The 56,703-nt window shown below is 37.2% G+C and overlaps 2 protein-coding genes across 2 annotated transcripts in view; both read left to right on the forward strand.

Annotated features, from left to right (window-relative positions):
• Positions 1–11,347, forward strand: part of elk1 (ETS transcription factor ELK1) — a 20,173-nt gene extending 8,826 nt beyond the window's left edge. Inside the window, exons 5-9 of the mRNA XM_051117214.1 lie at positions 1,898–2,134; positions 2,293–2,422; positions 4,277–4,494; positions 5,085–5,186; positions 7,599–11,347. Coding sequence (XP_050973171.1) covers positions 1,898–2,134; positions 2,293–2,422; positions 4,277–4,494; positions 5,085–5,186; positions 7,599–7,697 — 786 coding nt within the window. The 3' untranslated portion in view covers positions 7,698–11,347. The remainder of the gene's footprint in view (positions 1–1,897; positions 2,135–2,292; positions 2,423–4,276; positions 4,495–5,084; positions 5,187–7,598) is intronic.
• Positions 11,348–15,345: 3,998 nt separating this feature from the next.
• Positions 15,346–51,211, forward strand: si:ch211-180f4.1 (uncharacterized protein LOC100144405 homolog). The gene is made up of 3 exons (XM_051116829.1): positions 15,346–15,447; positions 25,081–25,607; positions 47,105–51,211. The coding sequence occupies exon 3, from the start codon at positions 47,199–47,201 to the stop codon at positions 49,431–49,433; it is 2,235 nt and encodes a 744-aa protein (XP_050972786.1). The 5' UTR covers positions 15,346–15,447; positions 25,081–25,607; positions 47,105–47,198; the 3' UTR covers positions 49,434–51,211.
• Positions 51,212–56,703: the final 5,492 nt, after the last annotated feature.

The raw sequence follows: 56,703 nt of genomic DNA on the forward strand, positions 1-56,703 counted from the left end.
TATAGTGGACTTCAGTGGTGGCCAATGGGTTGATGGTCCAAATAGCAGATTCAACGCAGCTTCAGCTGCTCTGCACGATCCCAGACAAGGAATAAGGGTCTTTTCTAGCGAAACAATTGGTCATTTTCCAAGAAAAGTACAATTTTCTATAATTTTTAACCGAAAAATGCTCATCTTGCACTAGTTTGACCTCACACATTATCACACACACTTGAAGTAGGCGGAAGTACCGACCCAGTGTTTGCAAAGCAAATGTAAAAAAAAAAAAACACTGTTAACCAAAAAGGGTAAAACAACGATGTTTTTCACCCTACCCTACCTTTTTTTTTTAACTGAATTACACAGATGAAGAACTAAGCTTGTGTGACTCTTTCAAAGTTATTACCCAATGTGCGACGACGTGCATATGCATCACAGAGCTAGTGCAAGATGAGCATTTGTGGTTAAAAAGTATATACATTTTTATTTTTTTAAGAAAATGACAGATTTTTCGCATGATAAGACCCTTATTCCCTGGCTGGGATTGTGTGGAGCCCTTTGAAGCTGCATTTAAGCTGCAGTTTGGACCTTGGCCACCATTGAAGTCCACTACATGGAGAAAAATCCTGGAACGTTTTTCTCAAAAACCTTCATTTCTTTGCGACTGAAGAAAGGAAGACATGAACATCTTTGATGACATAGGGGTGAGTCAATTATCAGGAAATTTTCATTCTGGAAGTGAACTTCCCCTTTAAAGCTAAATGATTTTAGCCACGATGATGGTGTTAACAGCATTTGGGAGTCATGTAAGAGTTCTTGCTGTAGGCAAAATGGTCAGTGTTGGATTGCTTATTGTGACATCACCAATGCCAGTAGTTTTCATTTTGGTAGCTGTTTTTTAATTCTTAGTCTTAGTCCTGAGTCAAATGTTATTTTTAGTTTTTATAATATTTAATCAACCTATACTGTTTTTTTTGTTTAGTTGAGTTGCAGTTGACAAAAAAAAAGGACATTTTAGTCTAATTTTAGTCAATGAAAACTTAAGTCATTTGTGACCCTGAACTACAAAACCAGTCTTAAGCAGCACGGGTTTGTAGCAATAGTCAAAAATACATTGTGTGGGTCAAAATGATCGATTTTTCTTTTATGGCACAAATCGTTAGGATAATAAGATCATGTTTCATGAAGATATTTTGTAAATTTCCTACTGTAAATGTATCAACTTAATTTTCAGTTAATAATATGCATTGCTAAGAACTTCAAAGGTGATTTTCTCAATATTTAAAATTATTTATTTTATTTATTTATTTTTTTTGTACCCTCAGATTCCAGATTTTCTAATAGTTGTATCTAAGCCAAATATTGTCCTATCCTAACAAACCATACATCAATCGAAAGCTTATTTATTCAGATGTGTAAATGATGTATAAATCTCAATTTAAAAAAAATGTACCCTTATGACTGGTTTTGTGGTCCAGGGTCACATTTTAGTCAGGTTGCATAATGGTTAAACTGATAATCACAATTTTTGCAATTTTTAATCACGATATAGAGATTTGTCACTTTTTTAAACTAGTTTTTGTCAATGATGTTGCAAGTAAAAATGTTGTCAATTAATAATTTTCTTCATAGTTTTTGTTATTGAAAACTAGATGGCAGTTGTTGAAGTTTCATTCTCAGTGCCAGTGTCAGAAATGGCATCAAGGACAAACTAGTCCTTGTTCATTGCTTATTGAAGAGCTCATTGTAGCCTCCTGGAAACTGTTCATCAGATTTATTAAAGCCCATGAACCCAGATGTTCCTGGAAAATATCTTAAAGATCAGCTAATCAGCTTGCAATCCAATTATCTTACACCCATGCTGTTATCATTAAGACTTGTATGCATAAATGCATGTTGTTTTAAATGTGTCCCGCAGAATACTCAAGCACAGAAGAGCCAGAGTTTGGGTGACCCACCTCAGATCTACTTGTCCGATCCCAGCTCTCTGACCTCGCTCATTCCTCTAGCTCATGGAGAATGTGTCGTCAACCCCTCTCAGCCTGTGTTTGTGGTCATAAAGCCTTCTCCTGTCGGGCTGCACAAAGAGTCCAGCCTCTCGCCCGAAGAAGACTTGCTGGAGATTGTCACTTTGGATGAGAAAGGAGATGTTGAGGTGAACAGACGTGTCAATTATAAACCATTCCGTGTACAACGTCCAGAAATTATTATATTAAACATGTTTGGTTGTAATTAAATGCTGGAGTAATGTAGCTTTTTATTTATTTATTTTTAGCTTTTTATTTATTTTATTTTTTTATTTGCCGTACTCAGCCAGTGTCCACAGTGCCTGTCCCTGGAGTTACAGACGCCCCAATCCCTGTGGATGCTCCATCACCCTGTGCGGAGCCGGTGGCCCAGCCGGTTGGAGAAGGGGAGGTGAAAGAGAAGCCTGAGCTACCTGGTTAGTCAAAACTTCATGTCGTTTATGCATTTGAAAGACATCGATCTCGAAAGAGCTGGCGAGGTTCGTAGCTGCTAATTGTCAAGTCAAGTCACGTCACCTTTATTTATATACCGCCTTTAACAATACAGAATTGTGACAAAGCGGCTGTACAGTGTTAAATAGGACATAGTACATCAATAATGCAAAGGGGCAACAATAAACACTCAATTTTCAGGTAAAGGCAGTTAATCAAATACAATAAAATAAAATACAATATCGTGTGAAGAAAAAGTGTCCCCAACTAAGCAAGCCAGAGGCGACAGCGGCAAGGAACCAAAACTCCATCGGTGACAAATGGAGAAAAAAACCTTGGGAGAATTGTTCTAGTTTGTTTTCAGGTTTACAGTGTTTATAGATTGCAAGCAAATCTTTGTCTAAATGGTATGTCATTCCTTAGTGGTTTAATCTGAGTTATAAAAGGGACATCAGTTAAGTTCTATTTCAAGACTGTTAAAGAAAATAAACTATGATACCGTTCAAAAGTTTGGGATCATTATGTTTTTTTTTTTAAATGTATTTGAACAAAATCTTTTCTGCTCACCAACACCGGATTTATTTAATCAGAAATACAGTAAAAACAGTAATGCTGTTAAATAGTACTACCATTTAAAGTAACAGATTAACATATAATTTATTCCTGGCAAAGCTGAATTTAGTGTCACATTCTAAGAAAAATTCTAATATGCTGATTTGATCATTATCAGTGTTGAAAATTTTTTGTGGAAATGTCTATAACTTATTTTCAGGATTCTTTGATGAATCTAAAGTTCAAACGCACAGCATTTATTTGAAATGGAAAGCATTTGTCATTTGCTGAATAAAAGTATTAATTTCCCTAAACATTTTTTACTGCTCCCCAGAGGTCGCGTTAACTGAAAATTCTCAGTCATTGACGAAATTATTTTATTAGTGACGGAAAAATCTGAAGGCCGTCAGACTGAGAGTGACGTATTGTAAATTGTAGCTGTAATTCCCACCGCTGTCCAGTTGGTGGCGAGTGCGCTCCAGTCTGGCAGCAGAGCACGGGATACAGAACAAAAACCAAACTGTCACGAATGTTTTCCTGTGTGTTTGATTAGGCACAGGCGAGTACACAGAAACTACAACGATCTGTCAGGCCACACGTATTTATTGCTTGAATTTGCTAAGGAAATTGAAAGAATTTGAAATCTGGGACTTTGTTTCATATCAAAAGTAACACAAAGCCTAGCCTATTACTGTTTATTGGAAGGAAGACGCGCTATGTACTGTTTATTCATCAGCTGAAAACAGCATAGATCAAAAGAGCGACTGAGATTTAAGAATCGATATTGGTTCATTAAAATGAGAATCTATTTTGATTTTGATTTTTTGTTTTGTTTTTTTTTTGTTTTTAACCCAGACACTGCGGTGTCGTCCTGTAGGTTCATGATTAAAAGCGAAAATGTGAACAAAAAATAAAAGCAATTAAATGTGTTGTTATAATTAAAATACGAAAATTAAAATGATGGTTAATAATAGATTATGACTGAATTTTTATGACCCTGTCTGTCAAAATGACGGACAACGTTGAAGTCTAGCGCAGCCTCTGCTGCCCCCAAACTTGGTAGTGTGTACTACTTGGTAGAAGAATTGTTGATTATGATTATTACTAATAAATTCATTACCAAGTGACAATGTCTTTGATCATATTGCTGATCCTACTTTTTATATAAGCAATAAGCCGCTCCAAGCAATCCTTTATAATTATTTGACATGGTTATAGGTCAACAAAACCCGCAGCGCTTAAAAATCAATCGTCAATTTCAGCCTCTCATTCAAAACTGTTTTCAGTGGACACCAATACCGCATCAGCCTCCCTCCCGGCGAGCACACAGGAAGTCCAGCCTCCTAAATCAAAGAAGCCACGTGTGCTGGAACTGCCATCCTCGTCTACGCTGCTGCCCCCTGGACTCTCACTGGAAAAGGTCAATGCAGCGGTGAACAACCTGCTGGCTCCTGGAAGTGCCACAAACACCTTAACACCAACAGTCATCACCTCTCATGCCCTGGTGAGCCATTCCGTTCAGAATTATGTTTTTTAAAAACATGCGGCAACATTTAAAACGTACATTTTAGCCTTTTAAAAGCATTTCATTCTGTTAACAAATAAAAAATAGTTCGCACTGTTTAGTGGAATTTGATTATTGCTGCTTGCAATTGCATTACTGAGATGAAACACCCATGAAACAAGCCCTGATTTCAACACAATGCGCTCTTTTACCACTGTAAGGCACAAAGAGATGACTGATCGCAGAACTTAAGCGTTATCTTACAGTCTTTCAATAGGCTTGTGTTTGGGTGTTTTTATGTTTTCTGTTTATGCCATACTTTTGATAATTATCAGAAATATCTTGGGGTTTTTTTCTTTTCTAAGATAACAATAGCATTTGTGTGGTATGAATGAATGCTTCACATGTACCAAGCTCTAATTCACACAGCGTCAGTGCGGTTTTTAACAAAGCCAGAGCGATATAAATGCTTGTGTTACCAGATAACCAAGAACAAAGAGATACAACACAATGACCTTGTAATATGGTTTACACACACACACACACACACACACATACAACCTCTCCAACTCTCTCTCTCTCTCTCTCAGACTCCAGTGCTGTTGACACCGAGTCCGCTGCCATCAACCATTCACTTCTGGAGCACGCTCAGTCCAATCGCTCCACGCAGCCCTGCCAAGCTCTCCTTCCAGGTGAGACTTCCTGTCCACACAGTTTCTGTCCACAGCATGGCAGCAGCACACCATCTGTCTCCTCACACTCCCTCAGCTCATTGCATGGCTGAGAATTTACTCTCTGCCCACTCCATTCATAACCATCTAATGCATCGCAACATATACATTTGATATATTCATCCTTTTCCCAACTTTTCAGATTGTCACTGTAAATATCTTATTTACATTCATGCATTTAGCAAACACTTTTTAATTCAAAAAGGCTTGCAATAAAGAAATATTCACAGAACCAACAATATTCATATACAGTGGCAGGTTATTAGAAAGCTGGATTAGGAAACGAGCTAGAGCAGAGAAGAAGAAACACAATTTTTTTACCAGATGGTCTTGTAATAATTTCATATTGTGAAATACCGTTTGTTTCATGATATAAAAAAGGAAACTGGTGTATTACATGGAGTATTATTTTGGATGATAAATGGTTCAGTAAATTCTGAATGGATGAGCCACATTTCAATCCGTTGTAAGTCACTCTGCTGTTCTCACACTTGTGAACACACATTATTTGATTTCTGTTATTGTGCCTTCACATTTATACTACAGTGCTACAGTACAGTGAGACAGTAACAATTAGGCTAATTAACATTATTATTATTATTATTATTATTATTATTATTGAATAATTACTTATTAGTGTCTTATCATATCATGCTTTTATTTCCTTATTTTTAATTATTAGAAAATATTAGCAATAATAATATAATTATGACATATTGCTGAACTGTCTTTTATCATATTGCTTTAGCTTAGTTAAAAAAATCCACGCTCAGTTCGTTTTCTAATAATTTCAGTGTTCTGCATTGCAGTGATTTCACAATGTTCTTTTTGACTTGTTTCTTTAGTGGACTTCACAACTCTTTTGTGCTTAATTTTGAGAAGGTTTTTTTGCTGGACTGTTCCTCAGAAAAGCATGTGAGCATCCTCTGCTGGACAATAGCAGCAGTGCAAAGTTTGAAAGATTTATATAGTTATTTCACAGGAACAGGTGCATTAAACCTAATCCTGCATAAGTGACCTCCTGTCTGTCTTGGTAGATGTTCTTCTTGGACTAGTTTTGCATTTTTATTATAGCAAAATGGTCACTTAATGCTGTCTGGTTTATTAAGTGATCATTGTATCAGTACCAGCTGAGTCTTCCAGGTTATTAGAATTTTAATGTTCCAAAATAAATGTATTACTGTAAATTTGTACATTCATTTATACTCAAAAAGAGGTCAAAATGATTGAACAATTATTAAAAGAAAACATGATTTTTTTTTTTTTTTTTTTTTTTAAGGCTGTTCTGCTCACCAAGCCTGCATTTATATGATCCAAAGTACAGCAAAAACAGTAACATTTTGAAATATTTTTACTATTTAAAATAACCTTTTCTATTTTAATATATTTTAAAATGTAATTTATTCCTGTGATTTCAAAGCTGAATTTTTAGCTTCATTACTCCAGTCACATGATCCTTTAGAAATCATTCTGATATTTAGATTTTCTGCTCAAAAAAACAAAACAAAACAAAACATTATTATTGTTGAAAACAGCTGAGTGGAGTTTTGTTCAGGTTTCTTTGATGAATAGAAAGTTCGGAAGAACAGCATTTATCTGAAACAGAAATCTTTTGTAACATTATAAATGTCTTTATCATCACTTTTGATCAATTTAAGCTTCTTTGCTAAACAAAATTATTAATTTCTATCATTTCTTTCCTCCCAAAAAATTTTACTGGCTCCATGCTTTTGAATGGTGTAGTGTATAATATCGCAAAAGCTTTTTATTTCAGATAAATGCTGATCTTTGGTTCTTTCTATCCTGAAAAAAATTACCCAACTATTTTAAATACTGATAATAAAAATAATAATAATAAATGTTTGTTGAGCAGCAAATCAGCATATTAGAATGATTTCTGAAGGATCATGTGACACTGAAGACTGGAGTAATGATGCTGAAAATTCAGCTTTGAAACCACAGGAATAAATTACATTTTAAAATATATTCAAATAGAAAACGGTGATTTTTAAGTAGTAAAAATATTTCACAATATTGCTACTTTCGCTGTATTTTGGATCAAATAAATGCAGGCTTGGTGAGCAGAAAATAATTATTTAAAAAATATTAAAAATCATACTGTTCAAAAACTGTTCGAGGAAACAAATACTACAAAACAACAAAATGGCTAAAACGTGAACTAAAATTGAAAAATGTAAAGAATGTAAAAATACATTCTAATTCAAAGTAATGAAAACTATCACAGTATATCAGTGATGAACACTTTTTATTTTGGAGAGATAGATATCATACCATTAATTTGATACATTAATAAAAACGCCTTTTAATAGTCAAGCTCAAGTCCTAATTAATACCTTCCTATTATTCTTACAGTTCCCCTCCAACGGAAGCAATCAGATCCAGATCCCAGCACTGAGCGTGGACGGCCTATCCACACCTGTCGTTCTCTCCCCTGGTCCACAGAAACCATAACTTGCGATTTAATTCCCTTATCTCCTGCTGTGGTGATTGGCTCCCTCCCCAGCCGATGAAACGCTGAGGATGGCCAGTGAAAGATGGGACACTCCGTAACAAGTTCTGCTGCGAGTTGGGCGGGGCCTCCGGTCCAACGACGACTCGGCACGAGGAGTGCGCTCTCAGCCGTCCTTCCTGCGATTGGTTGACGGAGCAGCCCGGTTCTGGGCTTGATGGTGGCATTTCATAAACTATTCGCTCTTTTGTTTCTCCCTTTTATACGACGACCATCAACGGTTATTTATTTATTTCGGACGTTTCTTGGTGCGTCGTGAGATGCGCGTTCCAGAATTTGAAACTCGGAGATCTCGCTTTGTTTTCGATTTCTCACAGTAACGTTATGAGTTATGGACCAGACGAGGTATCCTGCGATTGAATTCGAGGCATGAAATGCCGTTTACTTCACAGACGGAGCACAGCTTTCTTAAAAACTGCTCTTTTTTGGAAATGGACAGCATGCATTTGAAATCTGCCAGATTAAAGTGCAAGTTCATTTCTTTCTTTGGCATTACAGAGACACAGATACATCATTTTTAGCGTGTGACACACTTTTTGTGTTTTTCCATGGACAAAGGAGTCCGTTTTGCTAAAGTGGCATTGAAAATGCCAGAGGAATGTCACAGCCATTCCCAGGATTTGAGGAGGGAAAAGATACAAAGAGATTCTGAATGATCTGGAATGTATCGGATCTTTTTCTTCTAGGACGTCATTCCTTTATTTCAGAACTTTCTTCTTCTTGTAAATATATGTTGCACCCATTCCAAGATTTAAAAGATTGAATTTTTGGTTCTTGCTTTCATGTTGTTTTTGTTGTTCTATCAAGGAGCCCTTTCTCTGGCAGCATCAGCAAAGGTTTCAGAAGCTTTGCATTTTCATGCTTTTTTTTTTCTTCTAAAGAAAACGCCAGAGAAGACCAAAGACCAGCTGTTTATACACAATCCATCTTAGCATTCTTGCGTTTCGCTCTCGTCTTTTTATTTTTACTCTGCGGCATCAAAGGGCTAAAAGAACCTTCACGCAACCAAAACGCTCGCACTTCTGACACTGTATATAACTGATACGTCTGACTCGCCAGCTGTAACTGTAAAGCTCAATAATCGTTGTAGATAAAATGTAAGTAATTTATGGCAGAAGTATGTAGCTTCTGCTGCTTTTGATATCGCTGGTAGTTTTGTGCGGCCTGCCTCTTATGCTGTGTTCGTCTGATGTGTTAAAATCACACTCACGGTTGTTACCTCAAAGCTGTCAACAGCTCGACGCGTCAAAAGCAGGCACGCGTATACGTCGCAACCGACAAACAAAGCCGACGATTATTTGCATATCTTCTTGCTCTTGTAGTACGTGTGTGTGTGTGAAGCTCAAGTTTCCTGTAGGGAAATCATGGTGGTTATATATAGCGTTCGACAGAAAGCTGTTGTCAGTGTTTACGGACAGTAACTGCCTCCACGGCATACGGCTGTTTCTTTGAATCATTTAATTTGACCCGAGTTTGCTGAACTCGCTCATAACGTCCTCGTTTTCAATTTTAACCACATTTTGGCAGCAGTGTCTTTCGCTTCTTAAGTTGGTGCTTTTTGTCGTTTCTGGTTTGATATCTGCGTAATTGTAATGAACTCGGGAGGATCTGCTCGTAGCATGCTGCAATTGCTTACGCCTGTCACCTCTCAGATTGTTCTCTCTTGCATTTTGTGCACCTCACGGCTGATTCGTTCCGTCCTGAACCAGTGCGAACCGCTTCGTTCTCAGCGAATGACTGTTTGTTTTAAGAAAAGCCTTGACGATGGGTCAATGTTCAGCACAGCTGTCGGCGTCGCTCCGATATGTACCGATGATGTCATGGACGCCCACAAGTCGACACGTTGAATGTTGTTTCGGGGGCGTTTTGGGAGTCGCCTCCTTTCGTTACCACGCAGTGACCTGATATCAGCTTAATCGTAATCGAGTTCACTAGAAACAAATTGATTTTCATTAGTGAGTTACTTGTGGTTCTTTTCCATGCGCTGGGCGAAATAATAAGCCTGCAATATCGAAGAACTCACTGTGATCGATTGAATTTAGTGATCTGTGAGTGCTTTCCCCGTTTTTGATAGTCTGCAGTCTAGTCACTTTCCTCTTAAGCTTGTCTGGTTTGCTGGGACTGTTTGTGCCTCTGAATGTCTGTCCGTGCTCTGTAATGCGCTGCGAATGCGTTTTAACAGCTGATGTCTTTGAGCTCCTCCGATTTCCCTTGCTATGATGCCGCTGTTACTTCTACTGTACATCAGCACTGATCAATACAGTGACGGCACACTGCGCACGCTTCCCCGAAATCAACTATGACATAGTGAGGATGACTACATTCACCCCCAGACCAGTTGTTTACAAGCTTAACTAACAGAAATAGCGAGCCATATCTATTTAAAACTATTTCTGTTTGATTTCATGATTTGAAACAAATGAGCCTTTGCCATGTTGATGAAATCGCTGCCCCCTTTCAGATGATGAAACTAATGCTGCACGTCTCTGGACCTACAAAGACTGTTTGGGTATCGTAATACCACATTAAATAGGCCTTAAAGTTGGATTTCTGGGCATGTTTTGGTATTAATAGCTTCTAAAAACAATGCTGTTTTTTTCTAAAGTCATCCCAGAATGATATACGGAGCGATATTGATCAAGTAATTTTTATTTCCATCCGTTATCAGAACCAAAATTGCACGGACTAAAAAGTTTTAATTGTGCAAAAAAGATTTTAAACGATTGTTGGTAACCAGCACGTGTAAACGTTCTAGTCACTGAAACCTTTATGCAAACGAAGACACGCGTTACATAAAAAAGCCATTTATTGAATAATCGATTGGACCGTGGAGGTGTTTGGCTGAGACGGTTTTTCTCCTTTTGTGGAGGAGTCTCTAAATTATTTCCTAATACCAGCATAGATTTCGTACCATGTACAAGTTTCCATTGTAAGAGAGTCGTATCATATCAGTATTTCTCATTGAGAAAACCTGTTTAATGCTTGTTACCTGCTTATGAAGTCACACCAATCCAAGCGCCAAACTGGAGACGACGGAGTTGATCCTTACGTGGCTCAAAACTGTTAAGACATTTGCCTCGTTTTGCTTTTCGAGTTACTGAATTTGAACATCTGCGGTGGTCAGATGCTGTAATAAGTCTTTTCACTTGTTTTTTCTCTATGAAATGTTACGTGGGAACTGTTAACGTATTGTATGATTCTATATTCAATAACGTGTTGGGAAATCTTGCGCTACGCATATATTTGTGTAAAAACGAAACAAACAAAAAAAAGTCTGCTACTTGTGTGAAGAAGGAATAACGGTCCTGTCGGACTCTTTGGACCGTTGGGAAGCAGATCTGTGCGGCCTGAGCTCCCTTTCCCAGATGAGAATCGCTCTCTCTGGGAGTTTATTTCATAAAGGGACGGAGAGGCTTTTATTTTTCTGAACTGTCTAAATACTATATTGTATGTACTGGAAAGAGACAAAACTATTTTTCATCTGCACATGCTACTTTGTTTGTGTATGTGATAGATATTAATCTTGTTTTCTAAAGACAAAAAAAGACTCGGAACTAATATGAAAGTGAATAAAAGGCTATTTTGTTCTTTACGTTGTTTAATAATTTTATCTATCCATCTATCATTCTTATCATCGTTTGATCTACCTGTCTATCATTCCATTGTTCTATCTATCAGTCTATCATTGTTTTGTTTTATCTATCATTCTATCATTCTGTCTATCGTTGTATCGTTTTATCTATCTGTTGTTTTATTTTATCTGTCACTTTATCGTTTTATCTATCATTCTATCACTATCATTCTATCATTGTATCAATTTATCCATTGCTCTATCATTTTATCTGTCTTTCTGTCATTGTTGTTTTATCTATCTATCTGTTGTACTGTTACATTCTGTTGTTCTGTCATTCTGTGCCACATTCTTTCTATCGTTTATCTATCTATCAGTCTTTTTATATTGTAAATCTATGTATTGATTGATAGATTTACACAGTAAGCGTCACAGATAAGTATCTTATCAGTATCTTATCAATATAGAGTAAAGTATCACAATGTATTACTGTTTACAAACTACTTGACTTGTAAATTATAATGCTGAAATTATTTCTATACACTTACATCCACAGTGCTGGGCAGTAACGGATTACATGTGATCTGGATTATGTAATCAGATTTTAAAAAATTAAGTAAAAAGTTTTTTAAGCAAAAGTTTAAGATTTTAAAAAAGTCTCTTCTGCTCATCAAGCCTGCATTTATTTGATCCTGAGTACAGCGAAAGCAGTAAAACTTTGACAGTTCTTTGTCATTTAAAATCACTGTTTTCTATTTGAATATATTTTTTAAATGTAATTTATTCCAGTGATTTCAAAGCTGAATTTTCAGCATCATTACTCCAGTCTTCAGTGTCACATGATCCTTCACAAATCATTCTAATATGATGATTTGAGCTCAGAAACATTTATTATTTCAGGATTCTTTGAATAGAAAGTTCAGCATCAAGAACAGCATTTAGCTAAAATAGAAATCTTTTGTAATAAATCAGCATATTTTTCATGATTTCTGAAGGATCACGTGACACTGAAGACTGGAGTAATGATGCTGAAAATTCAGCTGCACATCACAGAAATAAATTACATTTGACAATATATTCACATAAAAGCAGTTATTTTAAATTGTAAAAAAAAAATCAAAATGTTACTGTTTTTGCCGTATTTTGGATCAAATAAATGCAGGCTTGGTGAGCAGAAGACACTTCTTTAATAACATTAAAAAAACTTTTGACTGGTATTGTAGATTACATTACATGTTCAAATACTTGAAATCAGACTACAGTTACTTTTTTATGGATTACATAATTACATATGATTCTCCCTAATTCCTCTTCCTCATCTTTTAAATGTTCCTTTCTAAAAAAGCCTACGGCTTGTATACATACATTCAGAAAGTCTTCCAGTTTTGTGAGTATTCACACAAGGATCAGTCAATAGTCAGGTTGGATTTACAAAAATCACTGCAGGTATTGCAGAAGTATTTCAACATTGCATCAAGTACTGATGAACACTGATTTTTATTTGAATTATCACTCAGTAGTTTATTTAACTATATTTCTGTCTTTGAAAGGCTTTTGTCTTTTAAACATTAAAATGCACAAATTCACAAATGTTTGTCATCTGATCCTCCTTCAACAGTGAAATAGATTTTAAAATAAATATTTTATTAATTATCACATTTGCATGTTTATCGTCTCGCTGACATTTATTTTGACTGATTTTAAAATTATTTATTTGAATGTAACATTTTTTTATGATTTACTTAATGATTAGTCTTTTATTAAACTCAAACCCCTGCAGTTCCTTCACCAACGCCAGTAATCTAATGTTTAATGCACTTCATGTTGTTAATAGCAAATGAAATACGTTTTCTTACTCTTTGTATTTTTATGTCAATATGGTACAATATTGTCTTGTTTAAATCAAAGAGTTTGGTCAAAAGTAATCAAAAAGTAGTCTGATTATATTACCTAAAATGTGCATGTTATGGATTTCATTACCTACAATTTTTGTCATGTAATTTGGAATCAGTAACGATTACAATTGTATGTCACCTACCCGGCTTATATACAGTATATCTGTATACTTGGTACTAAAATAGTTGCATTATCAAGACTGCACCTGAGCGAAAAGACCAAGATATCCATAAATAATCCCTCTTTTGTTTTCTCAACCTAAAAAATTGGATGAGATAATACATGCCTTCTCCTGGTGGGGGAATGTGAAAATGAACGAAAAAATCCAAAAACAAATCCCTGAGGGACTCCGTTTTGTATGTCAGGCCTCCTCCGGGACGGCAGCCTTCGGGGAGTAGAGAATAGATATTAATTAAAGCCAGGCTACGACTCAGGCGCGGTAGGACCCCGCACAACACGCTGATTAACCAAAGCCCACAATGCTCCTCAAACCGACTTTCATTTCCCCCGAAATGCAAACAGAAAGAATGATGAAAGCGGCAGGCTTCTTTTAACGTGTTGACGACGCCTGTGCCGTAAGCTACAGAGAGAGAGAAGGGGAAAGAACTGTTGGTATTTGCGAAGAGATGCAGACGAGACGAACCTGGAATAACCTTCTGAAGATGAAGCGTGTTAAAGAAAGTTTGGCAGGTGGAACTTTTAGTTCATGAACTGTGGCTGTGTTTAGGATAACGGCATGCTTCTCCTTCAGTATGGCCTACTAGAAACAACCATCCATAATATATTAGCGTTGTGCTGGTGTGTTTTGCATACCGTTTCATTTGTTTTACAGTGTGTGCTGCTGTTCATTGTGCCAGAATTTCAAACCGCCGATGTCGTCTTCACAACACACCATAAACTCAATTGAGCTGCAGTCAAATAAAAGCACAGGACCAAAATCTAATTATTCCTCTTTGTAAATTTCATATAACAAAGGACTGTGGAATAACTGATATTTGAGAGCATAAGGCCTGCTTTTATTGTTCTGGTGCCTCGGGCGCAGCTGCAGATGGCACATGAGAGACCTGAGCGTCGGGTCGCTGATTTTTATTGCGCTCGATGGACTTTAGTAGCTTCACGCTGCAGGTTTGCTTTAATTGCTCCTCACCCAAGGTCCCACTGATGAAGATCTTCAGTAAGGCTCATTAACTCCCAATTAACGGTCTGTTTACACCACCACCTGTAAGTGCTCTGTTTATGTCTGTTCAACATGGATCCATAACAGCAGCAACAATAATCCTGTAGATTAAATGAACACACTCTAGGGTGAGAGAAAAAAAAATGCATTACGGAGTAATGCATATGAGTCCTCTGTTTGGTTTGTTAACTGCTGATGTTCAGCTTTTAAGAACTGCTGTCAAAGCTGCAATCCCAGCTCACTGTCCTTGTGCGTGTGCAGGAAGACCCGATAATTGGGAAACGGTGCCATTTGTGAATACAAATTGTTTTTAGCAATTCAGTTAAAAAGGTAATGGTTGAACTTTAAATAAAACATGTTTTTCCACGTCAGGCTCAAAGTACAGGGTCTGTAAGTATTGTAAATTGCATATAGTCTAATATTATATTAGTGGTCAAAAGGTATCAGAATTGGATGTAGTGTGTAATATCTCCACCTCCTAGTGGCACAAGTTTCCCACCACATCTAATTTTCCAAAAAACAAACAAAACTTCAAAGTAGCTTACTGTATTTTTCATTGCTTTTAGCCCAATCCTAAACCACTACATTACATTAACTTTATCAAAGTAAGTTTTTTTTTATTATTATTATTAAATAGATTTAATTAAATGTAATTGTGATGAATAGTGCCCTGGAAACACTAATGTTCTGTTTTTACTTTTTATTTTACATTTAAACACTAGGCTACACTGTGTCAAATCCTCAAATAATGGGACTCATTCTCAGAAGTAGGCTATTTAAACTTTTACAGAGAGACAGAAGGGGAAAGAACTGTTGGTATTACGAAGAGGCGTAGAGACGAACCTGGAATAAGCTCCTGAAGATAAAGTGTGTGTTAGAAAGTTTGGGAGGTGGAACTTTTAGTTCATGAACTGTGGCTCTGTTCAGGATAACAGCATACTTCTCTTTCTATTTTTACAGTATCTGTACGACCTACTAGAAACCACTCAGAACACTTCAGCAACTGCATAGCAACTCCTTGGCAACCACTCACACTGGAATTGTGCAGGTGAGTTTTGCACAAACACCACTCACATTTGTAATTTTTACCCAAACAACCACTCAGAGCACTGTAGCATCTATATAACTCATTAGAAACCACTCAGACTCCTTAGCAACTCCTTGGCAACCACTACAAGACACTAGCATTGTGCTGGTGAGTTCTGCACAAACACCACTCACATTTGTCTTTTATGCCCATGCAACCACTCAGAACATTGTAGCATCTACACAGCAACACATTATAAACCACACAGAACACCTTCGCAACTGCATAGCAACACCCTGGAAACACCTGTAGAATGCATTAGAAACTATGCATTACAACTTGTCAACTGCATAGCAACGCCTTGACAACCACTCACACTAGAATTGTGCAGGTGAATTTTGCACAAACGCCAATCATATTTGTCCTTTATGCTCTAGCAACCGCTCCAGAACACTATAGCATCTACGCAGCAACACATTAGAAACTACTCAGAACACCTTTGCAACTGCATAGCAACCCCCTGGCAACCACTACAACACACTAGCATTGTTCTGGTGAGTTTTATGACTCACAATTGTTCTGCATAGCAGTGCTTTAGAAACCACTAAGAATAGCTTAGCAACTGCATAGCAACTCCCTGGAAACCACATACAACACAAAAGTATTGCGCTGGTGAGTTTTACACAAAAAATGCAACTCACATTTGTCCTTTACGTCTTAGCAACCGCTCAGAACGCTATAGCATCTACACAGCAACACATTATAAACCACACAGAACACCTTCGCAACTGCATAGCAACACCCTGGAAACACCTGTAGAATGCATTAGAAACTATGCATTACAACTTGTCAACTGCATAGCAACGCCTTGACAACCACTCACACTAGAATTGTGCAGGTGAATTTTGCAAAAACACCAATCATATTTGTCCTTTATGCTCTAGCAACCGCTCCAGAACACTATAGCATCCACGCAGCAACACATTAGAAACCACACAGAACACCTTAGCAACTGCATAGCAACACCCTGGCAACCACCCACAGAACACTAACATTGTGTGTGTGAGTTTTGCTCAAACACCACGCATATTTGTCCTCTGCGCTCTAGCAACCACTCATAACGCTATAAGACCTGCATAGCGATGCATTAGAAACCAATAAGAACACCTTAGCAACTGCATAGCAACCCCCTGGCAACCACTACAACACACTAGCAATGTGTGAGTGTTTTTTTTCACAATTAAACACTTCTCACAATTGTCCTCTGTGCTCTAGCAGCCACTCATAATGCTATAGCATCTACATAGCAATTCATTAAAAACCATTTCGAACACCTTAGCAACTGCATAGCAACTCCCTGGAAACCACACTAGCACTGTGAAATGTCTGACTTGAATGTTGCATACTTTCAGTGACCTGTTAATTATATCAGTAGTCGTTCATGAGGACACAAATGGCACCAGTTGTTGAAAATGACCCAGTCGCCACATCAATTTAAAATCTCATGAAATTGTTCATTCTATTCTAATGAATCTGTGGTATCAAGCAGGTCTCTGAAAGCCGGAGACGGCGCGGTTAATTAGCGTCTGAATATCAGTTTCATAAGCGGTAAAACGCCGCTGTTCTGCAGCAATTTTTTTCTGTGCTGCTTATACAATGACCTTTTCCTCTGTATCACAAAAATGAGAGTGGAGAGGAAAGGGGAAGAAAAGGAGGCTGCTTAAGAAAAAAAGAAAGGAAATCTTGTTGAAAAATTCATAATAACTCAGAATAGAAGCTTGCATGCATGTCATTGTGCAAAGCCAGACTTCAGAAGCCTTTCAAAGCCAATGTGAAGCAGAGTCCTGCAGTGATCCTGGTTTCTGTCTCTCATGGGTTCGTTTCTCCTCGCTCCGGCGCTTCTGTGTCCTTTAGCATATACTGAATTACAATGACCTATTTTGTCAATGTCGAGCCCTAACGAGGCAGAGAGAACAGGCGGTCTGCGGCGCTATGACAGTCATTAGAAGCCACGACTGCAGCAAGGTCTCGTAAACGCAGCAAACATCTTTACATAAATAACTGCGCCCCATCTACGGCGAGAAAGAGACGACACGCTGGAAATATCATATCAATATGCACAGATGTAATATGTGTCTTTGCCTGGCGGAGGTTTTTATTGGGTTGTTAACTTTATTATTGCGGTTATTTGCTTTGTGAGCGTAGCATAGATTTACATTTGACACTTTTACTCACTTATGATGTTAGTCAAGGTTTTTAGTGTGTTGCTATGCAGTTGCTACGGTGTTCTGACTGGTTGCTAAGGCATAAAAGACATGTGAGTGTTTTTCCATACAAAAATCACCTGCACGATGATAGTGTGCTGTTTTAAAGTGCTTCATTCAGATTGTGTATTGCCAATTATTTGATAATATTTTGATAATATCACATATCATGAATCATTTGATTTAGATTGGAACTTTGTATATCACAAATCTTCTGATTCAGAATCGTTTGATTCAGAATGGGACTTTGGAGTGGGTTTGTGAATCTTTTAATTCAGATCACAGCCTCAGAGTGTCACACCCTGTGGACTGTTTTTTTTCCCCATGTGTGCCCTTATTTGGTCTTTCCTGTTCCGTCTCTAATTATTACGTCGCTGCTTAATCGATTTCACCTGTCTCCCCCTGATTAGTCTGTGTATTTAAGTTTGGTTGTGTTCGCAGTTTGGTTGTCGGTTATTGTTTACGTCACTCCGTTTGTTTAAAGTCTTGTGCGTTTTATTTATGTGTGGATTCCCTGCTATTCCTGTTCGTTCCTGTGGATTATTTAAATGAACTCTATGTTCCGAGCTCCCCGTTCCTACTCCTCATTCCCCGCACACCACGACGCTGACACAGAGCGGGTTCCTGAATCATTTTGTGAATTAAATGATTTAAAATCATGAATCATTTATTTAGATTGGAACCTTCAGTGTGGGTTTGTGAATCTTTGGATTCAGATCAGGACTTGTATCGAAAATCTTTTTTTCTAATTTATATTTTTTTATTAAATAGTACAGAACATCCAAAAATACAAATCCTATAAAGGGGTCATCGGATGCTAAGTTCACTTTTTCATGTTGTTTGAACATTACTGTGTGTTGTCAGTGTATGTACAAATCTACTCTATAATGATAAAAATCCATGCAGTGATTTTTAATGAATCTGTAAAAATAATATCCCCTTTTTCAAATCGAGCCGTTCTCAGATGCCTGTCGGTGTGACGTCACATGACAGAGGCCACTCCCACCATAGTTGATTGACATGAGCGTCTGACCTCAGATCAGCTGTAACAGTCCGACCTCTTTGTTCTGATGCTGGAGCAGGGATGTAAGTTAGACAAGAATATCTCTGATTGAGCGACTGAGGTGTTGTGTTGCTGGATGTAATAATGAACACAGTGGTCGTCATTTACTCCCGACATCTGAGCCGCTGAAGATGCAGTGGATTATGTTTGTTTGTGAAGGGAATGCGCCTCCTGATCCGCATATATCCGTCTATGTTCACACGAATCATTCATGATCCAGCTTCACTTACAGCAGAAGTGAGTATAAGGGGTTTTTATGAATCTTTGCGATCGCCTTTCCTAATAATGTGCTAGTTAGCAAGTTTAGCGGCTAAACACGGCTAAAGTAAACAGGCTCGTCACTCCACAGAGAGAAGAGAGGGGCGGGGCGAGCAGAGCTCATCTGCATTTAAAGGAACAACCCCTTAGAATGGGATGATTTTTGCAGAGCTGATTTTGACAAGGTAAAAAGGGTGTTGTTTTACACAACCATTGAGAATTTTTAACCAAAGTATATTATAGACTTTTCCTATAGACCCTAAAGAATCATATCAACTTGTGGAAAATGGGCATCTGATGGTTTTACTGTGGTTTTACTATAGTAAACGTGTAGTAACATCGCTTGTAATGATTTTTAAAGGCATAGAAATTAGTAGGGATGCTGTGACATGTCTCTAACAATATCCAGTGACTACTAAATTGTCCTTAGCAATCATTTTGATCAAACAATTACATTTCTGCTGTTATGTCCCCAGCAATGCCAAAATCATAAAGGACAAATGTGAGGGGTGTTTGTCTGTGCAAAACTTGTCAGCACAATGCAAGTGTATTGAGGGTGGTTTCCAGGACATTGCTATGCACTTGCTAAGGTGATCTGAGTGGTTTCTAGGGCATAAAGGACAAACGTGAATGGTCCCTGTGCAAACAGCACCGTCCCCTTTAAAAAGTCAAAATTTTATAAGCGTCACAGAAGCAGTCTAATAATAGATATTTGAACATTCAGATTTGTTCTATCATGACAGAACAGACACCCTCGGTTCACACCGGTCCCCGATGGCTTTCGCTGTGAGTCAGACGCGTGGCGGTGCTGTGTGTAGGACTGGCTCATGCTTTTACTCAACACTTCATGATTCAGCACTCCAGCCCTACATCTGCTCCAACTACACAACTACATCACTGCAAAAACGCACGACACAATACCGTTTTAAAGTACTGCGTTGTCCAATAAAGAAAAGTAATAGCAGTGAAAGGTTACTTGGCTGAAACACAGCGCAGTCCTCAAGAAAGAGCACGTGTAGGACAGACTTCTTTAATCGTGGTGTTTACAAAAGAAGCTCACTTGACTGTGTGTGTATCAGCGGGCCACTGAAGTCAAAGGCCCGTCCCACGAACCGGCCCTGCGGGAATTAATATTTGCCTGCTTAATCCTTCTTAATCCCAGATTTCAGAGGATGTGATTGTTTTTCACTGCGCGTGCCAAAGCTGTAAGATAGCCACAGGTTCTCTTTGAGAGGACATTAATGACAGTGAAAATAGGCGGAACAGTTTTTATTTTAAACTTTGGCTGCTCTATTTAGTACGACCTACAGGGCAATCTGTCATCATTATCAAACTCATTTTGTTCAATTCTTTATCTATTGCAACAAATTTTAAATGTATCGTTGATTATTATTTTATTCCCATATGGCAAACACTACTACTAATAATAATAGAAATTATTATTATTATTATTATTATTATTATTATTATTTGCAAATGTTTTGGTACTCACGTTTGTTTGTTTGTTTATTTGCATTGGAACAATACAAAAAAACAGAGAAGAAAAGTCAGATCTGATACAATTCCACACAGAACCCAAAAAATGCACTGGCACCCTTAACTTAATATTTGGTAGCACCCGCTTTAGAAAAAATAACTGAAATCAATGGCTTCCTGTAACCATGAATGAGTTACTGCTCCAGGTCATTCAGATTTGAAGGATGTCTTCTCCCAGCTGCTGTTTTAAGATCTCTGCACAGGTGTTCTATGGGATTCAGATCTGGACTCATTGCTGGCCATTTCAGAACTCTCAAGTGCTTTGTTTGTAACCATTTCTGGTGCTTTTTGAAGTGTGTTTGGGGTCATTGTCCTGCTGGAAGACGCAGCTTTCTGACACTGGCCACTACGTTACACCCCAAAATTCTTTGGAAATCATCAGATTTCGTGATACCGTTCACACAGTCAAGGCATCCAGTGCCAGAAGCAGCAAAGCAAACCCAAAACATCTTTGAACCTCCACCATGTTTGACTGTAGGGACTGTGTTCTTTTCTTTGAAGGCCTCATTTTTTTTCTGTAAACAGCGCCATGACCTTTACCAAAAAGCTCTACTTTTGTCTCATCTGTCCACAGTACATTCTCCCAGTAGGACTGTGGTTTTGTCACATAAGTTTTAGCAAACTCCAGTCTTGCTTTTTTATGCCTTGGTGTCAGCAGTGGTGTCCTGCTGGGTCTCCTACCATAGCGTCCCTTTTCATTAAGATGGTGACGGATAGTGCGAGCTGACACTGTTGTACCCTGTGTCTGCAGATCAGCTTGAATTTGTTTCGAAGTTAATCTGGGTTCTTTATCCACCATTCGAACAATCCTTTGTTGTAATTTTTCATTAATTTTCTCTTCCGTCCACGTCCAGAGAGGTTAGCGACAGTGCCATGGGCTGTAAACCTCTTGATGATATTGGACACAGTGGACAGAGGAACATTAAGATCTCTGGAGATGGACTTGTAGCCTTGAGATTGTCCATGTTTTTTCACAATTTTTTTCTCTCACATCCACAGACAACTCTTACACTTCTTTCTTTTCTCCATGCTCAGTGTGACGCACAACGCAAAGGCTGAGTCAACTTTTTTCCATTTTAACTGGTTGTAAGTGTGATGACTATATTGCCACAGGTGTGTCTAAATACAAATTACAGGAGCATCACATGCTTGAAAAGTGTTTGTGTTTCTTACAGTTTTGACAAGGTGCCAGTAATTTTGTCCAGTCCATTTTTGAGTTGACTTTTCTTCTTTGTTTTTTTTGTGTTCTTGCAATGCAAACAAAAACAGTAAGCACGTGAGTACCAAAACATTTGCAATTGGAACAATTTTCTGAGAGAAGTGTTGCATTTTCTGACAGAATTGCAAAGGTGACAATATTTTTGGCCATGACTGTACATATGTATATATGTGTGTGTGTGTGATTCACTGTCTAATTTGCTTTAAATTAATCTTTCAAATTCAATAAAATCTAAGTTCTATTGAAAGCATTTATAAAATGCTGCTGATTACCACCAAAAATCGTTTAGCTGCATGCTGAAGTTTGTAAAAATGAACAATCAACAATTGTGTGTCAGTCAATTATTTTTAACCGCTAGAAAAATTGTCCCACTGCTCAAAGAATGACTTACAGATCAAGTAATAAAATCAAAAATATGAGCTGCAAGTTTCTCTCCAGAAAGTCTTGCCTCATAGACTGATTCTGTTTTTTCCTGTGACTTTACAAACTGAAGAATGAGTTCAGATGATTTTCTGGAGTAATCGACAGCTTGTCACAGATGCTGTCGATAGATCTTACGTGGAGCGTATTGAACCTGGAAGATTTTTTTGATGTAGAGGTTTTAAGAGTGTATTTTTATATCTTTTGCATATCAAATGCTAAAATACAGCAAAGCTGTAAATAAGTAAGTGTTCTGTTTCCTGGCGCTTTGAGGTTTTGTCAGAGGGCTCGATTTGTATCCTGGGCTCCCTATTACGCTGCCAGTACAAACACAAATGTCACTTTGGTACGAAAGCTTCTGCAAAGAACATAAATGTAAATGCAAAGGTTTCAGAAGCATCTCGCTGGTGTTGTGAAATTTCTTTTCATAGACCGACGATCTCTGACAGTGTGTGCGACGTGTGAAAAACATGCTGATTAAAAATAGAAAGAAAGGCGAAGGCCTTAATGATCATGGGAAGGTCACAGGATTTTTTCTTTCTTTAATAGATGAGAAGAGATACAGAAACTGAGCCAATCAGCTCGGCAAGATAACGGCCGTTAAATCGAACACCCGACGTTTCGTTATCTTTTCAAAATCTTTTAATCTGTTCCCAACCCAATTCTGGTCCATTACATGCTGACCTATGGATCCATCCAGAGTGCATTTGCTCCCACTTCAGAAAGAAACAGAACAAAGTCAGCAAACTTAATAGCTTATTATACTGACATGCTGTTTTGAAAATAGACTGTGAACAACTTCCCTCTTCAGTGAAGACATGATTCAATATATGACCAAGCATTTCTCAGACAGCGAGGAAAGATGACTTTATGTCATGAGGCAGTGAACATTATCTTCCCCTGGCAAAGGCCCATGGGTAAAGCTATTAGTCACCCTTGGTTTTGTTGCGTATTTCAGGGTGTTTTCGTGGCCTCCTTTCCCAACATCTAGTGTGAAATAAAAATGTTCATTACTACAAAAGTTGATGCTTCTAATCTTTTATTTTACAGTCTCATAATATTACCGTATGATTTCAGTGACAAAAAGAGAGCATATTTGATCAAACTGCTATCAGCTGCTGAAGGGCTGTCAAGAGGTGAGGCGTCCCGAAACGTTTCATCATATGAAGGCTACGCTTTTAATTATGACTAAATAAAACCGAGTGCCGAAGCTGTCACAGTCAAAACACATGCAATGACACGTCTGAAATCGGCAAGCACAATGCTGGCAGACCCTGCAACAATAAAATTGGTTATCATAATGCAATATTTTCAGAAATTAAAAAAAAAAAATACATGAAATATTATAAAGCAAGACAATAAAGGTTACTGAACTTAAAAGTAATGTTAAAAAAGGAAAACAAATATCTAAATATCTATTGTTATCTATGTTACCGTATTTAGAATATGAAAAATGACAAAGAAAAATTGATTGCTTAGTATTAGATGATGTAACAATAAAACAAACAAAATGAATAATAATGGTAAGCAAAATTTGTGATGATAAATTGAAAAAAAAAATCACAAAATATATCAAAATATATCTATATATATATATATATATATATATACAAAACAAACAAAATAAATAGTGGTAAGCAAAATTTGTGATGATAAATTGAAAAAAATCACAAAATATATCATAAAAAAAATCTAATATAAAAATCTTATATATATATATATATATATATATATATATATATATATACAAAACAAACAAAATAAATAGTGGTAAGCAAAATGAATGTGTGTACAAAAGAAACCAGCAACCTATATATCATAAAGAGATATAATTAATAAGTGTATAATAAACGAAATTAAATGAAATAAATAATAGATAATAAAAACAGATGAAATGAAAAATAAAACAAAATGACAATACATACATATATATATGATAAAAATATTATACAATAATAAATTAATAAAAAACTAAATGAATAAATAAAAAAACTGATGGAAAAACAAAAACACAATGAGAATGCAAACAAAAAATATAAAATAATAATATAAAATATGTCAAAATAATAAAAATATTAAACAAAATTTCAATATATTAAAAAAATAATACTGTTTATTAATTTAAAACAAATAAAAACAAAATGAAAATACAAATATTAAAAAATATAAAATTATAATTATTGAATATAAAAATTAATAAACACAAATTTAAATATAAAGCTAAAATAAAGATTTCTTAGGTTAAAAAGGAAAACGAAAAAAAAAAAATCAACATCCAAATGTGTATTACCCGTGTTACGCATAATTTTATATGATCAAAAATGTCAAAAAAAGTTTGCTTGGTTTCAATAATAATAATAATAATAAATGTAAACAAAATTCATCAACAAAAGAAAAACAAAGCAAAATACAGCAAAATATATAATAAAATAAAAAATACAAAATGAATTATTATAAAGATTGCTAAAAATAAAAATAGATGTCACAATAACAAATAGTCATAAAGATAAATGAAAAACAGCTTTCTTTCAAAACTATTAATAATTATTAAAAATAGTATTATTATTATAAAGATGACTAAAAACAAACAAAAGAACACACAAGATTGCAAACATAAATATGAAATGTATTTATTTAAAATGACAAATGAATAAACTAAACAAAATATATAAATCGAACAATATAAGGGTGCTAAATCATTCAAAATATATCTGTATATGCAGTACAAAACAAACAGTCCTCCAAAATTCTTCCACAAAGAATCTGAAGCTTTAAAAATGGTTTGTTTCTAACGCTAAGCTCTGTTAAAAATGTCAAGAATCTTTTCTTTGCATGGTCTCGAGAGAAGAAAGGTGTCCGGGTTATTTCTGACATCATGCTTTTGTCTTGAACAGAAATACGAGCCTGTGTGAGCTCAGCGCTGATGGCAGGGGTTATTCTTCACGCCTGACGCTGCCGCAGGAGCTCGACCTGGAGGGACAACGAAAACTGGACCATTACATCATTGCCACGGGATAGAACCATGCCCCGCCCCCCGTGTTCCATTGGCGCAGCCACCTGGCCTGACGTTCCCATTGGTTGATAGCAGCGTAACGGGAAGCAGCGAGGGGGCGTGGCCTCGGCTAGTAAGGGCGCTTCAAATACACTGTAAAAGATGCAGAAGGGAGCGATGCTGATGCTGATGCTGATGCTGGTGATGCTGGTGATGAGAATAATTTCTCACCGGAGGCAAGCTTTCGAACGGACCGAGAGGCTGACGATGGGCTTCACATTTAGGATTAAATAAGCAAACGCAAAATCGAATCAACTGCACAGAGTAGAAGCCAACATTTGCACAAAAAGCAACATAATAGTAGAGAAATAGGTGAGAGAGAGAGAGAGAGAGAGACCCTGGATCGGATCCGTCCTACAGTCGCTGGAGGTAAGGGCGTTTCTGAAAGCATCTCTGTGGTTTCAGTTCAGAAGTTCGGCTGCAAACTTACAAACCGATGATCCTCACCAGAGAATAAAACTAAACCTGCTGTTTCTATGTAGAGTTGCGATGTTGTGCTCTGAAGTTTGGGAGCTCGTTTCTTTCTTTTGGATTCGGTTGAGATTTCATGCAGGTGATGCTCGATTCTCTTCACCTGCTCCTGGACTCAGTGACCCTGCAGGAATCATCCGAAGAGACTCGAATAACACACAGACACTTCAAAATAGCCTTGTTTTTATTTTTCAGTCTGTGTATTTTTCATTTGGGTCACACTTTAAATTACAGTGTGATGTTCCAGCAGTTACTGTGTCATTTTGTCGAACTGTTTGCATATTATTATTGGTCTCACTATATTATTTCATACAGTAATGCAGATTATCACGCTGTGATTTAAAGTTTGAAGTTTATGTGTTTGTTTAAAGGTCTTTCTGTCATGTGAAAACCTTTGTGACTGCAATATTGAGATCAAAACCGTTGAAGTCGTATGTACTTTATAATGTTTTAGTAGTAAAATAATAGTATTTAAATAATTTTTTATTAATATCTTTACAGAAAAAGGTACAGAAGCTGTCACTGGAATAGTACCTTTTCAATAGGTACGCTTTTGTGTCTTATTTACCCCTGAAAGATGCATAAATGAGTGCATATAATACCTAAATAGTACATACGTGACCCTGGATCTCAAAACCAGTCATAAGTTCAGTTTTTTAAAATTGAGATTTATACATCACATGAAAGCTGAATAAATAAGCTTTGTTAGGATAGGACCATTTCAGGGTGCAAAAAAAAAAAAAATCTAAAGAATGAGAAAATCGCCTTTAAAGTTGTCCAAATGAAGTTCTTAGCAATGCATATTACTAATCAGAAATGAAGTTTTGATATATTTACAAGGAAATTTACAAAATATCTTCATGGAACATGATCTTTGCTTAATATCCTAATGATTTTTGGCATAAAAGAAAAATCGATCATTTTGACCTATAAAATGTATTGTTGGCTGTTGCTACAAATATACCTGTGATACTCACGACTGGTTTTGTGCTCCATGGTCGCATATCAGTACATTTTAGTAGGGTACCGCCCCAGTGGCAGCTTTTGTACCTTTCTTCTGAGAGGAATTTGCTACAAAAAATATAACCAAATAATATCACAAATGCAGCTGCATTAGAACAATTACATATCAGGCACATCCGAAAGAAGCAGAAACAATGCATCATAACCTATATCATAGTTGACAACACACTTTTGGCAGAGATGTTTTCTTGCGTTAAGTGCCTTGATGGTTCTGTTTGCATGCACCGAACGAAAACGCGCTGTTTAATTATAGCTGCTCTAAATAAAACCGCGCAGAAGACCTCTGAAGTAGCAAACCAGGAGAAAATGGCCCGTGGGAATATGAGTGAACGTAGCAGAGACGGCACAGGAACCCCTAACACTCATAATGGATGCTTACATCCTCAGTTCATGTGATCTCACACTCCATTTGATTACTAAGTGCGGATTTATTTCCTTGGGCTGCTTTCCCTGATTCTTATGGCTTAATGATAGCACCCCAGAGTCAGATTTCATTGCCAGATCTTTGTTCAGTAAATTGACATCTGTTTTGGCCTACAGTGGTGGACAATTACTACAAGCGATATTTTACTGTGCACGCACCTGATTTTTGTTTTTGCATTTATGCATGTTGTAGACACTTCTCCACACACACACACACATATATATATATATATATATATATATACATAAAGTATCAGTCAAAAGTGTTTGAACAGTAAGATTTTTAATGTTTTTTACAGAAGTCTCTTCTGCTCATTAAGCCTGCATTTATTTGATCCAAAGTACAGCAAAAACAGTGCAATTTTGAAATATTTTTAGTATTTAAAATAAGTGTTTTCTATTTGAATATATTTTAAAATGTAATTTATTCCTGTGATTTCAAAGCTGAATTTTCAGCATCATTACTCCAGTCTTCAGTGTCACATGATCCTTCAGAAATCATGAAAATATGCTGATTTGCTGCTTAAGAAAAATTATTATTATTATTATTATTATCAATATTTAAAACAGTTAAGTACATTTTTTTCAGAATTCTTTGATGAATAGAAAGATTAAAATATCAGCATTTATCTCAAATACAAATCTTTTGTAACATTATACACTACACCATTCAAAAGCTGGGAGTCAGTATTTTTTTTGGGGGGGGGGAGAAATTATAGAAATTAATACTTTTATTTAGGAACGATGCTTTAAATTGATCAGCAGTGATAATTTCTGAACAGAAGATTTCTGTTTCAGATAAATGTTGTTCTTCTGAACTTTCTATTCCTCAAAGAAACCTGAAAAACTACTCAACTGTTTTCAACATAGTAATACTAATAAATGTTTTTTGAACAGCAAATCAGAATATTAGAATGATTTGTGAAGGATCATGTGACACTGAAGACTGGAGTAATGATGCTGAAAATTCAGCTTTGATCACAGAAATAAATTACATTTTAATATATATTCAAATAGAAAACAGTGATTTTAAATAGTAAAAATATTTCACATTTTTTCTGTTTTTGCTGTATTTTGGATCAAATAAATACAGGTTTGGTGAGCAGAAGAGACTTCTTCAAAAAACATTAAAAATCTTACTGTTCAAAAACTTTTGACTGGTGTGTATATATACACACACACACGCCAATGGTGCTCTCTGTGTGTTATGTGTGTGTTGAAGTGTCCCACCTCCGGACCGTGCTGGATGTGGGATGTCTCTCTCCAGCCTGAGTGGTGAAAGTGTTGCTGCCGGTGCTTTGCATAATGCACTGTAGAGTTTAAGATGTACAGAAGCACCGTTGCATTAGTTTGGAGAGGTTATTGAGAGCCAGTGATGCTGTGGGTGGAGAAATGCATCAGGTCTTTTGTGGCCCAGAACAAATGAACATGAAATAACTGTTGGACTTGTCCTTGAGCGAGTCCTCCTGTCCCCTGAGAGACGCTTTCAGCTTCATGTCTCTCCATCGCTGCGTGTCTCTGTCCACATTTCAGCTTATCTGTCTCGCTCACTTTCACTCTGTCTCTCTTGTCCTGTCCACTGCCCATCTTATCTTCCTAATCAGAAATGATTCTCGCTTTCACAGGGCACTAAACGCTAAACTTTAAATTGAAGAAAGAAAAAAAGGAGGCCAGTGAGAAATCAGAGGGTACAGCTCTCATCACTTGATACGTGATCTGATACCTGGTTTTATATTAGAAAACTGGTTCCTCTGAGTGAGTCACATCCAACAAGAAACTGGAATTGGAATGGGAGGAAGATACATTTAGAATTTAAAAAATTAAACTTTTTTTTTTTAAACTGTCTTTATTCAGCAAAATGATACAGGCAAGGGAAATGACTATGGACCCTTTTCATGTGCTCTGCCCAGAATTCAAACAACTGATTCACCCAAAGGTTTAGATACAATCACTATAAATACTCTCTTCATCCACTGGCTACAAAATTGTGTGAATGTTATGACATGATTGTGTGGTTGTGTGTCTTGTTAGGCAGCTTCATGAATGCCCAAAATAAATCTCCCTCAGCAGGATTAATAAAGTATTATCATAATCACCAGCACAATCACACAGCACATGTGTTTCATTAGTCCAACAGTTTTGTGATAAAACATGGATAATTCTGTCATTATTTTAGAATGATTATAACATTACATATTTTTTCTAGATATTTAGATGGAATTCTTTAAACAGAGAACAATGCTGTCGTAACCTTATTTTATTTATTAACTTTAACTTCATTAGCTTTTATTCAAATCATTTTACAGCACCATATAGTGTCAACCACATCATTTTCAGATAACAAACAAAAAAAGAAAAAAATAATCACATCAAAAGTAAAATAAAAGATGTTTTCCATTATATTATTATATTAATTATATTAATATTAATAAAATACATTTCTATTTTGGGATTTCAAACATTGATTATTAATATCATCTTATAGAAATAACTTATATGTTGTGTGCATGATCAATTTATGGGTAATTCATACTGAAACATAAATTGTATTAAAACTAAAAAAAAGCTATAGCTTTTATATGCACTCCTTTGAATTTCATTCTATTTTAATTCTACATCCGTATATTCAAACTGAAATTACAGTTCTGGAACTGAACTGAACTTTAAAAGAATAGCTCACACAAAAATGAAAATTCTGTCATTAATTACTCACTGTCATGTCGTTCCAAACCCATAAGACTTTTGTTCATCTTCGGGAACAAAGATATTTCTGATGAAATCTGAGAGCTTTTTGACCTTGCAGCAACGCAACTGACACGTTCAAGGCCCAGAAAAGTAGTAAGAACGTCATTAAAATAGTCCATGTGACACAATGTTACAAACAGTGTTGGGGGAAACACATTACAAGTAACGCAAGTTACGTAATATTATTACTTTTTCCAAGTAACTAGTAAAGTAACGCATTACTTTTTAATTGACAAGAAAATATGAGTTACTTTTTTAAAATAAGTAACGCCAGTTACTTTCCACCCATTTATTGATTAAAAGCTCTCCTGTCCCCATGTGAGAGAAATCGGGAGTAAGATGTTAGTTCTAGAATAAATGTGAACATGCATTAATTCATCTCACTCACAAAAAACAGATTCAGTGTTCCTCAAAATGAATAAAAACTCTGAAATTCAACTCAGAATGTGATGCAAACCTACAATAATTAAATATGTTAAATAATACAAGTATGCTTTATGCATTTAATCCCATTTTATTAACCAGTGTCTTTGCTGCCGACCTTCGACGATCCAATTCAACATTTGTTTTCCTTTTTTATTGCTGAAGAGTTGACTTTTTTTCTTCTGTGTTCTACTGTATAGACGTGAATTTATGTTTGTCAAAGTCTGAGGCTTTTGGTGTGAAAAGGCTTTTACATTTGCCAAAAATAGAACTTTTTATATTAAAAACAAAGAAGCAAGCCCTGCCCAGATTTAAAAAGTAACGGTAAAGAAAAGTAACGCATTACTTTCCATAAAAAGTAACTAAGTAATGTAATTAGTTACTTTTTTAGGGAGTAACTCAATATTGGAATGCATTACTTTTAAAAGTAACTTTCCCCAACACTGGTTATGAAGCTCTGAGAAAACTTACTGTGTGCAAAGAGAACAAAAATAACGACTTTATTCAACAATTCCTTCTCTTCCGTGTCAGTCTTTGATGCGTGTTCATCAGAGGACCACGACACATGCGTGCTTTAAGGGTGTGTTCACACTTGTAGTCCGGTTCGTAAGGTTCCTAAGTTTCTATACATTTAGAAACTGGTTTGCTGCTTCATTTAGCTCACTGAAGCTAAAGATACAAAACAAAAGGCATAAGTTTGGATCCTGTTTGGATGCTTCCGAGCTGTGTGCGGGGCCGAGAGCACTCATTGTATGTGTGTACATGTGGTGGTATTTTTACCAGTTGTTAACTCACAAAAAGCTTATAAAATCTGTAAAGGAGTCCAAACAGTGGCAGGAATTCATCTGTTGCTCACAGAGATCTGTTTCAGTGGTTTGATGCCTGTACCGATCTGTAATGGGCAACAAGAACCAGGTGTGCTTTAGGTGTGTTTTCTTCAGTCGAAAAAAGAAATTAAGGTTTTTGAGGAAAACATTTTCGGATTTTTCTCCATACAGTGAACTTCAATGGGGATCAGCAGGTTTCAGTGCAGCTTCAAATGACTCAATCCCAGCTGAGAAATAAGGGTCTTATCTAGCAAAACGATCGGTCGTTTTCTATGGAAACACAGAAACACAAATTGATATACCTTTTAACTACAAATGCTCGTCTTCCAGTAGCTCTGTGATTTTGGTCATTTTGTCATTTTATTTATACATCACCATATAATTACAATGTTCGTTGTCCAAGGTGCTTTACACTCAAAGATAAAACGAAATACCAAACAAACAAAGAAAAGAACAATATAACCATAACACAGTTAAGAGCAACAAACAAACAAACAAACAAAAAAACACGTACATACACGTTATTTAAAGGCAAGAGAAAATAAGTAGTCTTTAAGTTTATGCTTAAGTGGGTGTGGATCTAATATGTTGTGGCAAGCTAATTTAAAGATTGGGACTGACTGCCTCAAATCCTCTACCACCCCTACGATTCAGTCTAGTTCTTGGCACTTTTAATTGAAAGTGATGTTCGTCTTCATGCGTTACGTAATCACGTTGGAAAGGTCATGCGCGGTTAGTTCTTCATCTGTGTATTTTGGTTCAAAAAGGTAAGGTGGGGCCAAAAACTCCATCTCATTTTCTCCTCCAACTTCAAAATCGTCCGACATCGTTGTTTCACCTTTTTTTGTAAAGGGAGTTTGACTTTCTTTGCACGTTCACTTTGTAAACACTAGGGATGAGACGATAAAAAATCGTTGCAACGCAAATCGAGAAATGATTCAGCATCGATTAGAGATTTTCCGAACGCATCGCAATTCTTTCTGAACTCGATTCTGAGCTTAGTTTTGAACAGCAGATCTGCTTTAGAAACAGCCGTGCTCTGCTTGTTTCCAAATCTTTACACGCACTTGAACCTAAAATGATCATTTATACAATTCGAAAAGGTAGAAACGAATTACAAGGGTGTTCACAGTGGGCTGTGTTTACAATAACCTCGCGTCATAAAAGCATTCTGAGCCGCCGTGAAATGACATGACTCAGCCACAAGTGCTCTTCAGCGCTCTTCTTCATGAGCATTTGAGTGTAGATAAAAACTAGATTAGAGCGCCATCTGCTGTTAAAATCTAAGCTCAGAATCGATTCCAAAGAGAATCGCGATGCATTCGGAAGATCTAAGAATCGATCCCTGAATCGATTTATCATCCCATCCCTAGTAAACACTGGGTCGGTGCTTCTGCATATGTCAGGTGTGACCTTTCCAATGTGATCACGTAATGCATCGAGCTAGTGCAAGATTTAAAAAGTATAGTTAAAGTATATATAAAGGTATACAAACTTTCATTTTTTTCAGAAAATGACTAATCTTTTTGGTAGATGAGACCCTTTTTCCTCGGCTGGGATCGTGTAGAGTCCTTTGAAACTGCAGTTTGGACCTTCAACCCATTGGCCACCACTGAAGTCCACTACATGTTTTCAGTTTTTTTGACTGAAGAAAGAAAGACGTGAACATCACATAGGGGTGAGTAAATTATCAGGAATTTTTTATTCTGGAAGTGAACGAATCCTTCAAGCATTCTGTTCTTTTCGGGGTCACATCTTATGATGTCCGGTTTTTGGTTTGTGTAGATGTCTTTGATCTGTGTTGCATTTATATAAAAGGTGAAAAGGTGGATCTCGGTCTGCTTGCTCGGTGCACAACAAAATCCAGATAGCAGAATTCATGCTTATTCAAATAAACTGCACTAACAGGGCAGAGTTTATTTTAATCGAACCAAACCTTCCAAGCGTACACATGCCCTAAAAGGCACTCTCACTTCAGTCCTGAACAACGCACAACCCCGTTTAGTACACGCTGGCGCTTGCCAGAGTCTGCTCGTGTTAGTTTTACAGCCTCAAATATTGCCAGAACTTAACTTTACTCTGTAATGTTTCATTAGAGACATTTAAACAGTGAGTCACAAGTCTATTTTTTCACTCAGCCCACTCTCCCAGCAACAGTTCCCTGTCCTTTTTTTTCTGACACCAATAAGTGTGTATTCACGGACAGTTGTGGGTGTATGTGGATGAGCTGTGTTCTAGGTCTTTACATTTAATGCTTAGTGTTTTTTCACCCCAGCAGTGTGGTGATAGGGCAAATAACTTAATGGGCCCTCCAATCGCATTTATTGGCATCAAAAAAGAAGGGTTTGAATTTTAAGTGTTTTTCTCTTGTGAGAATGCTTACGCTGGCGTTTCTTTGATTCAGTATGCATCCCATTTAATTTAAATGCGGCACTAGCTCCAGTGCACATTTTCAGCTTTTATTTGACTCTTTTCACAGCTTTGGATGCTACTATGATGAAATGTACACAACTGGCTCTCGTTCAATAAACTGAATTTTCTTAATCAAACAGGTTGTCTTAAAGGAATGGATCACCCAAATATAAAAAAAAGCTGAAAATGTACTCCGGGCCATCCAAGATGTAGATGAGTTTGTTTCTTCATCAAAACAGATTTAGCATTACGTCATTTGTTCACCAATGGATCCTCTGCAGTGAATGGGTGCCGTCAGAATGAGAGTCCAAAAAGCTGATAAAAACATCACAATAAGTAATCCACACCACTCCAGTCCATCAGTCTCATGAAGTGAAAAGCTGTGTGTTTGTAAGAAACAAATCTATTGTTGTAGGCAGCGCCGTTGTGCCACGGGCGTCCCGTGTTCGAATTCCTACTCGAGGACCTTTCTCGATCCCGCCCCCATCTCTCTCTCCCACTTCGCTTCCTGTCGCTTTTAATCTGTCCTGTCATAATAAACGCAAAATGCTGAAAAAATATATCTTTTTTTAAAAAAAAGAGAAGAAACAAATCATTAAATGGGTCATCAGATGCCCATTTTCCACAAGTTGATATGATTCTTTAGGGTCTTAATAAAAAGTCTCTGATATACTTTGGTTAAAATTTCTCAGTGGTTGTGTAAAACAACACCCTTTTACCTTGACAAAATCAGCTCTGCAAAAATCATCCCATTCTGAGGGGTTGTTCCTTTAAATGCAAATGAGCTCTGCTCGCCCCGCCCCTCTCTTCTCTCTGTGGAGTGACGAGCCTGTTTACTTTAGCCATGTTTAGCCGCTAAACTTGCTAACTAGCACATTATTAGGAAAGGTGATCGTAAAGATTCATAAAAAACCCCTTATACTCACTTCTGCTGTAAGTGAAGCTGGATCATGAATGATTTGTGTGAACATAGACGGATATATGTGGATCGGGAGGTGCATTCCCTTCACAAACAAACGTAATCCACTGCATCTTCAGCGGCTCAGATGTCGGGAGTAAATGACGACCACTGTGTTCATTATTACATCCAGCAACACAACACCTCAGTCGCTCAATCAGAGATATTCTTGTCTAACTTACACCCCTGCTCCAGCATCAGAACAATGGAGGTCGGACTGTTACAGCTGATCTGAGGTAAGACGCTCATGTCAATCAACTATGGTGGGAGTGGCCTCTGTCATGTGACGCCACAATGACAGGCATCTGAGAATGGCTCGATTTGAAAAAGGGGATATTATTTTTACAGATTCATTAAAAATCACTGCATGGATTTTTATCATTATAGGGTCGATTTGTACACACACTGACAACACACATTAATGTTCAAACAACATGAAAAAGTGAACTTTGCATCTGATGACCCCTTTAAGACATTTTTAACTTCAAACCATTGTTTATGACTAAAGTTCTTTCTCAAGCAAAAAAGTCGTCTCATGTGAATCAGGAGAGGAATATTCACAGATGAAGCAGTCCAAAACCATTTTAAACAAATATGTAGATGGATTTTGATGTGAAAGGACAACAGGGGATGGACTTTTTCACTGGAGGAAGCGTTATTATGGATTACAGACTGGTAATTTTGCCAGAATTATTAATGTTTTAAAGTATAAACTCCTTAATGATGGATTTGTTTCTTACAAACACACAGCTTTTCATTTCTCAAGACATCAACTGATGGACTGGAGTGGTGTGGATTACTTGTGGATTACTGTGATGTTTTTATCAGCTGTTTGGACTCTCATTCTGACGGCACCCATTCACTGCAGAGGATCCACTGGTGAACAACTAATGCTAAATTTCTCTGAATCAGTTGTGATGAAGAAATAAACTCATCTCCATCTTAGATATCCTGAGGGTAAGTACATTTTCAGCTGATTTTTTATTGTAGGGTGAACTTTACTCCATGTCACATTACATCAGTGTTTATTAGACATAGACTGTATTTATAGTAGTTAACAGGTTGTTCTGTGCTGGTTTCCACTTGAACTGTGATGTGTGGCTTGATATTGGTAATATATATTAGTGTGTGAGAACGTGATGAAGGGTTGGGAAGCAAATGAGGTCATGAGGTGTTGACAAATAGTGACGGCCCAGATGCATCTTTCCTTCACAGCAATTAACAGCTGCTTTTTTCCCATTTTTACCCAATAGCAAAAGGCAAGGATGAAAATTAAAGACCTGCCTGCAGTGCTCTCAATAATTAATAACCCAACCATGAATTTTTCATCGGCTCCAATACGTTTGCAGATGTGAGGGGCTGTGTTCAGGCATGGCAAATAAAAAGGAAAGGAAAGTGTACTAAAAGAGAGATCAGCCCCAAAGGGTTATCGGTTACACGCCCTCCTAATCTCCAATCAGCGCTCCACCACAGCACATCTTTGGGGAACAACACCATTGTCTTGTCCTCCACTGTTGTACTTGTCTCTGATGTATGTGTCTGTGTGTACATGTTCATTTCATTACATTTTAATGGGTTGCGTTCTGTGTACATTACAGAGTGTGAAATGTAGGGCACGTTGTAAATACAATTGTCAGGATGCTTGTTTGTTTCCCGCAAACATAATCGCTTTCAAAAGGCGAAGATATAGCTGGAGAACTTTTGCACCAGACTCGTGAACATCTGGCTGGATAATCTCTCTTAAATTACAATCTGAGCCAGTCGTTCATTGCACTTTGCTTGGTCACTGAGCTGAGTGACACAACTTTTATAATAAACACAGTGAATCAAACAACATCTGTCCCACAATATAGCGCTCAAGTGCAGTTTTTTCAGTTATTTTTCAGTTGCATCATGAGGACTTTGGCACATGATATGCAGACACATGCAATTCAGAGTATTTGTTGTAGAACTAAACAACACACAAACACTGTAGTGATTTTTATGTGCTGTTTTAAGTATGTTTTTATTTTGTTTATTCAGAATGCAAAGCTACTTAATTTAATATTGAATAATTATTTATTCATTTATTGAATAATATTTGGCTGGTTAATATAATATAGATTTGGCTGGTCAGTTTTGGCAGTGGTAGATGCGGTAACTAAAAAAATATCATGTGCATTTTTATAGAAACATTTAGCATTATTGCCTGTTTGGTTAATAATAATAGTTAATAATAATAATAATAAATAATATATATTTGAACTGAATATGTGATATATAATAGGTGAATATATAATTATATATATTACATAATGAATATTCACTATATCTATCTATCTCTCTCTCTCTCTCTCTCTCTCTCTCTCTCTATATATATACACATTTTTCTATAATATTTTAAACAAATATTTAAATATAATATTTAAAAAATTAATATTTGTATAATTATATATAATATCATATAATATATATATATATATATATATATATATATATAGTATAATATAATTATATATATACATTTTATATCAATATAATATTGAAATTAAAATATTAAAAAATTAGTATATTAAATAAAATAATTATATATATATATATATATATATAATCATGAATATTAACTATTAATATCAACTCTCTCTCTCTCTCTCTATATATATATATATATATTGAAATTAAAATATATATTTAAATATTATGTTTATATAATATATTTGTAGCTTTATATATATATATATATACACACACACATTTTATATATAATATTTAAATATATATTTCTATTTAAACATAATCATGAATATTAATTATTAATATCAACTATATATGTATGTTGTTTATTTATATATATATATATATATATACACACACACTGTATATTATTTTTACTTTATTTTATTTGAACTCAATAATATTAATAGAGATTATCTTCAATTTCTATACACTGTCTATAATAATATAAAGTGCGTTTTTTGTAAAAACATTTAGTATTATTGTTTGTGTTTAGTTAATAATTATACATGTTATCTCTTGTAACTGAATAGTTGATATATATATTTAAATAAAATTATGAATATTAACTAATTTTTTACTTTATTTGATTTTATAAAACATAACTACTGAAGTGCAGTGTTTCTTTTTATTTCTTTTTTATTTTTTTTGCAAACAAGTCTATCTTTCTTATCTGGACAGTACCCACAGTTTAAAGTTCTGAGGGTAAATTTCCTATCTATTTCAGTTTTTTTCATCTTCTTTTCCTTTAGGGTGTTATTCAACTGTGTATTATATTCCATATTCCAAGTCGCTCAGGTAATTCCCTCATTCTCTCTGTCTCTCACTGTATCTGTATGTCCCATCACACACATATGCAGTAGGAAGCCCCGAGGGTTGGTCCTTTTTGCTTCTTCCTGTCAGGTTGCCATGGCATCAGGCAAGGTGGCCCCATTTCCTGCCGCGCAGAGGGGCCGGGGGGGTTACGTCCAGAGCGACCGTCCCAGTGTCTAATGCGATCAGACAGGCGTGCGGGGTAATGTCACACGCTACAGCCACACACACACACAGAAACCTCCGGCACCTCTCACACACTCACATACTCCACCTTTCCTCGTCGTGAAGGTGATCGGATCTCTGCGGCAGCAGGATGGGCGGAAGCAAGATGGCTGCTGCTTCAGATGATCTGTCTTCAGTCTGTTGAAGGATCAGTGCTTACATACACTCCTAAAAATCAAAGCTTCTTTAATGGAATCTTTGCTTACATGAAGAACCTTTACATTTTATGGAACCTTTCCATTGCACAATGGATTTTTAGATTTTTAATATGTTCTTTGCACTAAGAAAATAAGGATCTTTTAAGAACTGTTCACTGCAAGGTTCTTCGAAGAATCAAAAATGGGTCTTAAATGGCAAAACAATGAAAACCCCCTTTAGGAACTTTTATACTGTAGGCAATATAGACAGCAGAGAAAATGAGAATTTGGCATCTGATTTTTTGTAGCATTTCGGAGAAGATCACAACAACCATACCGAGCTGTGCCACGTAAGTCAGAGACGTCAATATGATCTTGATATTTCTTATCAAAAAGATTAAAATCTGAACCGCTAGTTCTGTACTCTCACTCTCTGTCAATAGCTGTCTTTTTGTCTTTTTCTCCCAAGATTTTTTTTCCCAGTAGCTCTTAAAATGCACGAGTTGGCAGAATGAGAGTTCGCACACGGGGAACAGAGAAACTCTCTACATTAGCCTTAGGCAAGAAATATACACAGAAATGCTAACGTGGATGTAAATGCTTGGCCAACGCATTGCTGGCATAATAATGGCCTCTTCTGACAGTACAGAAGTACTTGTTTTCTCAGCTGTGTTGTTACTGTTAACTTAATATTAAAAATCATTTTTAGTAATTAAAATAAAGCTACAACAACTTGCTAAAATATAAAAAGCTCAATGTGTTAAAATACTAAAAATACTAGTGCTGTTAATTGCTTAAAAAAAATTAACTAATTAATTCGCAATTATTCCTGATTAATGCCACGTAACGTTAACTGGACCTCACGTCATATTGACACATTAATACGAAATAACATACATTTAAAATTTTGTTAGGTAATGAACGTATCAGGGCTGAACAACCACCATGTAGAACAGGGCAGGACTGGGACAAAGTTTCAGGCCGGTGAAATTCATCCAGGCCATCACATACACCCACAACACATTCTGAAACCACGGAAAAACATCCATTTTCCTTTTCAGTCTCTTAATTTTCCATGATCTCTCTGCATCTCACTTAGTGTGTGTCATCTCACTGATTTTCTTGTACCTGTCCCTTTTCCCATCAGCCATCTACTGTTATGAACAGAACTGTCTCCACCTTGTTGCAAAACAACCACCTCATTGTATTCTGTTTACAATAACGTAACTTTATTTTAGTTCAGTTTAAAGGATCACATTATGACCATGTGTTGTTTTATGTTACAATTACTTAAATACTATAGATTTAATAAAACCATGGTTCATTTATGGTTACGATGGTTTAACTATAGTAACCATGGTTTTTGGTTTTATTTTTTGTAAGGGTTGTGTTATTATCTGCTCTAGCTCCCTTTTATGAATCGATCTCTTATAACGTTTGTTTGCTAAATTACTACTGTGACTTTACAGTAGATAATAATGATGTCCTTTTGCATACAGTATTTTGAGTGATGATAGTAATTAATTTAGTTTAGTTTACAGTAGCTATTATTAATCCTCTGGCTACTGCTAAGAGTTGCTAGCACTTAACAGCAGCCTATTTACAGACGAAACTGACCTGCACTTGAAGTCCTGGTCAATAGTTTTGTCTCTCAGATCCACTTCATTCTTGAGTTGCATTGATAGAAACCATTTGGCAGAGACGCAGAGTCGAATCACACAACCGATTCATGATTTAGAGACTGAAACTAAAGTAACGAGCCTGTTTTGAAAATGTAAGTAGTAGAAAGTACAGATATGTGTGTAAAAATGTAAGGAGTAAAAGTAAAAAGTAGTCAAAAAAAAAAAAAATAGTGAAGTAAAGTACTGATACCCGAAAAATCTACTTAAGTACAGTAACAAAGTATCTGCACTTAGTTATTTCCCATCTCTGTACGACATCAACGGTTCAATACACACTTGTGAATTGCATTTTTCTGATTTTGCATCTAAATAATTTCCTTGTTTTATTTCTCTCTGTATTTGCTGTGTGTGCCCGCGATTTCACCTGCTGAGATGAGGAAACGCTTCCCCTTTATATTTGAAAAAGCAACACACGCAGAGCATCTTCTCCTAACCTTCTAATGACGTGCAATGATAAGCCTTTCTAAACCTGTTGTCCAACAAAAGAGAACATTATAACTTATTTTTACTTCACAGCATCAGTCGAGTGTTTGAAATAACTTCCTTATGTGATCTGATGTGGATTCTTATCACAGAATGAGGCAGACAATAAATTCTATACTGTATGTCGATTAGCAGTGGCTTACAAATATACTTAATCATTATGAAAATACATGAAATGGTTTGAAGAACACAGGTAAACCATATATTATTGCAGATGAGTGTTTATTGTCTTTACATTTCATCATTCAAAACGTTTAACGCCTTTGTCCATATTAGAGAAGCTGGAACGGAAGGTCATCAGCGATACTACTTTGACACATGTGTGGATTTTCTGCACGAGGGCGCCCTCTGGCGTCCAGTATGAATGAAACCCATCCTATTTTGCGTAAAAATCGAAAAAACAATACCTCTCTAAAAAGAAGAATTAAGCAGACATATACTAAACCACGCTTTTTCTAGTGTACAGAGGTTTAGGGGAGTACTTTGTTCATTTGTTGCAAAAAAAAAAAAAAAAAAAAACACTGATGTGGCAAGATATCAGAACCGAACCAAAAACTGTAGTTAAAAACCAAGGTACGTATTGAACCGTGGACTAATTGTATTGTTGCATCCCTACTATTCATCCTTATAATTACACAAATGTCTCGATAAAAATACCTACCAATTGATAAAAATGACTTGAGATAACGCAAGGCTGCGTTTTCCCCGTGGCTAGCGTATGTTTTCAGCTGTTCTCAATGGGGGCGCCAGGATTTTTAAAATGCCAGGAGTGTCCCGAGTGCTGAGAGTCTTTTTCCTGCTGAGCGTTCAGGTTTTTTTTTTCTCGCCGCCCAGAGTTGAAGACTGTCAGCTAACCAATCAGAGTGGAGGAAGGGCGGGACTAATTCTTGTACTATGACCGAACAACATTGGAGATGTTAATATTGCTTGTCTCCAAGTATTTATGTCTTTACCAGATGGAAATGCTCGGATACCATATTATTGTTATGAAAAATAATGCTTGGAGAAACACTTCATTCACAACATGTCTGCCACATTACTGAATCCTTTTTCATATCTGCAACCACAGCACCTCAACGAAAAAAAAAGCTGCGCTCTCAAGCACTCGCGGCAGAAACGTTTCGAAACAGCGATGACGTAACGGAGCCTCTTTTGCTGAAATCACACGACTTACCGTTTTTATTGGCATTTTGATAAGTGCTCCGAAACAAATGATTCACAAATGATTGAAGCTTCATAAAGCAGTTTCAGAAGCAGCATCACTAGTAGACAGGAGCTGCATGACTGGAAATAGCTGACAAGACAAGATGTCTGTTCAAGACGGCTACCAGATGGACTGACTCATATTGGTATTAGAAAGTTTTCACTTTTAAATGCTTCCCAGATCAACATAATTTAGTGGATAATGGGTATGATGATATTGTGGCAAGCAAAAGTGAGATTTCATTAATATCACTAAATGTGCACACGTTTGCACCACACGTTACTAAACACAGGACAAACGCCAGAGAATACCCTGGTAAAAAAAACAGTATATGCTGGTTAGGTAGGTTTTAATGCAGGTTTATTCTGGTCATGTTGCTGGTCAAGGACCAGCTGAAACCAGCATCAAAACCTACCTAACCAGCATATACTGGTTTTTTCCACAGGGTGAATCATGATCCAATAGGTCTGTGATCCTTGATTATATTATAAAACTCTGACCTTTGCAGTGATATAAAGTTGGTAAAGATTAATAATGTTTTGACAGTAGAATATGTGTAATAAATGTAAACAGACTCTGTAACAAAATGATGGAGCTGCTTTCATATGTTTGTGTCGTTAAACCAAGTGTTTATTGTTCAGAAAGCTGCCATAAACATGTTTATAGGATCTAACTTGCTCAGCATGATTCTCACGAGAGTAGTTTGACCTGAAAGAGAAAAAGAACGCGGTTTATGCTAATGTAAGCTATATACCTGCGCTGTGTTACGAACTGTTGCGTTTGCATTCACACGCGGGGCAACGTTTCACGGTATTTTGTCCCATAAGGGACTTCAAGATCTCAAATGCCATTGTGATTCCCAATAGTGTGTGGAAGTGGCTGTAGCGTTGTTAAGATCTGATCTTTCCTTCCTGAACCGTTCGACAACAACCTAATGCGAGAGATTGCACGCTCGATGTGAAATGTTTTGGACCTTTATGCCCAAATACGTTGTGACAGCGCAAGACTTTGAGGTACATCAGACGTTCGAGGCTCTTTGCAGCAAAGCAGGACACACCCCATCCGTCTGACTGTCCCCTCCCCCGTCTCATCTCGCCCCTCTTCAACACCTCTCAGGGGAGTTAATTTGTGTTCGACGCATGGAAAGATCAGAGTGTGGAGGGGGGTGATCGAGGGTGGGTAATTTTTTCCCCATCTTGTTTTCATTTCCAGTGCCGGTGCCGCCTGAGCGCCGTGTCCGTGTTCAGTCTTTGTTCTGAGGTTTTGGAACAGGCCTTTCGCTGCGCGCGAGAACGCTTTACACAGGCCGAGCAGATTAAAAGACCCCGAGACTCAGCGGAATAGGCGGCTCGTGTCTGTGTGAAAGAGTTGGATTGGCTTGTTTTAGCAGCACCACACGTGGGTTTGTCTGTCGCCGCCAGCTATTGAAAACACACAGTCTGAAGTCAGTGGTTCATGACATTAACTGATGAAAAGCATCTTCATATTACGAAAAGTATTATGGTTTTTACCATGTTTCTGAACTTCTTAGAGTGTAAATAACACGGTATATAAATATGGGCGCCTAAACCTACATGGTATTTGTCAAAGTATAGGACACTGTGGTATTATCTTTATGGTAAATACCATAGCACTTTTTTGGTGTTGTGAAAGAGCCCTTATGAAAATCAAAATTTGATGGGGATGTACTCGAAAATATAACGCAATTATAACCTATCTATCTATCTCTATACACTACCAGTTAACAGTAAGATTTTTAATGGTTTTTTTAAGAAGTCTCTTCTGCTCACCATGCCTTCATTTATTTGATCCAAACTACAGTAACATCTTGAAATATTTTTACTATTTAAAATCACTGTTTTACAACTGAATATATTCTCAAACGTAATTTACTCCTGTGATTTCAAAGCTGATTTTTCAGCATCATTACTCCAGTCACATGATCCTTCAGAAATCATTCTAATATTCTTATTTGCTGTTAAAAAAACAGCAAAAATTTGCTGCTATGTTGAAAACAGCTAAGTAGAATTATTTTAGGTTTCTTTGATAAATAGAAAGTTCATAACAGCATTTATCTGAAATAAAAATCATTTGTAACATTATAAATGTCTTTATCATCACTTTTGATCAATTTAAAGCCTTATCCTTGATAAATAAAAGTATTAATTCCAAGCTTTTGAATGGTGTAGTGTATAATGTTACAAAAGATTTTTATTTTTAGACAAATGCTGATCTTTGGATCTTTCTATTCATCAAAAAATCCAGAAAAAATGTACTCACCTGTTTTAAATATTGATAATAATAATAATAATAATAATAATAAAGTATGTTTCTTGAACTTGCAAATGCATCAGAATATTAGAATGATTTGTGAAGGATCATGTGACACTGAAGACTGGAGTAATGATGCTGAAAATTCAGCTTTGATCACAGGAATAAATTACATTTGAACAGATATTCACATAGAAAACAGATATTTTAAATGGTACAGATATTTCACAATATTACTGTTTTTGCTGTACTTTGGATCAAAAAATACAGGCTCGGTGAGCAGAAGAGACTTGTTTAAAAACATTAAAAGTCTTACTGTTCAAAAACATTTGACTGGTAATGCAGTCAAATGTTATATATATATATTATGAAATGTATGAAAAGCCGCAATTCCTTATGTATTATTCAATATATTGTAATATATTTTCAATATACATTAATAATTTAATATATTGATTGTTAATATGTAGGGGAAATATGTGTAAGGGTTCATTACCACAGTTTCACCGCAGTACGTTTTTGTTCAGGTCAGATGAGCAGTTAGTGAAACAGATGTTCAGTATGGAATCAAGCACACAAAACCCCTGTCCTCTTAGTGTTTTATTTTGCATATGACATAACAGAAAGGGAAGTTGCGCTTCATTGCATCACTGGGTCTATTCTAATGCGCAGCCAGGATGTGTGGTTTGTGAGAGACAAAACTTTGTTGCTCTCTGTGATGTGCTTTGAACAAAGTTGTTGTTACACATGGAGCACGATATAAGTGTCACTTTCCATCTGCTCAGTATTCTGTCATTTATCAGCTTTTATTTGAAATGTCATATATCAGTGGTTCTCAGCTGTTTTTGCTTCTCAACCCAGATATTAGATTGGGTGTCAGGCGGTGACCCAACATAGAATGTATTAATATTACAGTGAGCCAATAATTCACCACACAAAACTGATTAGTCTCAGTTACAGTTTAAGTACAAAATTCACACACACCTTGCAGAATCTGCGAAATGTTAATTATTTTACCAAAATAAGAGGGATCATACAAAATGCATGTTATTTTTTATTTAGTTCTTATGTGAATAAGATATTTCACATAAACACAAGAGAAAATAATAGATTAATTCATGAAAATTACCCAGTTCAAGTTTTCATACACTTGATTTTTAACACTGTGTTGTTCCTGAATGATCCACAGCTGTGTTTTTTGTTTAGTGATAGTTGTTCATGAGTCCCTTGTTTGTCCTGAACAGTTAAACTGCTGCTGTTCTTCAGAAAAATCCTTCAAATTTTTCCAGCATTTTTGTGTATTTGAACCCTTTCCAACAATGACTGTATGATTTTGAGATGCATCTTTTCACACTGAGAACAACTGAGGGACTCATATGCAACTATTACAGAAGATTCAAACACTCACTGATGCTCCAGAAGGAAACACGATGCATTAAGAGCTGGGGGTGAAAACTTTTTTAATTAACTTCTGAAGGGCAGTACTAAATGGAAAAAAAAAAAGAAAAGATATTTAGGCAAATTAAATTATAATTAAAACATACACACCATTCTGTTCAAAAGTTTACACCCCTCGCTCTTAAATCACAGCTGTGGATCATTCAGGAACAACAGCATTAAGAATCAAGCGTATGTAAACTTTTGAACGGGGTCATTTTCATATACTATATGTAAACGTCTTTTATGTGAAATATCTTATTCAGGTCAACACTAAATAAAAAATAACATGCATTTTGTATAATCCCTCTTATTTTGGTAAAATAATTTACATTTTGCAGATTCTGTAATGTGTATGTAAACTTTTGACTTTACTGTATATTTAGTTTTTTGGCACATCATGTCCATATAGCTTCCACCAAGACATGAATTTACATTTATGTTTTTGATTCTGATTGCATGAACTGAACTGAGTGAATCTGTTCATGCATTCCTCGGGACTCGAGCCCATGACATTTTTGTTGCTTTGCTATTTGAACTATGACGACACTACAAGTTACAGATGTACTGGTGTTAACATATTGTAGAGTTTGATCGAAAACACAGCCTTAATACGTCTATTTATTTGTCTGTCCTAACTATACACAGTTAGTGTATATGGCAAGTTGTTTGTCTTTGTTCCCAACAGTGCAAAATTGTGACCTACCAGTTGAGAACCACCTTCAAGAATCTTCTAAAGTCAGTAATGCCGTTTGTTCTAATTAATTCTGATGATCTTCATCTTCAATTACGGATTTGTGAAAACATATGGTAGCACTTTTAGATTTTTGTAGTTTAGTGTCTGTGTGAGTCATGCTGTAAGACCTATTAGCGGCTCACAGTCTTCGGTGCTTCTCTCGCACCTCCTGCCAGTTAAATTCAGCTCATTAGCACCGAGCGGCAATCAGGGGAGCGATGCATTACAGGCCCTGGCGTAGTGGGAGATCAAACGGCAGTCCATGACTAAAAGCTCCCGTTTGAACTCGGGGTATATCTCTTTTTTTATGACACTGAAATAAGATGAGGACAGACGGCACTGTGCATTCTTGTACGTAGGTTGTTTTCACTCCAAATGCCTTGAAGATTGAATATGTGTCGGGTGGTGCTACGGCAAATTCGAAAGTAGCCAAAATGCTTGAGGCCAAAATAGGCTCCTGAGATCTCAAATGCCTCTGGCCTGGAGATATTTTATCCGCCGGATGTGTGATAAAGTGCTGGGAATCTGTTTTATTGCATTGGTGTTCATTTTGCCTTTCCTCCTGTACAGTTACAGCCCCTCTGAGAGCTGTTACACTCAACGGTTACAAGATCGTGCAATTCTTCCAGGCGCACTTACATTTACGGGAGGACGGTATTGAGACGTACGGTGCAGCACACTCAGGCTTTGATGTGTGGCTCCTTTCATGTGTTTGTCGGAGCCAGCGCTTGGCAGGTGTATTTTTGCATGCAGGCCGAAACGATCCCGCATACTCGCTAACAATTGCTCCCTGTTTGACTAGAATGAGAGATGACTGAATAATCAATTATCAGCAGGATCTCTGCGCACTGGCAAGGGAGCGAAGTGTAGAATATTAAAAATGTCAATTTGGGATATTTAGTGATTGCATAAAAAGATGCTTTGATTTGTTTGTGTGATCTTAATGAGAGCAGAAATTGCAGTCTTTATGTTTAATATTCCTTCTGCAAGTGATGCTAATAAATATCGCATCTAAAGTTGGCGTTAATGCCATTTGCACTCGGCTGACATCATCTGCCATAATCTGCATGATTTATATGTCTTCCTTCTTTTTCATTTTGCAGGGCTGGATGAGAAACTTCCTGTCTTCCATTTCGTAGAAATCTTCCCTCCAACTGTCAGCTACCTACTGGGCGCAGCACTCTAGAGATCCTCAATATGGAGAGAACTGCCATTTCCACTTCACTGCTCGCAGTCTGTTTCGTTTTGGCTGCGTGTCGCTGTTCCCTTGCGGCTCCCTTCTGCCCTGCCCAGTGTGTCTGCGAGACCCGCCCATGGTACACGCCTCAGTCGGTCTACCATCAAGCCAAGACTGTTGACTGCAACGAACTCCATTTGAGCAAAATCCCATGGAATATTTCAGTTGATACTCAGGTGCTGCTTCTTCAGAGCAACAATATCTCCAGGGTAACCTCAGAACTCCAGAGCTTGGTAAACCTCACGGAACTAGATCTCTCCCAGAACCACTTCACGCAAATCCAGGACGTTGGCTTGAGCAACCTAACCCAACTGGTCACCCTTTACCTTGAGGAAAACCAAATCAAAGAGCTGCCTGATATGAGTCTAAAAGATCTAGTCAACTTAGAGGAGCTTTATATTAATCACAATCAAATATCGTCTATCGGTCCTAATGCATTTTCAGGCTTGGGGAACCTGTTGAGGCTTCACCTCAACTCCAATAAGCTTCTGGCGATAGACAGCCACTGGTTCGAGTCCCTCCCCAACCTCGAGATCCTAATGATAGGGGAGAATCCCATTCTTGGACTGCAAGATATGAACTTCCACCCCCTCTCTAAATTGCACAGTCTGGTTCTCGCAGGAATGGGGCTCAGGGAAATCCCCGAGGGTGCGTTCCAGGGATTAGACTATCTCGAGAGCCTCTCGTTCTTCGATAACAAGCTCACGGCTGTGCCAAAGAAAGCCTTGAGTGTTCTACCGAGCCTCAAGTTTCTCGACCTTAACAAGAATCCCATTGTGCGTATACAGGAGGGTGACTTCCGAGACTTTCCCCACTTGGAGGAGCTCAGTCTGAACAACATGGAGGAACTTGTGGCGGTCGAGAAAGGTGCGTTCTCTAACTTACCGCAAATGGCCAAATTGGAGCTCTACAACAACCCTCACCTGTTTTTCATCGACCGGGGCGCTTTCCTGAAAATGCGTGCCTTGCGCACTTTACTCATCCACAATAACGACCTCATGCTTCTGCCCCATGAGATTTTGTCCTCTTTCCCCAATCTGGATGAAATCAGTCTTCACGGCAACCCACTCAGGTGCGATTGTCTCGCCAACTGGGGGCCCGTCCTGGGCAACCAATCGAGCCTCAAAGTTTTGGAGCCCCAAATAACTCTTTGTGCCTCCCCGCCACATCTTGTCGGCCAGTCCCTTCAGGATGTGGTGTCTGCAAGTTGGAATGGGGCAAGCAATACCTGCCTGCCTCTAATTTCTCAGCACGCCTTCCCTCTGCAGCTCAACGTCACCTTAGGACAGCTTCTGACGCTCAACTGCTGGGCCGTGGCAGATCCGGCGCCTCAGTTTTACTGGGTGACACCCACCGGTGACAAAGTCACTTCCGAAGCTGTTTCACCAGCCTCGAATGAGGGAGGAGGAATCCCGAAGAAGCACCGGATGCAAGACCAAGGTGCTCTGGAGATCCCGCGTGTCGAACCTGAGGATGCTGGTCTCTACACTTGCGTCGCTTGGAATGCAGAGGGAGCCGACACCCGTAGCGTCTCTGTTTACGTGGATAGGAGCAACTGGCATGGTGCACACCCCACTGGAGGTCATCAAGGGGTGGTGAACGCCACTGGATCCTTGGTAATCCTTGCAAAAATTGTCCATGCTCAGTCTGTGGTGCTCGAGTGGAAGGTGCACCCATCCGCCGCCTCTTCTAACCATGAGGTGTCCCAACCCAAGTGGCTCAGCGCAACGGTTAAAATCGACAACCCGCAAATCAGCTACACGGCGACGGTCCCCGTAGACGTTCAGGAGTACAACCTCACGCACCTCCTGCCCTCCACGGAGTACCAAGTTTGCCTGACCATGGCTGGCACCGAGCAGACCCAGCACTCCTGTATCAACGTGACCACCAAAGGAGCCAGCTTTGCCGTGGAGATGGTTGCCCAGCCGACCAGCGTAGCTCTGGCGGCGGTCATGGGCTCCATGTTCGCCATCTGCATCATGGCTCTCTTGGTGTTCTACATGGGACGGCGCATGAAGCAGAAATCTTGCCACCACTCTCTTAAGAAATACATGCAGCACACCACTTCCATTCCTCTGAACGAACTCTACCCACCGCTTATTAACCTCTGGGAGAACGAGACGGAAAAAGAGAAAGAGGGCACCGCTGACCCTCAGAACTCACAGATAGACACCTCAAAAACGTACATGTGGTAGCTGCACAACGGAAAGTAGATAGAAGAGACATTTAAACAGCATATGTACTGTGTTGTACATAAATGACAAGTATGTATTATTGATTTGTCATTGTGAAAGATATATGTATTTTTAGATCGTACCCTTCGATGCCAAGCACACTTGGTTGCAGTTGTGATTTGTTAGACATCCAACAGACGTGGGCAGCAGAACACATTCTATGCTTTTGCATTGCATTGTATTTTCTCAGACTAACTCAACGTTAAGCATGCCAATGTGTTATTAACATTTTTCATTCTATATCAGCACTAAGCAAGCGAATACACTAACACAGATCAACACTATTAATATCGCCTCACGCATATCAAACGCAGTCAGTTTTTGCATGGAATTTTTGCATGATATTTTGGTGCTAACGGGGAGTTTTTTCCTAGTTTTCTCGCTACTAAAAACACACAGGCGTGAGAAGGTGACATACGCGTGCGCGTCGCTCTCATTTGTCTTCGGCTCGTCACATTTTATCACCTGCGTTGTAATGAAAATAAAACCTGAACCAAACCTGCCAGGTGCTACCAAGTTGCTGTTACTGCAGACTAATTAGCTGTCATATGTAATTAATATCTGGAACACAACTGCGCAGCTGTGCTTATTTATTCTTGCATTGTTAAACAACTATTTATTGAAGAGTGTGTGAAAATGGCTGTTTATTAGCACTGACTGAAAATGTATTTCACATTTGATAGAAAAAGAAATCATTAGACTATAACGATCGTGCATCATTCAGCACTGCTAACAACGATGGGGCCGTTCTGCGCTTCGCACCTCATCACGCGCTTGGCGTTTTGATTACCGAGAGATTGCTTCAGTTCTCAGTTAAACATGCTGCCAAACTCAATATTCACACAATTCAGTCTTATATTAGGTAACAAGTGTGTGTGTGTGGAGAATGAGAATTGCATTGAGCGGGAATTAAAAAAGAATCAATGTTGTTTTTCTCCTCGCATAGATTAATTAACCTTTCAGATATTTCATTCGTTTTTAAAGGTTTTGACATGTTTAAACCTGTGATTTTTGTGCATAATCCTGCATCATATTAATACGAATGTTATGCAAGAAACATGCTCATGTATTGTTCTGTTACATCAGCAAATGACATCTATCCAGATATTGATGAATATAACCAAATTAAATGATATATCAAAAGTGTTCTTTAAGGGTTTACCTTTACAGGTGCACTCAGTAATTTTGCCTCATTAAAAACGTTGCAACCCTAAATAGACAGCTCTTATTTTTGCAAAACATTGCATTCAATAGAGACTCTTCCAGTCATACTGGTAGCTTAATAAAAGATGTTGTATTTCAAATGGACATCACATGAGCAGATGTACCTGTTTTCTTCTACTCGCTCACAGGATTCATTTATTGTTAATGGCTGCATTTCTCAATACCTGAAAACATTAGGGTTAGCATGATGCTGCATTCACACTGCTAAATGTCAGTGTACTGTAAATGCAGGAAGAGCAACAGAAACAAACGAAAAAAAAATTACTGGGTGCACTTTTGCTATGTATTATTTGAACCAAAGATGAGACACATTTTCAATAGTTCTCTCATCACTGTCATCAGTCAGTGAGATGTCATGGTATTTTTAGCTCTGAAGGACAGTGAGGGGAAATACCTATTATATACCGTATGTTAACACTTCTTCATTTTTGTGCGTGTAAGTGTTGTTTTTTTTTTTGCTATTGTATGCTTATTTTTCATTTTGTGTTTTAGTTTCTAATTTAAAGGGATAGAAATGCACTCAAGTTCGTACAGACCACATCTAGAATTGACATGTGAGCAGTCAGTTCTAATGTTCCGTGTTGTTCATACTCACGTCACAGGTTTTTAAGATGTTCTTTCATCACTGACTGTAAATCACATTGTGTGTTATGATCGGCAGAAGAGCAGAGGAAACGTCACCTTAGATTAAGCATTAAATGTATCACTACAGCTCTGCCCTCTAGTGGCGGAGGACACTAATGACGTCTTACACGATTTACTGTATCTCAGTGAATAGCAGGGTATTTTGTAATAGAGGAATATTATTGTTATATTTCAATTAAGTCAACAATAATGGTTTTACACTGTTAAGACGTGTTGTGACGTCCGTGCGCAGTAGTTCAGGAGAAATGACTGTCTGAAGAAACATTTGAGAGAAATAAACACAATATCACTACAAATATACATCTTCTCTTTATTGTTTCCCCTTGATTACAGCAGATATCTAAAACAGCGCTTTGCTTGTTCTCTTTTAGATTTTGAGAACCTGAGAAGTTTCAGCCTTCAAGCAAAAAGAGACTAGATCACAAAATATAACACAGAGTACAATATATCTATGTATAATGTAATATGCATAACATTGTTTAATAAGTTCAGTGGAAATATGAACAAATTTCAGTTTCACCAGAGATACATGTTACCCTAGCATAACATGATGAACCATACGTTTGTTCATAAAACTGGTTTTAAACTTGTCAAAATAACAGTAACCTACAGTTAGAAGTTCTAAATCAAGACAGAAAATCCTGGAATGTGTGAAACAAACCCAATTACACTTTGATCTATTGAGAAGCATTCTTTCAAGGGTTTATAAGTATTGAAAGTGTTTTTATTGTCTTCTGCAACTCTTTCTGAAATATAAAATCAGTTCTATTCTATTCGATTCTATACTGTAGAGTAGCTAACTGAAACATACACAGCATTACAGAACCACACAAACCGGCTTGAATAAAATATAGGGTATGACATTTAATCAATTTTCAAACACAGAATATAATGTTCAATTGGTTGTGCATCTGCAGTGTTTCATTTTAAAATGATCAGAAAATTAACATGAAGCACAAGTGTGTCAGTGTTCTGACCAAAGGTATAGAAATGATAAAGGACGCTATAGAGACAGGCTCCTACCATTATTCAGCGACTACTAAATTGTCTCTAGCAGCAATAATGTTGACAATTAAATATATGTGTATGTAACCATTGCTTTTGTAATTTCGGCCGCATCTGAAATAGGCCGTACCACTGATTTTACCTGAGAAGTTATAGAAATACCCTAGAAAACTGCACATTTAAGGATGTACATTTAATACATGGGTGGAGTAAAAACACAAGGTAGCCAAAGTGTTTAAAACATGTGCTCAGTTCAGCTGAATGATCAAATTTAACTTTGTTGTTATGCTGTTTTTGCTTTTTTTAGATTGACTATCACTCTGTATAAACTCAGATTCAACAATAATTCTTAAATATTTATTACAATATGATAAATGTAACACTTCAGTATGAGATGACTGGATGCTTTCAACTGATTTTCGTACTGTCACCAACTGAACTGCTGTGGTCAAACTAACTGAAACATAGTGAACTAAATTACAAACTCGATCATAATACCAACCGTTCCGACTGATTCGTGAGTTTGATGAACCAAGCGCTCGAATCGGATCTCGGAATGCGAATCATTTGATTCAGATCGGGACTTCGGACCCCGGATCGGGAATCATTTGAGTCATTTTGGGACTTGTGACGTGAATCTTTTGATTCAGATCAGAACCTTGGAGCGGGTTTGCGAATCATCATCGCGCTTCGGCCCCGATCTAAAATGATGGTTCGCAAAATTATTATGATCGGGACTACGAAACGCAGTTCGGGGGATTCGTTTGATTTAAATCGGAACATTGGAGCGGGTTCGCGAATCATTTGATTTAGATCGGAACTCCTCGTATTGAGCATCATTTGATTCAGATCGGGACTTCTGAGCGGGTTCGCGAATCATATCGTGAATTGAGTGATTCGCGATCCGCGCTTCGGTCAAAACCATTTGTTTAACTGTACTAACCTTAAGCGGACACATGGGTTGAATATAGAAACACGGTTTGGGCTGCTTTAGGATTAACTGGTTCCATATACTTGTCTAGATCAACTTTGAATGAAGAAAAGAGAGGTTTAGAGCCAGAGCTTTTGTTTATGTAGTCTATGTGAAATTTGTAGGAAACATAAATGTAGTTATACTTTACTATATTCTCTGTCAAGTAGCGTAGTCAAACAATCTAAAAAAAAACTTCTTTAAAACAGAAAGAAAGGTCACTTACAAAATGAGATTGGGTACACTGCCAAAATTTAATTCAATTCAAATTTATTTGTATAGCACCTTTCACCATACATATCGTTGCAAATGTAGCGGACACCTGACGCATCCAGGACCAACATCAAATAAGGACAAACACCAGTAGTGCCTTTTCTTGGGTGTTTACTGCAAGCATAAAATGGGCAGCTTTACAACAAATGTCTTTGTTCTTGTTTCACAATCTCTCTTCAGAATGTTTCACGCAGACTCATATTACACGCTTTGTTTTCTTCACAGTATCTTAAATTGTTCCACTTAATAAAATGCGTACCAAATATGCATATTTTTATATAGAATTAATAAGATTTACAAATACTGAGGATTAATAGAACAATAATAAAACAAAATGAACTATAACTCATACCTGCAAGCATAAAATGGGCAGCTTTACAACAAATGTCTTTGTTCTTGTTTCACAATCTGTAAATACATCATTTAGTTAGTACATTGTCCCATATTCAAATATGCAGGCAACTTACAATACTAGAGCCACAATTCACAGGTTCAGTTTCTTCTCTGTAACCATATAGTCATGAACTACATTACCCAAAATGCACCGCGGATTACTGGCGCGCCTTTTACTCTGCACAGATGGATTAACCACTAACGTTATCACAACGAGATGAAATAGAACTCAAATTCACATAAACAAGCCTCTTCATTCTTATGAAAGTGAACACAGGACATAAATTGATACTTTGTACCGTTCATAGAAATACAAACGATCGCACGGTTAAAGCGATTCAGTTTATGCAAAGTGTTAAACACGTACAACTTTTAATTTTACACACAGCAGGGTTAACAATAGTATTACCAATGTGTCTCGTTCTGATTCCATTGTAACTTCTATTTAATATGCTTTAGGAAATTGTTTGAGTTTTTCATTAACAGTGACACATACCTCTCTTCACAAAGCAACTTTACAGCAAATTAAAGTTTTTACAATATATTTAGTAGCAGTGTTGGGCAGTAACGCATTACTTTGTAACGTGTTACTGTAATTTGATTCTTTTTTTAGTAACGGAGTAATTTAACGCGTTATAATTTCCAAATGAGTAATTAGATTATAGTTACAAGCATGCGTTACTGCTGCGTTACATCATTGCCGACAGAATCTGTTTTATCATCTGGATTGTAAAAAGGGTGTTGGCGGCACACGCGACGTCCTCTGCCTGAGACCTACTTCGACTGGTGAGCGCCTGTGAGGCGGATACTACCAATGAAAACAAAGTCAGCATGGGGAGAGGAAAGCACGCGTTCTGTAGCTGGAAATACAATCATTATTTTGAGTTTATTTCTGTCAAAGGAAAGAACATTATTGTGCGTTGTCAGAAAGGAAGAAAACCTTTTCAATCGTGAAAAACTCTATATCCATTTTAAAACACCTGAAAGGGCAGCACGGCACATTCAAACTTCTTGAGAATGTACCGGGTGCGGAGAGCAACGCACCAACTTCCATTGTCTTCACATGAGTCTCTGCCCGCACCCGCACCCGCACCCGCACCCGCACCCGCCCATCAAGTCTTATCCAGCGCTGCTCTCTGTTGCGTCGGCGCGCGGCGCGGGACAAGACTTGATGGGCGAGTGCAGGTTCGGGGCTGCGGGCGGGAAGAGATGCGATGTGCGGGATGCGATAGAATAAAATGATTTGCGGGACTCCCGCAAAATAGAAATATCTAAACATAAAATATCTAAAACAAAATGAATTGCTATTCATGTATTGCACAAAAGCAACAAGAACAACTACTGTAAAACAAAAATGATTAACACATGTAAGCATTGGCAGAGTTTCTATTTATAACACGTGTTTGCAGAGTTCAACAATGTTGATTTCTGGAATGCAGTGGACAATCAGAGAATCCACTCACCGCTCGAAATGCCGTGTGTTCTGCAACCACACACGCAGCAGCCTATTGCTTTTAGTAAAAATAACAGCGGTTTGTGAATGTTGAGGCTTTAATAACAAATATTTTATCGGGAGCGTTTATGCTGGGATGTTAGGCAACACACAAACTTACTATTTCATGTAAATTTCGTGGATGTACATAAAAGTAATGTAACTAGTAATGTAACTAATTACTTTTGAAATAAAGTAATCAGAACAGTAATTTGATTACTTTTAAAAGGAGTAATCAGTAATTAGTAATTTAATTACTTTTTCAGAGTAACTTGCCCAACACTGTTTAGTAGTAGCTTACTAGTGGTGACTATGTCAGGTTGATGTACATATGGCAGAGATGTGTGGTAAAGATCAATTAATGACGTAATCAAAGAAACAAAGAACACTATAAATTAGTAGCAGAATTCAGTAGTGCTGTATGTTGTTTCAGGGTTGGCATCATCTGAAGTCCTCTGAGGGGTTTCCATCATCTCTTCTTAAGTGTTCTGGATCCAGACTGGAGCTTGTGAATTCCTAGTTACCACGGGATGTCAATCCCATGACAGAAACAGAGAACAAATAGGAACATAATTAGCGTAGCTGCTGTTCAAGAAAGATTTGTTAAACCAGAACTAAAAGATCAATAATGTGCATTTGATCAGATATATACCTGCAGGAAAAGTTTATGAGATGCATTATTTGAATGCTTGGCTAAAAAGATGTGTCTTTAATCTAGATTTAAACAGAGAGAGTGTGTCTGATCTCCGAACGTTATCCGGAAGGCTGTTCCAGAGTTTGGGAGCCAAATGCGAAAAGCTCTACCTCCTTTTTTAAAACAAGTGAATGTCATCTTTCTCATAGGAGTGACAAAACAGAAACTCACTTCACTGTCTTACTGATATTACAATGATGTCCATAAGCTTTTGTGAAATTTGGATTAACGGATTTGGATTCTTTAAGGAGAGAACTATAACTTCTTGTTATGATCTTCAATGGTGTAGAATTTAGTAGGGACGCTATGACATGCCCCTACCAATATCCAGAAACGACTAAATTGTCCCTAGCAATAATTGCCCACCAGTGCCGAAATCAAACCTACGACCTTGAGTATGTTGAACAAGAACATGCTATTTCAGTGTTTCTACTCCAATATTTCAAGTTTAATTCAATGTTACTAGCATTATTGGTGAAATTTTCTAGCAGTTTCTGAGTGAAAATTGCTTCCACATCAGTTTTTTTTCAGTGTA

The sequence above is a fragment of the Labeo rohita genome, chromosome 8 (assembly GCF_022985175.1).
Source record: "Labeo rohita strain BAU-BD-2019 chromosome 8, IGBB_LRoh.1.0, whole genome shotgun sequence".
NCBI classification, from domain to species: Eukaryota; Metazoa; Chordata; class Actinopteri; order Cypriniformes; family Cyprinidae; genus Labeo; species Labeo rohita.

What these genes read in the sequence shown, in the direction of transcription:
- si:ch211-180f4.1 (XM_051116829.1), top strand. Translation starts at nt 47,199, where the DNA reads ATGGAGAGAACTGCCATTTCCACTTCACTGCTCGCAGTCTGTTTCGTT.